This window comes from Xyrauchen texanus, chromosome 15 (assembly GCF_025860055.1).
Source record: "Xyrauchen texanus isolate HMW12.3.18 chromosome 15, RBS_HiC_50CHRs, whole genome shotgun sequence".
NCBI lineage: Eukaryota > Metazoa > Chordata > Actinopteri > Cypriniformes > Catostomidae > Xyrauchen > Xyrauchen texanus.
Genome location: NC_068290.1, coordinates 21,900,805 through 21,961,910, shown reverse-complemented (window position 1 = coordinate 21,961,910; position 61,106 = coordinate 21,900,805). Strand labels below are relative to the sequence as shown.

The following is a 61,106-nucleotide window of genomic DNA, read 5'->3' as shown; positions in this document are numbered from 1 at the left end:
GGGTCGGGGGTCAGGACCCCCCATCTGAGGGTTGTCCCCCCCTAAAATATCATTAAAATATGTGTATTGTAAATAATATAATGATATATTCTTAAAATAATTGTTTAAGAAATAAAATGATACAAATGCAAATGGGGCAACAACAAAAAACCCCTTGGTGTCCCCTTCAAAAATTGCTCTTGAGAATTGTTATGTTTATTGTCCCCCCAGCATTTTGATGAAATTTTCGCCCCTGATTATGCTATGCTGTCAAAACATTATCTTGGCAGATTAATATAGAATAAGAGGTGTGTATTTATTGTAATTTTACAATGACTTTGAGCACATTCAATAGAAATTCATAGAACTTGCCATTTTATCATCTATATACTACTGAATAGTCAACTTTTAGGTACCTAAATCTGTATATTTACCTCTTTAATTTAGTTTTTACTTGAAATCCCCTAATGAGAGACTGTATGCAATAATGATAATGTTTTTCCAGTGTAATAATGCGATTTTTAATAAATAACAGCAGTCATGGTTTTTGAAAGTGCTCTATAAATAAAATTGAGTTGAGTTGTTTATTGAAAATCTTTAAATGTTTATTCAGATTTACTCATACCTTGTTTGTCAGGCAGTATAGGGTCAGACACTATATTCTGACTGGATGAGCCACTTTCAAAATGGTTGTAATATACAATGGTTGTGTATATAAACACACCTGTGACCGCACATTTAAGCAGACTGAAGTTAGGCTGCTGAACTATATTAATTCAAAATAAAATTCAAAATTCTTAATTTTGAACATTGTTAATAAAAAAAAAAAATTACGGTTTAATGAACATTGGTGTATTTTATCATATTGCTGTTGCCGCCGTTCTATAAAAAGAATAAGCAGCTTTAAGTTCACTTTGTATTGTGCCTAAGAACACCCATGTTAAAATCAAAATGATGCACAGCATCTCATGGCTTATATCTTAAATATGTGAGGTAAAATCTTGGTTTGACTATTTCCCCTGCTGTCAATTCCAGCACCACAGTTAAATCATTAGCTTTTGTGGGAGTATACAGGTGGCAGAGGAAAGTCATGTGTAGATACCAAAAAAAAAAAAAAACATTGCTGTTTTTCTTTTGATTAAGTAACATCTGAATTGATACATTTTTAATTTATTAAATATAAATGCATATTTTAAATTAATATATTGTGTAACATATATTCTGAGTTTTTTACTAATTAGATGATTTACTTAAATGGCACCGTCACTTTGTACAGAACCTGCAAACGGCTTATTCTGAGACAGTGTTTATGATTAATGGGGATTTAAAAAAAACAGAACTGGGTGGATTTTTATCATTATAGGGTGGTTGTGTGTTGTAACGGCCACCTAATGTTAAATACTGTTCATCACATGAATGTTGATGTGCCTTTAAGATGACTTCTATGGTGTATGTTATTATGTAGGCCTACGCTGTTCTTATGTGAGTGCGCACGCACGGGTAGAGAGAGATGGAGAAGAATGCTTGAATGAAGAGAGAGATGGCAGCTGTTAACGTATGCTAATCCAACTTCCACCTTTATTTGTAGCATTTATCAGAGTGTCTTAATAACCTTAAATCTCAATATAAATATAATATAATATACTGTAAATATATATAATAAATATAATACACTATAAAGTTTTGAGTCAAACCCCCAATAGCATGCGTTATATGTTGATTGATTATAGTTAAATAATAATTATTGATTGAATATTTAGCACATTTCTGCACATTGTTTCCTCCAAAAAATCATAACAAAATCATCATATTTTTCTAACAGTGTTAGGTAAACAAGCGGACAACATATACTACACTGTAAATCCCAACTCATCCATGACACAAAAGTTTAGTGTAGAGTCTACACAAATGGTCAGAAATGTCAAAACAACATAAAAATGTTATGTTCACTTGACACAAAAAACAAATATCGTGTTAGTTTGACATATTTTTTTTTTATATTAAGTCACACATTTTTTTTTTTTAAACACATTAAACACATTTTTATTTTTGAGTTAAAAGATTTATAAAGCACATATAGCCTAATTTGCTCAAGTTCAACTAACAACAAATGCATTGTGCACTTAGCATATCATTAACAGTCTACTGAACACAAAAAATTATTGTTTTTATGTAGTGATTTTGTTACTCGATAAAATTACGTTTACTTCACTTAAAATTATATTGTTATATTGTCGGGCGGCTGTGGCTCAGTTGGTAGAGAGGGTTGGCCACTAATTGCAGAGTTAGTGGTTTGATTCCTGGCCCACACGACTCCAAATGCTGAAGTGTCCTTGGGAAAGACACTGAACACCAAGTTGCTCCCAATGGTAGGCTAGTGCCTTGCATGGCAGCTCTGCCAACATTTGTGTGTGTGTGTGTGTGTGTGTGTGTGTGTGTGTGTGTGTGTGTGTGTGTGTGTGTGTGTGTGTGTGTGTGTGTGTGTGTGTGTGTGTGTGTGTGTGTGTGTGTGTGTGTGTGTGTCACAGTGTAAAGCGCTTTGAATACCACTAAGGTTAAAAAGGCTCTATATACAGTAAGTGCAGACCATTTAAAATCTTTGAGTAGAAAGAACACCTACATTTGTGGCAAGTGTACTTTCATGTTACTGTGCTGGACTAAACTAAAAGTTTTATGTGCAAGCTGTTTTCACAAAAAATATAAGCAGAGTGAGCGAGTTGGGAATTACAGTGTAGGGCAAGCAGGCACGAGCACACATAGACATCAAAAGGGGCTTGAGCACCTGCCCTTTTTATTCCTGGAGAGAAAGTGCCCTTTTTTCTGGGGTGCTTTTTTCTTTTTTTTGGAAAAATAATATATATTCCTGTTTGCGCAGAATGCGCACAGCTTCCCTGTCAAGCAAATATATTTATTGAATAGTATAAATATTGGGTCAGGAGTTCTGAAGCGCTCCCATACAGTGTGTGTGTCTAATAACATCATCACAATCGATAAACTGATATGCAAATTAGGCGTCAACTAGTTAAAATGCGCATATTTGCATCTAATTGACAGGGCAATGCAGGTAAATAGGATAAACAAAATAATTAAAGCATATCACCACAGAACTCCCGAGTTAATGACTTACATACATCAAGAGTCTTTCCCCCTGAAATTTAGAAATCTAAATTGGTGAATTTAGAAGAAATCTACAGATGCAAACAGATGGAGGATAGTAGGTTTAAAACAAACTCCATCTAAATGTGGATTTTGAAGGTTTTATTTGATGATGATGATACAGTCCTCCCTCAAATGTGAAACTAAGTCCATGTCACCATCAGTTATTGTGTATGTGTGTGTGTGTACATGCATAGCAATAATAATATTATATTTTTGTATAATATATTATGTACATATTATGTATTTGATTAAAACATTCAGGCAATTCAGTATTCTGATGCTTGGTTTCAAATTATTAGTAAAACACGCCCCTCTGCTTGATGCAGTTATTTAGGTTATTCTAAATATATACTTGAAACTAGTAGCATAGAAAACATGCACATTGTGGCATGGTTTCCTTTGCTGCTCTATACACCTAGTGAATACTAAGGAGACCATGGTTTCTGTGTGAACTGATTATTTTGTTGAAGATGAAAATGAAACAATTGCGTGAGTTTGAGGAAGATAAAATTAATTAACTTTTTTAATTAATTTTTTAAAAAGGAAGTCAGAGTTGTGTTAATATATATATATATATACTTTTTTGTTAAAAAAAAAAAAAGTAAAAAAAATACGTAATTATGAGAAGTGCCCTTTTTTTCACTTGAGCCCCTGCCCCTCAAAATGTCTGTGCATGTCCCTGAGGGCAAGGTTCAATTACATTATGAATGTACATTTTAACTGAGAAGTTGAACTGAGTTCTCAAGGGTATTTTTCATAAATGTCATGTTGAGAAAGTTGTTACAGGTGTTTTATTGTAACTTCATTTGATTTAATAGTTACATTTATGTATTTGGGATACTCTTTTATCCAAAGGTACTTTGAATGTGCATTCATGTTGGGTTCCACTTCTGTCAGCCAAGAACATGAAAGCTGATGCTTAGTGGGCACAGACTGGAAAAACATAGCCTTGTCTGATGAATCTCGATTTCAGCTGAGGTACACATATGGAAGGCCCACTGCAGCCTCACCTTTCTGTTCTTGGCCTTGTAGGGAATTACATATATAATTTAGAGATGTGGACTCAATCAGTTAAAATGCCCACATTCTCACACCATAAAATGTAGGGTAATTACACAGGGTCAGTCAAAATGGGTATTTTGCACACATTTTACCATCATTATATGTAGGGTAATTTGCATGCATTCTAAATTTAGGAGGGAATTTAGGGTCTTGAAATATGTGAGAAATGAACTAAATTAAACTGTCCTTATTAGGTAATGAAATGTATAACGGAATTAGTCGTGTTCGACAACCATTATAAATTAGATAAATGACAAATAACTAGATTATTTGTCTTAATAGATTCTCCACCATTGAAATCATAATACAACGTCTAGTTGTATCAGCTCACAGTTTCTACTGTAAGGAATTAGCTTTAATAAGTGAATTATGATTAATTCACTTATTGGAGTGATATTATTCTCATGGCTTGTTGAAAATAATGTATTTAGGTACAGCTTTGAAGCGAAATCTTTCAGAAAGAGGGATGAGATTATTTATCAAATATACCACAGTCAAGTCGTCTTTGAATGCAGACAAACTTTATTACTATTCTAAACATAAATTTAATCTAACACATATATACAGAGACAGGTTGGTGAAAAGTGACAGAATGTGAAATAACCGATCAGTACAGTGAAAAGGAACTTTATCTATTTACTGTCTGTTGACAATACCTTAAGAACCATTTCATCCTTCTTTGAGTCTACATCGATTTGCTATTGGATTACCCAAATTATTTGATTAATACACCAGCACTTTGTACTTGCTTGTCTTTGTGGTGTTTCCTTGCGTTCTTGGCGTGGCTTGGTTCTTGGTCGAAAGTTTGTTCTGTCGATGTTTTGATCTCGTTATGACCAAATTTATTGTCTGTATGAAGGATGTTAGCTGTGAAGCGAGGCCTTCTCATGGGTTTGTGAATTGTAGAGAGTGATGAGCTTTCTCAGGACCTTGAGTCCCAAGCTCCCTTGGATCTTACATGGCGCGTGCAGGTGCAGGCAGAAGAACGAAGAGCCGAAGAAGAGTGAGGAGATGAAGACGAGGAGCAAGAGGATGAAGAGACCAGTTCTTCCTGTTTGGAACAATTTAAACTGAAGTTGGCCGCATCCCCCAAAGGTGTTCTGCGCCAATCAGAAGTGACTTTTCAGAGTCACATGGTCAACTGGGCTGTCTTTTCCGACAGTTGAGTTATGGTCCTTTGTTTCAGACTCTTAAAGATTTCCCGCTCAAAAATAGTGCATATTTAATCATGAGCTTTAATATCTTGAGAATGGTACAAGAGGCATGATATTCATTGTCATCAGATTTTTCTTCATACACAAACAAATGTTTACATACTAAACATGATTTTTTTTCTTTTATGTTATCCGTGTATGTAATAAAACATGAAAATCCATGGTTAAAAAATCACATTGGTTTTACACATCATTGTATTTTATCAAGTTAAGCCTTATAGTTACCATTCTTAGTAGAATGAGAAGACTCATACAAAATTAAAGATTATATTGATCAATTATAGGTGATTGCACATTGCAAGCCCGTAGGCAGGGGGGGTTCGGGTGGGTTTCCCCCCCCACTGCCAAAGGTCCAGAATTTAAGTCGTTTTTTTTTTTCATGTGATTATTGTCATCATTGTTTTAATCAATGCTTGTGAAAAATATTCTGGATTACTGTTTCAAATTAATATGATTTAATATTGTAGCTGGACATGTGTGTGTGTGTGCGTGTGTGCGTGTGCGCACTCGCCGCTCGTGCCGTTCAGAGAGACTTCTCGTAATACACTTTTAAAAGCAACGGTGAAGAAGCATCGCCTCTGAATGATGGGGGGAGGGGTTACATATATATATATATTTTTTTTTTTTTTTTTTTTTTTTGTATTATTAAAAGGATTTCTATATTTTATACACTCAATAGTCTACAATATAATAGCCATATTAACGTAGCGTAATTAATAATAAAACATAGTTGGATATTCAGTGATATTGGCTGTGCAATGTGATTGGCCAATACCGGCAGACTGCAGCCAATGGAAATGCTTCTCCTTCGGTGCGCATCTTATTCCTCTGAGAACTTCAAAGCAGACCGCTTGAGGTAAATTATCTGGAATGATTTAATTGATTTACGATGCCTAGTATGTGAGAGTGTTATGTCTTAATGTGAGTTAGTCTGAGTGTTTTTTATGCGTGTCATGTTATCCTTTATTTATTAACTGTTATGAGTTTATTTTGCACCGATTCACTGATAGACTAATACAGCAACAAGCAAAGAGGCATTGACAGAGAGTCAAGAAATGATGATGAGAAGAATTATTATTAATATTTCAGTAAAGTTCATTAAATCTATTCTGTTGTTAGTGTGGTCTTTAAACTTATGAACTGTGTATGGACTGACAAAGGTGTTACATGAGGAAGCATTTGACAACAATGCAGTAAATATTTTAGGTGCATCAAAAAGCGTGCTCGTTAACCAGCAGACAAGCTAATCCAGCACAAATTAGTGCATAAAAGGTCACCAAAATGAAGTATTTGAACCTCATAATTAAATACAAAAGGAGAAAAACTGCAAAAAGGTCCACTTTTTTAAAAAAAAGAACCCCCCCTTTCAATAGGCTGGCTACGGACCTGCATTGCTACATACATTTTAAAGAGTTCCATCAGACTATAATCATTAATTTGTCAGGTATAAACGTTACCCCAGTTCAAAGTGATTTTCAGCATTATCTAGCAAGGCTAGATTAAGATGAAATGTTAGAGTTGTGCAAATGTGACGGTCCTTATAAGCTTACAAAGAAGAAGTCTGTTTTAACTCTGGGTGGAAGATCAGGCTGCAGAGGGGCCTTTCTGATCAATCAGGACGCCTGGGGCGTTTGATTTATGACGGTGAAGAATTCCAGGACTGCAAAGATTGAAAACTCTAGATTCAAGTCATATCATTTTCTTCTGCATGTATAATCCAACAGCTGACAAATGTGGATCCCGGCGTGTTCTTCTGCTGTTGTAACCCATCCGCCTCAAGGTTCATTGTGCTGTGCATTCTGAGATGCTATTTTGATCACTACAATATTTCAGAGTGGTTATGTGAGTTACCATAGCCTTTCTGTTAGCTCGAGCCAGTCTGGCCATTCTCTCTTGACTTTCTCATTGACAAGGGGTTTCCATCTGCAGAACTGCCACTCACTGGATGCTTTATTTTTATTTTATTTTTTTTGGCACAATTCTGAGTAAACTCTAGAAACTTTTGTTGGTGAAAATCCCAGGAGATCGGCAGTTACAGAAATACTCAAACTAGCTCGTCTGCCAACAACATCATGCCACAGTCCAAATCATATTTTCCCCCATTCTTATGGTTGATGTGAACATTAACTGAATGTCCTCCTGACCCCCATGAATAGCAGGTGTACCTAATAAAGTGGTTGGTAAAGTGTAGGCCTATATCGAAACTGACTTTCAAAAACCCACTTTAGCCTGATAAAATAGGATATCCAGAAGTAATACAAATAATGTAATATAAATATGTAATTGTGCATGTACAAATATGTCTCTAAAAGTCTTTAAGACTTTAAGAAACATCTAGAATTCAAGAGCATATATGCTACAGCTTAAAATACGAAGTCCAAGCTGGATCTAAGTGTTTTGATAGTTTGTCAAGTTTAGATTGTAATACGAATTGCAATTAGTCGTTCTTGAGTAGTTCTTGATTAATGCAGCCTAACACCTTTGATTTAAAAATTATATATTTTTATTACTCGGTAAAGTAATAGCTACAACGCAAATATATCTAAGTGACGTCATTTCCCTGCGACTCGCGGTCTGTGTACATTTAGAATTTTAAGAGGTTAGCTTTGCACATATGCGTTTAAATCGGTTTATTGTCGCTTTTTAAACATGGTGTAAGTGCGGATTCTTTTTTCCAAAACCATACTGTTTTCGTTATACTGGTTCGTCGCATATATTACTTTTATACGAACAGCAGTATTTGCCTGTGAAGAGCTAGTGTAGGCTAACGTAATTTATGCGGAATGCGCATCCATTGCGGATGTGGTGCAGAATATATGCGCATTGCTGCGACAAAGGTAATTTGGCCTTTACGTTCATGATATGCCTTTAATATAAATACTGTTAATGTCTAGATAATTTTGAAACCAACTATATTGAATATGTATTCTTTAATGTTATTTAACACCATTTCTGTTGCCTATTATTTTCTTCTTGTCATTTTCAGATTCGTTTACAATAAGTGATATCTCGGATGTGTTAATAATGGCTGCGCAACCTTGCATGTACACGATACTTGTACATAATATTAAACATAGCTGAAGCACATCTCCGAGTTTCGGACGGAAGCCACAGGTTTTTGTTTCCTTGCTTTAACAAAATATGCAGACAACAAAGATACCTCAATAAATGCACAAATTTAGACTAAAAATAAAACTATATGTTAGCCTATTGCAGTTTCTTAGTAAATATCTGTTTTATGTGGTTGTTTATTACTGAGCCTATTATTAAAGCTATCCTTGGTATACATCACTATGAAGCAATGAGTGTCTTGCCATTGAACAGCATGGTGGCTTTTCACCCTCCATGTCAATGGCACGCTGTCCAGCAGACCAATTGGTGCGTCTGCAAACTACAACATATCCATGACTGAATATTATGAGGAGGGAGGGTTGCTATTTGAGCATTCACCTCCCATGCACATTAAAGTGGAGTCTCCAGAGGGTCCCTTTGGAGGTGGGGTCTCAGAAGATGGTTTCCCCAGAGAAGATGAAGACTCTGAGGGCAGTTGTGACCACCCAAATGGTGGGTTGCCTGCCAGCCTCCCTTTTAACGTTGTGGTTGTGCATTCCAACATAGTTGCACCTGGATTGTCTTCAGATGAACTCACCCCAATCGACCCAAGTAAGCTTAATCTTTTGGTTAAGGGTTTGATTGTAAAAAGTGTTAATACTTGATCAAGTTTACTGAAAAGTTATTGCTAACATTACAGGTAACCTAAATTGAAATGCAAAGAATGGCTTTGATGTTAAATGGTTAGTACACCAAAAAAATTAATATTCTGTCATCATTTACTCACCTTTCTGACGTTCCAAAACCATATGAGAGTCACAATTCACATTCATTGTATGAAAAAATACAAGAAATGTAATATTTGTAGGTTGAACTATGCCTTTAAATAAAAATGTGCCTTTTAATGGAAGACAGGAGTGTTTCTTCAGCATTAGCCACAGGAGGTGCAGGAAAAAGGAAGAGTCGCTTCAGCGGGGCAGAGTTGGAGGTGTTGGTATCAGAGGTGACCCGGTGTGAGGGGGAGCTATTTGGTCCAGCTGGGAGACTCCGGCGCAGAGAAAGAGAGCGCATTTGGGCTGGAATACTTCAGCGTGTAAATGCTGTGTCTAGAGTCCCACGAACTCTAAGAGAAGTAAAGAAACGCTGGGATGACCTGAAGAGACGTAATGGTGGTAGACTGGCTGATGCAAGGCACCGTACCTGCTACCTGCCATCTAGCCGAGGGGCGGAGATTATGGGAAGGTCTGCTCAAGTTAGTCCCAGGCTTCAGCAATCTCGTCAAAAGCAGAGCACCAGGGGGAAAGGCAGTTACACTTATCTGTCAGATTCTGATCCAGGTAAAGTTTTTGGTAACTGATCCCACAAATGTAGCTGTGTATTAAAATTTTGTTGTGACAGTTAAACATGGGAATGCTGTAATCAATTTATGTAGATGTTAATGCACATATTAATGTATAGCTCTTCTCTGTTTCAGTTGCAATTGGAGATGGCTCTGAAAGAGATGGTTTTGAAAAGGAGGAAGAAGCTGGTGAGCAAGAGGGTGATGATGGAGATGGGGATTGTGAGGGTGTGGAGAACAGCATGGAAGATAAACTGGGTTTAGGCCTGGGCCTGGGAATAGTACCACCCCCAACATCAGAACGGTGGCTACCTCCTTCACCCCTTTACAGTGCCCCCTTCCTCAATGGGACCCCTCAGCCAAGCCCAGAACCATCCCTAGGGACCCACCAGGGCCCACTGGAGCCCCCTCCCCCACGCAGTTCCTGGCTTGAAGATGAACTTCGGGGTCTGGGGGAAGCAGCCATGCAGCTTGGAGATCGCATGGAACAGAACCTGCGTGAGTTTGCAGAAGGGTTTAGACGTGACATGCGGACACTTGTGGCTTCACAAGAGGCCCTTACAAATAGCTTGCAACAGAATAATGTACTTTTGCAACGTCTGTTGGAACTACTTGAGATGCAGCATCAACAACCGCAGTCTCAGCAGCAACAAATTCCACAACAACAACTTCAGCAACAACAAATACAACAAATTGCACAACATCAGCAGCAACAAGAACGTCCACAACAGCAGCCATTTCATCAACAGTTATTGCAACAACAGCATCCACAGCTAGAGCAGCAAATTCCAGCAACAGTTCCATCTATACCACCACCTCCAGATATTTTAGATGGTACTAGGCATACTGAACAACCGACTGACCTAAATGAAACAATTCAACGGCAACGCCGTGGCAGGACTGTAGACCTTAGAGGAAGACGGAGACGTTGATGTTGCCGTGAGATGTAGCATAATAAACTGTATTTGGTTGCATTAAAATTATTTATTTAAAGCCATGTTTTATAAAACTAGCTAATTGCAAATTGTGCCATGTCATTGCAGCCACATTTTGTTATTCCTAAACGCAAATATATAATAAAGTGTGTGTGTGTGATATATATATATATATACACATCAAAAAGCGCAACATTATATCTAAATTGACCTCTAAACTCTTCTGTTGCTTATAGTAAATAACAGATATTTTCTGGCTTAAGTTTATATATAATAATTGCAAGTTTAGAAAGAATACCCTGTAGTATTCATACTGTAGTGAGATAAACGTCATTCATTTTTATTCTTTGTTTGGGCACCAAAAATTGGTGCAAAAGGACATTTTACTTTGGCTATTTTCACTGTTTAATAAAATACATCCATATGCTGTTTGAAGGGATATTATATTGCTTAGAAGTTCCTCATGATGCCATTAAATGTAAGTTTCGGAATCATTGTCTAATGTAAAAAAAAAAAATTATTATTGCCCAATATTATTTGCATGCAACTTTAGAAAGCCTCTGTAGATCAATATATACTATTTTACAAACTTTACACCATGTTAACAAAAATCACTTGTACTTGGAAAACAATGTCTGGTTATTATCATAATGTAATAGAAGTAATTATACATTTATAGCGTTTTTAAATATTATAACAGAAATTAAAGGATAAAAATGTGTATTACAAATGTATGGTAATATTATTATAACTCCTCTTTATGTATTATAATTATAGTTATCATAATGCGTAAAATATAATTAAACATATATAACTATTCTGATATCCATTTTTATTTAACTATCTAAACCTTACTTTTTATATATATATATATATATATATATATATATAAAACATGAGATGTATGCATGGGTTGAAATGTGTTTTAAATAATCTCCGAATTACTATCTACATATGAAGGACACCCTAATATAAGGTATTAATGGCTAACCAGGGTCATCAACAAATCTGCTAAATCAATAAACAACCTTTATATGTAAAGTTAAAATGCAAATCGGAAACAGCGACAATTTTTGAAAATCTTGTGTCCCTTTAAGTGTAGTCGCAGAGGGCGCATATGACGTAACACACACTCCCAATCAATCGCTTGCTTCCATGTTTTTAGGGGTGGAGAAAAGAGAAAAAAATATGTGAAACATGGCTACTGTACAGTCTGAATCCGAACAACAATTAGATAATAAACTCAGTAACGGTACACCCACGGGAGATAAACAAGACTTCCAGCCTGCACATGCAGCAATTGTTGATTGTAACGCGGAGGTTTGTGCACGAGGCGGTGACGCTAAGGCAACGACAGACTCCGACGTTCCGTCTTTACCAGCAAGTGAAAATTCATCTCCACATGGCCCTGCTCTTCCATCGCGTAACAAAGATGCATCAGGAATGCCATGTTATTCGACGACTCCAACGATGGGCGAGCAAAAAAGGGATGTGTACTTTCAGAATAATTGCAGGGGAAGCGTTTCTACCGAGTCTGGAGAGGATTTCGGTACGGCATCGGATAATTTGCACAATGAAAACAAAGGTAAGCACAACTGTGCATCAAGGGCAGACAGTAAACGGCACGATCTCCTGGAAATTGCACATTCTTGTACAATTTCACACATATATTCAACCTTCGCAAGATACCACGAAACAACGAGCGTTTTTTCGGGCAGCAATTATTACTCTGTAATTGGCCTGCTCTAACCCAATCAGAAACACAACAGCTTGTTTAACCCTTTCATGCTTAAAGATTATTTTTAGTTGGATCAATTACTCAGAATTTATACATATTTTAAAAAATTGTTGAATATCAGTTTTGGGACTGTCTATTTGCAACAAAAATATGCCTAAGTAAGAAAATCCATGTTCACCACAGTTTGAAATATTCCGTATTTAGTCCTTTTAGTCAATCATCTTCAGAGTTTCAACTTTAAGGTAAGTAACAGAATGCAGGATCATGGTTAATTATAAATTGTAATAAGTCTATTCTGTCACATGCCAAGTGGTTTGAAGATTACTTACCTCTTGTGTGTGTATGAGAGCATAAGTTTGCATCCCTCTTGCAATCTTCAAGATGTTCATTTTTTTTTTTTTTTTAAATAAGAGGGCTCATAAACAAAATAGCATTTCGGGTTTTTTTTTTAGTACTGCCCCGATTAAGCTATTTGTCATAGATGGGTCAATGATGTGAACATTTTTTTTTTGTCCATATCTATTAAAATAAAATAAATATATAATAAATATATATAAAAAAAAAAACATAACACATTTTCCTTATAAAGATCCAATTAAAAGGGCTACTTTAAGCTTAAACACTTAAAAGAAAGCTTTACATACTACAAACAAATCAAGACATGCATCTGGAACACCGGCTATGATTTTCTCATTTACCGCTCAAGGGTTTGCACCCCTTTGAACTGAATTTAAAGCATTAAAGAGGCGAAACTTCTTGAATAAGATTTTACTGTGCTGACTATTATTCACTTTTAAGAACAGCAAGCTGTATTCATGTAAATAAAATGCTCTCCAAGAAGTTGCGTCTCTTAAATAAATTGAGAATTTTGTCCCATTATACCACAACCACTTAAAATATTAGGCTTCGTAGTCGACTCAAATAATTGACTGGTCAGTTGTTAGACTAATATTTGATTAGTCGATCACCGAAGCACATCCCTAGACCGAATAACATAGCCTCAGTTTTGATTACAGCCAGATATTTATAGGGCTGGTATTGTAGGGCTGGGTATTGCCAGCCACGTTACGATATGTATTGTGATACATATGTCACGATTCAATATATCACGATAATGATTTGATTGTGATTCATAAACTTTCAATTCCAATTAATTTGGGTATATTTCAGTTCTAATGTCCATTTTGCTCACAGTATGAAATAAATTCTCTTTCCGCTAATGTTGTTATTAATCATACAGGCGACGTTCTAAAATTTTTATAAAAAAAATTTACTTTGGTTTTTCACCATATTGGTCACATTTGAGCCTTTTAAGAATATACAAAGTTTGTGTATTCCATCAATAAATGTGGTGCCTTGGAACTGCATATATTATATATGCATATATATATTTTGTTAGATGTTTGTTGTTTACATGCCTAATTTGTTCTATTTACAAGTATTAACATTGATATGTAGAACAAGTGTTAAAACGGTACTGTTGCTTTAATAATATGGCAGGGACTTTTACAGAATTGACAAATGGCTTCTTAACAGCATCCAATATGATTAGAATTAAATGTTTATTTTGTTGTTTTTGATCAATAGCTGACTGTAAAGAACAGAAAGTATTAAAAAGAAACATTATTCAATGACAAATGGATTGCGTGGATCTTGTCTTTGGAGCACATAACACGGAAAGAGTCAAACCAAACTTTTACTCTCAGCACGCAGTGAAAAGATCTTGGTGCTGAACTTCTTCACCACTCCACTACTCAAACACTGGTGAGTGAAATCTGAAAAAGTACTAGCCAGAGGCTAATCACTGACATTTTCACTTGCATATGCAAGTGATTTATTTGCATTGGAGTAGTGTTGTCACGGTACCAAAATGTCAGTATTTGGTACCAATACCATTGAAATTTCACGGTACTCGATACCATTTTCGGTACCAAAGTAAAACACAAAAACAGGATACTAAACAACACTCTTTTAATAACAAAGTTAACAAAACATTAGCAGCAGAACTAAGAACAGAAATATGCCATTGAGCAACACTTTAATTTAAATATATTATTTTTTAATTATAACAAAACTGAACAATGTATGCTTAAAGTATTTTTTAACACTTATATAAGATTTGCTTCAACTTTTAATTTAAGTTTTTACCAAGTACTAAAAAAAAGCCTAAATAAACAAGAATACAATAGAATGAATAAAAAAACATTTCCAAACTAATGTGCAAAGTGCTCTCTTATTAATAAAGCTGCATATTGCCAATTTTCTTCATGATAAAAGTCTCTCTCTCAGAGAAAGTGTCTCTCTCAGCCGGGTGCAGTTTCAATCTCTCCCCCTGAGATCGGGACATTCGCGCAACTTATAGAAGAGGCACCGACCACACAGAGAAATGCCAGTTTGAGTTTATAGTTATTAACATGATCTGCTTCTGTATTCTTTGAACTTTAATAAAGCTATAACGCATTAAATTTTACTGCATTTGAGATGTAACACCAGTATGTTTCCTTTAAAGAGCTCCGCCTCCGCTTATTCCAAAACGGTACATGCTTCTGAATGTACTTTTTTTTTTTTTTTTATCATTCCCTAATACTTTGTGATCTACATAATATAAACTGTGAAAAAACTCACCTGCTTTATTTGCTTGAATAAATCCGGGTGTCTGTCTTTCATGTGCTTTATTAAGTTTGATGTGTTTCCTCCTTTCGTCAGAAAATTGCGAAAGCAGCGTTTACAAATAGGTTTTTGCTGATCTGTGATGTTTCCCTTTTCGTCAGCCTCAAATTACCTGGCTTTTTCTACTTTTCATTTCGACAAGATTCTGTTGAGACTCCGCAGCAGCTTTGCTTGCCGCAATCTTTTGCTTGTTGCGAGCGTTCGAAAGTTCCCGCCTCTGCATGGGTATCAAGTAGACCCGGTACTTGGTACCCAGTACCTTCAGAAATTCTGGTATCGTAAATAATATTTTGTTTGAGTACTGACTTGGTACCAGGGTACCGGTATTTTTGACAACACTACATTGGAGATGTAGTGTTGTCAAAAATACCGGTACCCCGGTACCAAGTCAGTACCACCCCCCTGAAAAAATCTCATTTAGAGATATATAATAAGCGAGGCGTGAAGAGCCCTCTCGTTCACCATAACAGCTTTCTGAAGGAGTGATTTTTGACCACGCAACTCTTGTAGTGTATGAGTCCTTGCTTTGTCCTGCACAGTGAAGCTGCCCACTGTAAACATCCTCCAGGTATTGCATGTACTTTGGTTTCCCAGCATCTTCTGCACATTTTAGTTCCATCCAACAGTGGCTATATGAAATTGGCATCCAACTTTCGACAGTTTGGACATTTTAGGGACTCATACACAACTATTACAACGGGTGCAAACATTTATTAATGCTCAAGAAGACTATAAACTATATGAAGAATAAAGGGGGTGTAAACTTTTTTGAACCAGATCAGTTGTTACATTGTTATTATTTTGTCTTGTAAGATATATGTAAATATCTGTTATGGAGCTTCTGAAGGGCAGTATTAAATACAAAAATATATAATCTTTAATCCATTCGATTCTGAATGGGGGGTATAAATTTATGAGACAACATATGTATACACAGAATAAAACAGACCAGACACTGGGGTACCAGTGAACTGAAGACGTGTATGATAGAACTATAAACATTGTACAAAAATAGTTGTTAATACTGTATTTCTAGATATATGTGCCTAGAGCTGTAAAATTCCTCCAACATATTTTTATTAAAGAAAAAACCTTCTTTAATTATAAATAATTCACAGTAAAAAGTAAATAAAGTTATTGCACAAGTTTAAAATGACAATTTTCAGTTCAAGATAGGAATTACACACTAAAGATCAGCTGTCCTCGTACTGGTACACCATGCATGAAAAGGTTATAATAAAAAATAAAAAAAAATAGATAACACTATAAAAGTTTTTTTGCTGTGCTCCTTTTAAAAGATTGAAATAATTTGAATAGGTTAATTCAAATATGAATCTGGAAGAATGATGCCTTTTGAGGATTTATATTGCTTTCACAGTTAAACTTCCCTCTGTTTAATGTTTCTCTATCAATCCACAGGTCTAGAAATCGATAATGAGGAAACAGTGGAAAACTTTGGCTCAGATTCAAAGCTTGTCATGGAGGAAGAACACCACCTGAAAAAAGATGAAGAGGAGTTGACAAGGGAAGCTAAAGAAATGGAGTTTTCCGTCAATTCAATTCAAGGTACAAAAGGGGGGATAGAGGAAACGGGAGATCCCAAAAGCATGGAAAAGTTTAAGCACAACACAGAAGAGAGTAGAGAAGAAGAAGAAGAAGAAATTGAGTCTTCTACTGAGGCAATACAAAGCATGGAAAGGGAAAAAGAGAAAACGGGAGATCCCAGCAGGTTGGAAAAAGTTCAACTCAACACAGAAGAGAGAAGAGGAGCAAAAGAAATGGAGCCCTCAATCGAGGCAATGCAAGGCATAGAAGAGAAGATAGAGGAAACAGGAGATCCCAACAGCATGGAAAAAGTTAAGCACAACATAGAAGAGAGCGGAGGAACATTAGAAATGGAGCCTTCTACCAAGGCAATGCAAGACATGGAAGGGGAGATAGAGAAAACAGGAGATCCCAACAGCATGGAAAAGGTAAAACCCAACACAAAAGAGAGGAGAGGTTCTAATGAAATGGAAGCTTCTACCAAGGCAATGCACGGCATGGATTGGGAGATAGAGAAAACAGGAGATCCCAACAGCATGGAAAAGGTTAAACCCAACACAGAAGAGAGGGGAGAAGAAGAAAAATCTAAGAGTGGTGGTACAAGATTAGTTGTCAAGCAAAGGAAAAGCAGCCTGGAATGTAACGAATGTGGGAAAAAGTTCACTCGTCGGGAAACATTCAACCTGCATAGACACTTTCACATGCACCAGGACGAGCAGGCTTCCCTCACTTGTAAGGAATGTGGCATCACTTTTCAGCATCGAAGTGACCTCATCAAACACCGCAGTACACACAAAGAAGAAAGCCAAACTAGATTTGTATCAAAAATGTCACGTTCAAAATTACTCTCTAAGAGGATGTCAAACTACAAAATATACAAGAAACAGAGGAAGTTTCAGTGTGAGCACTGCGGTATGCGGTTCTGTACAATGGTAAGATTAAGGCTTCATGCTTGTGAACAGTATGTAGAGAAGCCTTTTCGCTGCCCTCTGTGTCGCAAAGAATTCCAGTACAGGGTGTCCATAAATGCCCACATGCTGAGTCACTCATTAGACAGTCCATATCGATGCCTGGAATGCAACAAAGGCTTTCAGAGTGTGGCCACCCTCCATATCCACCAACGATCCCATGCTGCTCTGAAGCCTTATGAGTGTCCAGATTGTAATCTGGTCTTCAGGCATCGCTTCATCATGGAGGACCATCGCCGCAGGCACACAGAAGAAAAGCCACATCAGTGCAAAATCTGTGTAAAGAGCTTCAAATATAGCAGTGTTTTGCAACAGCACCAGTATCTTCACACTGGCCGAAAGCCTTACCACTGCTCATACTGTGGAAGAAAGTTTGCTTTTGCGCAAAACATGCGAGCACATTGTCGCCAACACAAGAAGATCTCTCACTCAGCTAGGTCTGAGGCACTTATTACGAACCATAATGTAACTCGTGGCAGAGATGTGGGAGGACTGGGTAAAGAGAACACAAACCATAATATTGAGCAGCAGCGCAACTGTCCTCTTTGCCCTCTAATGTTTAATAAAGCAGCTGAGCTAAGAGCACACATGTTAATCCATGAAGCAGAGTATGAAAGGATGAGCAATGGCCGAAGATTTGATAAGGTTTATGCTTGCCGATATTGTCCTCTCAAATTCCCAATGGAATCCAGCCTTCAGTCCCATTTACAAACACATGTGACAAACACATTGGGTGTAAACATATCACATATCTCAAATCAGGGTAAAGTGGTACCTGAAAAGAGGAATAGGGATGAGGCAGATATTGACAGTGTGTCAGGAGTTGGGGGATTGGGAGAACAGACAGAGAAGAAACCTTTTAGGTGTAGAGACTGCGGAAAATGTTTTCGTTACAGATCAGTGTTAGAGCTTCACATGCGCATACATGGCAAGGGTTACCAGTGTCAAGTGTGTAAAAAGTCCTTCAGATTTAGTAGCTATTTGCAGCAGCACTCCATTATTCACACAGGGAAGAAGCCATACAAATGCCCGGACTGTGGTAAGGATTTTGCATTTCTTCATAACATGAAAACACACCAGAGACTGCATCAACAGAAGCCATTCCGCTGCACACAGTGCCGCAAGGGCTACAGTGATGAAAGTCAGCTTCAACGGCATATGCTTTCCCATACAGGTGAAAAACCTTACAAATGCCATCTTTGCGACAAGAGCTTTTCTTTAGCCTACTTGCTCCGTGACCATCTTAATACTCATACAGGTGAGAGACCCCACCATTGCCAGGAGTGCAATAAGTCATTTCCTTGGCTTAGCAGTCTCCTTGTACATCAAAAGATACATATGCGCAAGCGGCAAGGACAGAGTCATAGTTATCCTATTTCTGTACATTCTCAAAGAGGTAGAGTAAATGCAAGTGGTGTCAAGAGAGGTAGGGGTAGGCCAAGATTAGACAGAGACAATGGGAGGGCAGTGCCTCTAGGACAAGACCCTCTACCTGGTCAGATGCCAAATGTGGTTCCACAACAGTCACACAGCTTCAATGAAGGAAGACATGAACGCATGCAGCAGAGATCACAGCACTTCCAGGCACAAAATCATTCCCGGCCAGTACAGTTCCAGCAAGATTGGCAATTACAAATTGCGCCCCCATCAGAAGAGCTGCTGCACTCTCAGAGGCCTAATAGTTTATTAGAAGCCCAGCCAACTGATGTGCAGATGCAGTGGCCAGGTCTTCCAAACCTCATGCACCAGCAGCAAACTTCGCGAGCAAATGTGCCAGTGTCAGCACAAACTAGCCTAGCTGTTAATCATTATCCAGAGATCAAAATATCTGGAAATGATCTAGAGCAAAAAGGAAAGCATCCTTCTCTCTGGGTGAATACATCAAACTCTCCAGAGTCACCACACCACATGGACAGGCCTTTATCACCAGATGTGACAGCACAGTCACCAAGATCCAGGAGTCAGAGTTCACCACACCAGCTGCTTAATGTTCAAGACCCAAAGCAGTCACAATGGTCAGTACTTTGTGATTCAGTACAAACTAAACCAGAGGATGACAAAGTAACCATTGACTTGGAAGCACGAATCAGCAGTGAATCTAATAAACTTCCTCGTGTTAGAAAGGATGATTTGCAAATCCAGAAGTCCCCAGGTCTGGCTAAAATGGCAATTTTGGGTCATACTGATGGTATGGTGCAATCCACTGGTGCTTCCTCTTTACAGAACGCTAATCCATGGGGTCTGCAAACACCTTTAGAAATCTCTACAACAGCGAGCTTGCAAGAAATACCTGGGGATTCATTGGAGAAGCCACAACACAGAATAATCCACCATTTGCCACAACAAATACAGATTCCCCATCAGCTATCACAGCAAATGCAGGTACCGCAGCAGTTACCACAGCAAATGCATGTTCCACAGCAGCCATCGCAGCAGATGCAGGTACCGCAGCAGTTACCACAGCAAATGCACGTTCCACAGCAGCCATCACACCAAATGCAGCTACAACAACAGCTTCATCAGCCACAGCTCCAGCAACAGACTCAAATACCTCCTGCCTGGGTTAGTGCAACTCCTTCAAACCAGTTGGGACCAATGAACATGCCATATCCATCAGCTTGTTTTCCTCTTGGGGAAAGACCTCCTATGTGGGGGTTTCAAACTACTCCAGTTGTTTCCCAAGCCCTCTTAAATGGACCAGTTCAACAAGGCCATATTCCGGCACAACAGCACGTAGCCTTAATGTCTGGCCGACAGATTCCTCTAAATCAGCCTACAACTTTTATCTCACCGCCTTTTCCTCCACCTCCCCCAACACTTAATTTACCTGCTCCTCATCCAATACATTCTGTCGGAAGGCAGCTTTCAGGTCCATTACCACAAAGCATCTTCTTTACCTCACAGGGCACCATAAATGAGATGCAACTCATGCCACAAGTGACAAACTTACCTCAGTTAGCCCAACAAACTGAGCCACACAAAATTGGCAATAAAATGCCTTTTGCCCCTGATCACCTATTCCAGTGCATGATCTGTGGTTGTTCTTTACCTGGAGAGCTAGAATTACAGATGCACTATATGCAACATGCACAGCGAGATGTCTGAGTTTGATTTTAAAAATGATATACATACAACAGTAGATGATTTTAGACTGTATCTTTGCTGTTTTACTGTATATTGCTGTTAAACTGCTGGAGTGTCTGTTTAAGATTTTAAAACGTATTAATGTTTTTATTCAGTTATTAAATTTTCCAGCTGTACATATCCTAGTTTCATGTGATTTGTTACCTCATGCAATAAACCACATTAACCAAATTAAACATAAATACATACTGTATATGATAAAGAGGTGCAGTGTTATTGTAACATAAGCACATATAAGAAAATCATTTAAATTCATAGTCACATTCACTACTTTTTTGTCTCAAGTTGCTAAACTCAAGAAATTTGACAGATATATTTACCTTATGGTAGTTTACAAGTAATATGATGGTCTACAGATATGTCTAATTATTCATAAAGGGTGGAGAACAAAAATACAGCTAATTGAACACGTTTAATTTTTGTGACATTTACAAATAGCTTGTCAGCTTGTCTCTGTATATAAGGTAAATTGTTACAATGGAACCTTCCATTCAACATTAATAGTCTGTAGACCTTGTCCGCAGTAGTGCCATATTATATTTTTGGATGGGAATTAAAGCAAGGCTGTGAAGGATAAACTGCATTTTCTTCAATGGCATGCAATGTATAAAGCTTTAAAGGTCCTAGATCACATATAATTCTCATTATTCTAAACAGGCCAACAAATATTGTAATTATCAAATGTATTATTTTTTTCAATTAACATTTTTGAATTGATTCAAAAATGCACAACAGAGGAAAAACACAACACATGCATTGATTTAACATTTAACCCCCACTAATATCCCTCCCCTGTCACCAACCCCACCCTGGGCGGCTGTGGCTCAGTTGGTAGAGCAGGTTGTCCACCAATCGCAGGGTTGGTTGTTCGATTACTGGCCCACACGACTCCACATGCCGAAGTGTCCTTGGGCAAGACACTGAACCTCAAGTTGCTCCCAATGGCAGGCTAGCACCTTGCATTGTATCTCTGCCATCATTGGTGTGTGTGTGAATGGGTGAATGAGACGCAGTGTAAAGCGCTTTTAATACCGCTAAGGTTAAAAAGGCGCTATATAAGTGCAGACCATTTACCCAAAACAAACACCCCTGTGGTCACATAATACACGCCCACAAATTTAGAATGTTTACAGCTTTCACCAACCTGACATTTATGAAAAAAACTCTTGTCCTCAGAACACAGTTTAACCATTCATTAACACTCTTTTGTCCATTGTAAAGTTTATTGTTTTTGTTTTTTATGCAATGTTTCAGGCTGGTTCAGCTAATTAGCATATGCTTTCTTGAGTTGATTGATAGAAGAAGTCTGTATCTAAAAGGTGCTTAGCTCTTTTACTTGTAAGTTGGGACTTTCTTTGCTGCATAAGTTGGCCGTTGGACATTTCAATTTCTCCCATTAATTTTAATACCAGTAGTCCATTTCTGTTCAACTGTTGCACAGGGAAATCCCTGTGTGGCAACTAGCCTTGGTCTCCCCTAAACACGTAATATAAAACTGGGGTATGTTGCATCTTTGTCATCTGAAAAGCTGTAAGCAACATATTTTCCTTTTTCTGATAAAATAAAAAATCTAAAACCCCAGTTAAATTTTTTATTTTTTCACGTTATGTTGTTAAGCATGTTAGGTAAGTTTTCCTAGGTAGGTCAATATCCTCCTGAAACACGAAAAAAAAAAAGTTCTTCAAATTCATTTTTTTTTAAGTATTAATATTTAGTTTGGTGCTTAAGACACTTGGCAAAATTTGTTTTTTGAAGGAAAAAAAACAATTATAAGCCTATATATTTCGAACTAAGTTTCTTCCTTATATGAAATATATGATACATGAAAAGATATAAGTGAATGATTTATTAAATTTTTTTTGTAAAGAATTTATTTCCTGATTTCTTATACAGTTTATAACGGTTCAAAAGTGTTCCAACCTTATACATGATGCGATTATTTTTTTATATCAATGTGTTTTGGTGGCAAACATTTTAAAAATACAAGTAGTACCTTGTAAATGTTCCATATAAATTTCATTTTTATGGGAATTTTATAGGATTGTGGTTATTTCTTGTTACTCTATTGTAGTGCCTTTCCAACTAGTTAAAACACAATGTCCCAATGTCCTTTACAGAGGACATGAAAAAAATGAATTACTTTCTTGTAAACAAAAATGATGCCCTACTTTGAAATTCACTATTTTTTACAAGACAAAGATTAATAATCAATCAAATACCAATGAAAATGACAAATTAATAGGCCTAATCTCCCATTTAACATACTGAATTATGATTTGAGACATTTGTGTTGTAATGGCAAACACTGATGTTTGGATGTGGTGTATATGGTCTTAGAGAGAATCTTTATTTATTTATTATAACAAGAAATTAATTGCTGGGTTTCAGGAGAATATTACAAAAAACTATTATTTAAAATTGTCTAAACATTTAGACTGACCTGTACAATAGGCCTAATATGCACTGTACCAGAGGAATATTATCATTATTAAACTATGTATGTTGAAATTTCCAAATCACTGAAAATTTCCAAATCTCCAGTGGTTGAAAGTTGATCAAATAAAGTTATATTATATATATATATATATATATATATATATATATATATATATATATATATATATATATATATAGTTTAAGTCAGAAGTTTACTTACACCTTAGCCAAATATATTTAAACTCAGTTTTTCTTTCATCACATTCCCAGTGGGTCATAAATGTATATAAACTTTGTTAGTATTTGGTAGCATTGCCTTTAGATTTTTTAACTTGTGTCAAACATTTTGGGTAGCCTTCCACAAGCTTCTCACAATAAGTTGCTGGAATTTTGGCCCATTCCTCCAGAGAGAACTGGTGTAACTCTGTCAGGTTTGTAGGCCTCCTTGCTCGCACACACTTTTTCAGTTCTGCCCACAAATATTTCTATCAGATTTAGGTCAGTGCTTTGTGATGGTTACTCAAATACCTTGACTTTGTTGTCCTTAAGCCATTTTGCCACAACTTTGGAGGAATGCTTGGGGTCATCCATTTTGTATTTATGCGCTTAAGCTGTTTTGTCCAACATTTAACGCCATAGACAGATAGTTTTAATGGGATGGAGGTCAGCTGAAGCACCCTCATTTCAGGAGTGGTGCTCGGGGATGGGGAGGGTGATGGCTTTTGAAGAAGGGTCATCTAGAACAGGGGTTTTAAAACTTTTGATGCCAAGGACAACCATAATTGACATTCACCTTGTGAGGGGACCCCCTCCTAAAATAGATAAAAGTCACTATATATTTGTGTGTATGAAGACCAGAGAAAAATTAAGAAAATGTTTAAGTGTGATATTAAAAGGCAATTTAAATTATTATCATTTATATACAGGTGAAACTCGAAAAATTAGAATATCGTGCAAAAGTTCATTAATTTCAGTAATTCAACTTAAAAGGTGAAACTAATATATTATATAGACTCATTACAAGCAAAGTAAGATATTTCAAGCCTTTATTTGATATAATTTTGATGATTATGGCTTACAGCTTATGAAAACCCCAAATTCAGAATCTCAGAAAATTAGAATATTGTGAAAAGGTTCAGTATTGTAGGCTCAAAGTGTCACACTCTAATCAGCTAAACACCTGCAAAGGGTTCCTGAGCCTTTAAATGGTCTCTCAGTCTGGTTCAGTTGAATTCACAGTCATGGGGAAGACTGCTGACCTGACAGTTGTGCAGAAAACCATCATTGACACCCTCCACAACAAGGGAAAGCCTCAAAAGGTAATTGCAAAATAAGTTGGATGTTCTCAAAGTGCTGTATCAAAGCACATTAATAGAAAGTTAAGTGGAAGGGAAAAGTGTGGAAGAAAAAGGTGCACAAGCAGCAGGGATGACCGTAGCCTGGAGAGGATTGTCAGGAAAAAGGCCATTCAAATGTGTGGGGGAGCTTCACAAGGAGTGGACTGAGGCTGGAGTTATTGCATCAAGTCATATTCCTCTTGTCAAGCCGCTCCTGAACAACAAACAACGTCAGAAGCGAAGAACTGGTCTGTTGCTCAGTGGTCCAAAGTCCTCTTTTCTGATGAGAGCAAATTTTGCATCTCATTTGGAAACCAAGGTCCCAGAGTCTGGAGGAAGAATGGAGAGGCACACAATCCAAGATGCTTGAAGTCCAGTGTGAAGTTTCCACAGTCTGTGTTGGTTTGGGGAGCCATGTCATCGGCTGGTGTTGGTCCACTGTGCTTTATTAAGTCCAGAGTCAACGCAGCCGTCTACCGGGACATTTTAGAGCACTTCATGCTTCCTTCAGCAGACAAGCTTTATGGAGATGCTGACTTCATTTTCCAGCAGGACTTGGCACCTGCCCACACTGCCAAAAGTACCAAAACCTGGTTCAATGACCATGGTATTACTGTGCTTGATTGGCCAGCAAACTCGCCTGACCTGAACCCCATAGAGAATCTATGGGGCATTGCTAAGAGAAAGATGAGAGACATGAGACCAGACAATGCAGAAGAGCTGAAGGCCGCTATTGAAGCATCTTGGTCTTCCATAACACCTCAGCAGTGCCACAGGCTGATAGCATGCATGCCACGCCGCATTGAGGCAGTAATTAATGCAAAAGGGGCCCAAACCAAGTACTGAGTACATATGCATGATTATACTTTTCAGAGGGCCGACATTTCTGTATTTAAAATCCTTTTTTTATTGATTTCATGTAATATTCTAATTTTCTGAGATTCTGAATTTGGGGTTTTCATAAGCTGTAAGCCATAATCATCAAAATTATTGTAACGGTTACCCTGTCTTGTCTCACTGTTGCTCTTTGTTTGTAATTTTGTCACTTTTGTTATTCCTTAGTTTTCACTTTTGTCACCCTTGTACCTCCATAGTCTTGTTTTCCCTCGTGTTCACTGTTCATTGTTTTCACCTGCCCTTGTTAATTTGCCTTTGGTTTCTGTTAATCACCTTGTCACCTAGGTTGTGTTCTGTTTGTTCATTGGCCCCTTTTTCCCATGTTTTTTATTTATATCCTGGTTTTTGGTTTAGTCCTTTTCTGTCGTTGAATGTTGTTGCACGTGAATGTTATGGTTGTTTCTCCTGCCTGTGGATGGTTTTCATGTTCATGTTGTTTTCCCCTCGTGGATATTTCTTTGTTCCTGTTTGTTTGCCCTCACTTTGATTTATAATAAAGAACCTGCTTTTGGATCCGCACCTCCTCGTCTGCCTTCACTCCTGCATTCGTTACAATTATATCAAATAAAGGCTTGAAATATATTACTTTGCTTGTAATGAGTCTATATAATATATTAGTTTCACCTTTAGTTGAATTACTGAAATTAATGAACTTTTGCACGATATTCTAATTTTTCGAGTTTCACCTGTAGTTACTGTACAAAGTGCCAAATAAATTATTAAATTAATATCTTATTAAAATAATATCTGCACTGATTTACCTGCCAATTTAAAACCATTGATAGAAACTGCTTGTATAAACCATTGGTTTTTCATAATTTATACAATTATTAAGTTGTATTTAATTTTTTTATTTTTTTCTGTGTGTATTACAAAGAAATACTAAACAAAATGAATAAAATCTAATAAGAAAAAGAATGTAGAATATGATTCATAATATGAATTTGTAATATTTTATCATATGTAAAATGTGAGGTTTATCATTTAGAACTGCAAAAAATGGAACAGCATTTTTTGATTTAATGACAAAGTAAGGTGAGTTTTTGGACTGTAGTTTTTTGTAAAAAAAATTGATTGTATCGGCCAAAAATATTAATTTCAATGCATCCATGATCTGGACAATATTTAGCCTACTTTGCAGTCTGTGGACAGACTTTTTGTTTTTTTCCTAATAACGGAATAATGTTAAATGTATAAACCTGAAGAAAAACATTTAGAATAAAACTGAAACGGCAATCATGTCAAATTCGGTAAATGTAGTGTTTAACTTTTTTACATTTATGAACACTCATCTTTCTCTGAAATGTTCCAAGGACCCCCTAGCAACCTCTCGTGGCCCCCGGACCCCAGTTAGAAAACCCTTGATCTAGAAGACTGGGGAAATTGGACTCGTTTGTGGGGAAACGAGGTGTAGTAGTGAGAGGTGTAGTTGTGAATATGTGTGATTATTATATATATATTTTGTGTATGTGTCTATAATCATGTATGAACACTGGGATGTTGTTGAGGGAAAGGGTGGGGTTGGGAGGGGTAATAGTGGGGGTTACATACTGATTCTGTGTATGTTTTGTCTTTCTTTAATTTTTTAATCAATAAATAAATGGTTAAATCAGGAAATAAATACTGTTTTAATTTTAATTTGTAGTTTCTAAAAACACTACATTTCAAAACTGAAAATGAAACCTCTTACTAACAAAAACTAATTGAACCCAATTTGACCAGATAACCAAGTAACATTAAAAATGATAAAAAAAAAAAATAATTTAGAATTAAAAATGTGTTGTAATAATGTTATAATAGCCCCGTTAAACACTTATGGCTATTAAACTAGATGACTGCACTATATTCACAGTATACATTCCTGCAGTGTAACACTTATAATAATTCAAATAGAATTCACTTTCAATTAGCAGTTTTGATTCAAGTATGCATTAAGGCCCAAACTTACTCTTAAAGTCAGAAGTTTACGTACGCCATAGCCAAATACATTTAAACTCGTTTAACGTTTTTCACAATTCCCGACATTTAATTGTAGAAAATATTCCGTCTTAGGTCAGTTAGGATCACTATTTTCAGAATGTGAAATGTCAGAATAATAGTAGAGATAATTATTTCAGCATTTCTTTCTTTCATCACATTCCCAGTGGGTCAGAAGTTTACTTACCCTTTGTTAGTATTTGGTAGCATTGCCTTAAAATTGTTTAACTTGGGTCAAATGTTTTGGGTAGCCTTCCACAAGCTACTCACGGTAAGTTGCTGGACATTTGGCCCATTCCTCCAGACAGAACTGAGTCAGGTTTGTAGGCCTCCTTGCTCGCACATGCTTTTTCAGTTCTGCCCACAAATTTCTATCAGACAAAGGTCAGGGCTTTGTGATGGCCACTTCAATACCTTGACTCGGTTGCCCTTAAGCCATTTTGACACAACTTTGGAGGTATACTTGGGGTCATTGTCCATTTGGAAGACCCATTTGCGACCAAGCTTTAACTTCCTGGCTGATGTCTTGAGATGTTGCTTCAGTATATCCACATAATATTCCTTCCTCATGATGCTATCTATTTTGTGAAGTGCACCAGTCCCTCCTGCAACAAAGTACCCCCACATCATGATGCTGCCACCCCCATGCTTCCCGGTTGGGATGATGTTCTTCGGCCTCACCCTTTTTCCTCCAAAAATAACGATGGTCATTATGGCCAAAAACTTACATTTTTGTTTAATCAGACCAGAAGGCATTTCTCCAAAAAGTAAGATCTTTGCCCCCATGTGCACTTGCAAACTGTAGTCTGGCTTTTTTATGGCAGTTTTGGAGCAGTGGCTTCTTCCTTGCTGAGCAGCCTTTCAGGTTATGGCGATATAGGACTCGTTTTACTGTGGATATAGATGCTTGTGTACCTGTTTCCTCCAGCATCTTCATGAGGTCCTTTGCTGTTGTTCTGGGATTGATTTGCACTTTTCACACCAAACTACGTTCATCTCTAGGAGACAGAATGCACCTCCTTCCTAAGTGGTATGATGGCTGCGTGGTCCCATGGTGTTTATACTTGTATACTATTGTGTGTACAGATGAACGTTGTTTCTTAAGGCATTTGGAAATTGCTGACAAGGATGAACCAGACTTCTGGAGGTCCACAATTTATTTTCTGAGGTCTTGGCTGATTTCAAGAAAAGAGGCACTGAGTTTGAAGGTAGGCTAAACTACATCCACAGGTACACCTCCAATTCAGTACACCTTCTATCAGAAGATTTCTTTTTTTTATTGGGGTGATAATTACTATAACTGCACATTGGTTCAAATGTACCAAAGAAAATAAGATATTCAGTTTACCTAATAATTTTAGGTAGATCTACTTAATAATTAACAGTAAAATATTTCTTAAAAAAGAAGCAGTGCATTTCCTTTGATAAAATTGCACAACATGTCCTCTTATAATTTAATTAACGACAATACAAAAACCTCATTAAAATATGTTAAAATACATTTAATTCACGTACGCATGCACACATGTATCAACGATGAGAGACCAGAGTCTGGCCCTGTCCCAATACCCACTCTTGGTCTTGGCCACTTGAGTGTGCATGCACGCGACAGAAAGTAAATGTTCTAGACTGTTCCATGTCTAAAACATGCCAAACCTCAGTGCACTTAACCCACATTAAATCCACACTAGTGCGAATACTGCTTCTGAGAGGTGTTTCAAGTGTATCCCAGACTTCACCACGATCAGGAGCCACACCCCGCTTATTTATATATGACAAGCTAAAGCATATAATTTAAATGGCTTGTATTGGATATTAATGGATCGCACAGGTTATAGAATAACATTTTTATTTAATTTTTCATTGTTTTATGCAGTGTATTGTGAAACAAAGTAGTAAGCTTATATTTCAAATTTTACAGCAGTTATGGACAATACAATTTTACACAAACAAAAACAATCAGTCTTCAGCTGAGTGAAAATACTAAAACATCTGGTGCAACCACCACCGACATCTTTAAGTCTACGAGTGTCACATTGTGCAGTCAAAAGTCATCCACACACTCGCAGTCTTCATGTCTACTTGGCCAAACACTGGAAATACTTAAGACAAGTGGGTAAGTAGGCAAGACCAAAATTTAACAGAGAAGGGCCACTTCTATTCAAATGAATGGGAGAAATTTGAACGACCAACCAAGGAGCTCTGAGCGGTCAACGGATGTAGACAGGAAGTCCCGCCTTACACTTAAAAGAGCCAATCACCTTTTAGATACAAACATTGCCTGTCAATCAACTCTAGAATGCACAATCACTTTAGCTATACAAGCCAGGGAAATTGTGTTTTTAGTGTAATGTGATGCAAAGAAGCACAATTTATGATAACAGTGTTGTCAGATTCACTGCGGATTTAAAAAAAAAATATTTAATTGTAATTTCGTTGTTCGCCCATTCAAGTATATAAGAGCTGCACTGTCATGACTGGAAATAGATATTTGGACAAAATAAGCTTGTCTTACTCAAGTTTATACAGATGCATCTAAAGATCCAGGAAAAGGACAGGTGGGAATAGCTTATACCATCCTAAAGTTAAAAATAGCAGAAGGAAAAATTATATCAGATCATATTTAAGTATTTACATGAGAATTACTAGCAATTATGATTGAAATACAAAAGATAAATTACATAGGATCAACTTATTGTGACGAGGACTCGGGCTGGTTGGGATCCATGTGCGGTTTAAGGGGAGGTGTCAACTCGGGACGAGCAGACGGAGTCCGCAGACACACACAGTGAGAGGAGGACGGGCAGGCTCGTAACAAGGCACTGGGTCAGGGCAGGCAGCGAACGATCGTGGGCGGAGAACAGGCAGAGTAAACTAGGCAGGCGGCAAACTATCGAGGTCAGGAGAAACAGGCTAGACTGGTACACGAGATAAACAAGAAAACGGGTAGAATGCTCAGAAATGTGGCCGGGGCTAACAAGACTTCACGAGGAGGGAATTCACAGGCACGGTTTAAATAGACAGGGGCAATGAGAGGCAGCTGGGAACAATCAGGGCAATTAATACTCGGGCGAGTGCGATCGCCGCTGGACAGGGAGAGAGACGCCCTCGTCGGTGTTTGTGACAGAGCCCCCCCCCTGCGAGCGGCTCCTGACGCGAAGACGAGACCTGCGCCGGGGTCTTCCCCGAGGTCGAGGGGCCGGTCTTTCCGGGTTGGCTCGGTGGATCTCGGTGATGAGGTTGGGATCGAGGATGTCGTCGGTGTCGACCCAGGATCTTTCCTCCACTCCGTACCCCTCCCAGTCCACCAGGTACTGGATCCGACCTCGGCGTCGCCTTGAGTCAAGTAGTTCTCGTACCTGGAACGCCTCCTCGCCGTCTAGGAACAAGGGAGTGGGGCCGTGGGTACCCTCTTCGTCTGCCCTCGGGGGGTCGGCCGGTTTGAGTAGGGAAACATGGAAGGTAGGAGAAATGCGGTAATCAGTGGGGAGTTGTAAGCAAACGGAGACAGGATTGATCTTTCTGAGGATCTTAAAGGGACCTACATACCTGGGGCTGAGTTTCTTGCTGGGCAGGCGGAGACGGAGATCGCGGGTGGATAGCCAAACCCATTGGCCAGGAGTGTAGTTTGGACCGGGTCGGCGGTGTCGGTCTGCCTGGGTCTTGGAGCGGTTCATGGCTCGTTGTAGGTGCACGTGCGCCTGGTCCCATACTGTCTCACTGCGTTGGACCCAGTCGTTGACCGCAGGGACCTCTGACGGCTCGCCGGACCAGGGGAATAGTGGTGGCTGGTACCCCAGGATGCACTGGAAGGGGGTCAGGTTGGTGGAAGGCTTGAGCAGGGAGTTCTGGGCGTACTCAGCCCATGGGAGGAACCGGCTCCAATCTGACTGGTTTTGATGGCAGTAGGTGCGTAGGAACCTGGTGATTTCCTGGTTGAGGCGCTCTGCCTGGCCGTTGGACTGAGGGTGGTGCCGGACGAGAGGCTGAGGTTTACATTTAGAAGGCGGAAGAAGGCTTTCCAAACCCTAGAGGTGAACTGGGGCCCCCGGTCCGAGACGATGTCCTCCGGCAGGTCGTAGAGACGGAACACATACTGGAAGAGGTGTTCGGCGGTTTCCAGGGCGGTGGGCAGTTTGGGAAGAGGGATGAGGCGACACGCCTTTGAGAAACGATCCACGATGGTGAGTATGGCTGTGTGTCCTCGGGAACGGGGCAAGTCGGTGACAAAGTCCACTGCTATGTGGGACCAGGGACGCCGAGGTGTAGGCAGGGGCTGAAGAAGTCCGGCCGGCGACTGCTTGGGGACCTTTGCTAGGTTGCATGGTCGGCACCTCTGGACGAAGTCAGCGGTGTCCTCAGAGAGTGTTTCCCACCAAAAGCGGTTTCTCAAGAGGCGTGTGGTAGCAGTGATGCCGGAGTGTCCGGAGTTTGGGGCGTCATGTACCCAGCGGAGTACTCTCCCGGAGGCTGGGGGGCACGAATGTCCGGTCCGGCGGGCACTCGGGAGGAGGCGGGGCAGTGGCACCGGCTTCGGCGATGTCGGCCATGATGTCCCACTGGACGGGGGCTAGGATGAGCACCGGGGGGACGATGGGTTCGACCGTGGTTTTCTGGGGTTCGATTTCGTATTGCCGGGAGAGCGAGTCGGCCTTGGTATTCCTGGATCCAGGGAGGTAGGTGATGGTGAAATCAAATCGGGTGAAACACAAGGCCCATCTGGCTTGTCTGGGGTTGAGGCGCTTGGCTGAGCGTAGGTATTCGAGGTTGCGGTGGTCGGTGAGTACTTGGAAAGGGTGCCTGGCCCCCTCCAGCCAGTGTCGCCACTCCTCCAGGGCGGCTTTAATGGCCAGGAGCTTGCGGTTGCCGACGTCATAATTTTGTTCGGCGGCAGTGAGTTTACGAGAGTAGAAGGCACAGGGGAATAGTTTCGGTGGGTCGCCCTGGCGCTGGGAGAGCACGGCGCCTATGCCGGTGTTGGAGGCGTCCACTTCAACCACAAACGGGAGGTCAGGGTCTGGGTGATGCAGGATGGGAGCGGTGGTGAATCGCTCCTTGAGTTGGGCTAGGGCCAGGAGGGCTTCGGTGGACCAGTGGAGTCTAGTTCATCCCCCTTTTACCATGGCGGTGAGTGGAGAGGCGATGGTACTGAAGTTCTTGATGAACCTGCGGTAGAAGTTGGCAAAGCCCAGGAAGCGTTGGAGCCCCTTCACCGTGGTGGGTTGGGGCCACTCCTGGACGGCCCGTACTTTGTTGTCATCCATGGCCACTCCCTCTGGGCTGATCACGTACCCCAAGAAGGCTACCGACCTCTGGTGAAACTCGCACTTCTCGGCTTTGGCGTAGAGTTGGTGTTGGATTAAGCGCTTGAGCACAGTTCTGACTTGACTCACATGTTCCTCGAACGAGTCGGAGTAGATCAGGATGTCGTCAATGTACACTATAAGGCATCGGTTGAGCATGTCCCGGAAGATGTCGTTGACAAATGACTGGAACACGGACGGACTGTTGGATAATCCGAACGGCATAACCAGGTATTCGTAGTGGCCGCTGGTGGTGGAAAAGGCGGTCTTCCACTCGTCTCCCTCCCGGATGCGGATCAGATTGTAGGCGCTCCTTAGGTCTAGCTTGGTATAGATTTTTGCGGTTCGTAGTTGTTCCAGGGCCGCGGGCACTAGGGGCAGGGGGTACCGGAATTTGACAGTAACGTCGTTGAGGCCCCGGTAATCTATACAAGGATGAAGGGAGCCATCCTTCTTGCCCACGAAGAAGAATCCGGCTGCCGCCGGGGAAGTGGAAGGCCGGATGAACCCCTTGGCCAGCTCCTCCTCGATGTAGGACTTCATGGCCAGGGACTCAGGCTCGGACAGGGGGAAGATTCGGCCACGGGGTGGCGAGGCTCCGGGTTTCAGTTCTATGGCGCAGTCACTTGGCCGGTGGGGCGGTAGAAGGGATGCCTTGGCTTTGCTAAAGGCCTCGCTCAGGTCGGTGTATTCATGGGGTATCAGTGAGGTCACGCCGGACACCTTCTGAACCTTGGTGCCCCCAAGGTGGGAGGAATCATGGTCCTCAGGCATCTAGTCGAAGCAGTGAGTCCCCCACTGAGCGATCTGGTTGGTCTGCCAGGAGATTCGTGGGTCGTGGAGTCTGAGCCAGGGGTAGCCGAGGATTACTGGATGGTGGGGGAGGTGACGACGCTTAGGCGCAGGGTCTCAGTGTGCAGTGCGCCCACCTGCAGGAGGACGCCGGAGGTGGTGTAGGTCACACGCCCTGTGCCCAGGGGCGCACCGCCTAGCGCCGCCACTGTCAATGGAGGAAGGCAAGCCGTTAGGGGAATATTATGCCGCTTACAAAACCCTTCGTCAATGAAGCTTCCCGCTGCACCAGAATCTATCATAGCTTGGGTGTTCACGCTAAATGATGGATTGCTGAGCTTAACGGGCACTTCGAGACAGTCCCCGCTAAAGAGGAAGAGAGCAGTAAACTCACCCCGGGTGCTGAGGGTCGGGTGGTCTCGTCGGGCAGGTTGCGCGGACGTGTCCGGCTTGGCCGCAATACAGGCAGAGGTTGTTGGCCAGGCGGCGCTCTTTCTCCTCCTGAGTCAGGTGGGCTCGGTCGAGTTGCATGGGTTCCGAGGTTGCGGGATGCTGGGGTGTCGGCGCGGGCTGCAAGGTCAATCTGCCCGGACGCCTGGAGCGGATGAGGTTATCCACACGGATGGCCAGCGAGATGAACTGATCAAGGGAGACCCCCTCGTCGCGACAGGCCAGCTCAGACTGGAGGTCCGTATTCAGCCCCTGGCGGAAGAGGAGTTTCAGGGTGCTCTCGAGCCAGCCGGTTTGTGTGGCGAGGGTACGGAAAGTGAGGGCGTAATCCGCTGCTGTGCGATTTCCCTGGCGGAGCGCCAGCAGCTGCTCCCCGGCGCTCTTTCCGCTCTCTGGGTTGTCGAAGACATCTATCAGGCTTTGCATGAATGAGTCGAATGTGAATTGCGCGAACCCCTGGTTGGTCCAGACCGCTGTCGCCCAGTCGAGCGCCCGGCCAGTGAGCACTGAGCTGACGAATAAGATTTTGCTCTCATCGGTGGGGTACAGCGTTGGCTGTTGCGAGAGGAAGATCGAGCATTGCATTATAAAGCCCCTGCATTTGGCGGGCGTGCCGTCGAATTCTCGGGAAGCGCTAGACGAGGGGTGGCGGAAGAGGGGGGCCCGTGAAACCGAGGACGCGAGGTTAGGCGGAGCGCCGGCGGCTGCGGGCACGGAAGCAGGCGCCGGAGGTTTTGGTGGGAAGCCTGAACGGTGCGCATAATCTCTTCCATGGCGGAAGTGAGTCTTCCGAGCTGGTGCTGCTGAGCGGCCAATAGATTTGCTTGGGTAGCAAGCTCCTCCGACATGCGGGCGATAACCGCTGGATCGATGGGCGGCGAAGTCTTCTGTGACGAGGACTCGGGCTGGTTGGGATCCATGTGCGGTTTAAGGGGAGGTGTCAACTCGGGATGAGCAGACGGAGTCCGCAGACACACACAGTGAGAGGAGGACGGGCAGGCTCGTAACAAGAACAGGCAGTGGGTCAGGGCAGGCAGCGAACGATCGTGGGCGGAGAACAGGCAGAGTAAACTAGGCAGGCGGCAAACCATCGAGGTCGGGAGAAACAGGCTAGACTGGTACACGAGATGAACAAGAAAACGAGTAGAACGCTCAGAAATGTGGCCGGGGCTAACAAGACTTCGCGAGGAGGGAATTCACAGGCACGGTTTAAATAGACAGGGGCAATGAGAGGCAGCTGGGAACAATCAGGGCAATTAATACTCGGGCGAGTGCGATCGCCGCTGGACAGGGAGAGAGACGCCCTCGTCGGTGTTTGTGACACTTATACTCTCATTTGTTCAGACTCTAGTTTGGCATTATTAAGTTTGTATGCTCAGTATTCTGATAGTAGACAAGAGTGGTTGAGATTCTCCAGATTTTATATGACATGCAACAATCAATCAGTAAAGTAAAATTGTAATGGAAATGAAGAAGCAGATAAATTGGCAAAAAAAAAAAAAAGCAATGATGAAACAAGACATTGACATGCAAATATCATGTAGTAGATCAGAAATAAAAGCAATAATTAAAAAGAAAATAATGCAAAAGTGGCAATACTATTGGGATAACGAGAGAAAGAACCACTGGTCGTAGAGGAAGGATATCAGGGGGAAGAAGACAAGAATGTATTACATCAAGTCTCAGACTGGGGCATACAGATTTAAATGCAACAATGCATTTAATAGGAACACATCCAACAGGATTATGCAGCTGGTGTGGGGTTGAGTCAGTAGAACATGTAATAATACAGTGCAAAGAATATGCAGAAGAAAGAAACTAATTAGTAGAAGAATTACAGAAGAAAGGAGATCAAGCAATAACATTAAAATAAGATTTTGAATCCAACAATAGGAAGTAATATACTACAGTTTCTTAAAAGTTCAAATCTGATTGAAAGGATATAGGCCCAATTTTGTGTTGTTGATGTTATTATTATTATTATTATTATCTCTCTGGGAAATGAGGGGCTCGTAGTTAAAAATGGAGGAGCTGAACACGCAGCGACATTTGAAGCGTTTAGTCATGATTAGCCTAGGGAAGTATATCGTAGGAAAGTCTCTGATCCATTACACACAGTAGATGGCGGTAATGCGTAAGAATGCGAACCGCCATTAAAAAGACAGACTCGTGAGAGCATTCCATACCTTAAGTAAAACTCTTCCAGTTCTTGAACCCTTTTGTCTACAAATACAAACTTGGGCTCGTTTGAAATTAGATACTGATAAATTTGTTCTTCAAGAGTAAAAATGTATCTTTGTTTGAAAAAATATGTTGGCTGTTTTTTTTTTCAATGTACCATACCTAGATTGTTTTAAATAAAACTGTTATTAGTTAGTAACTGTTAGTAGTACTTAAGTAGTACTTAATCTCTAAGGCGTGTTTCCCAAAAGCATTGTTATCTAAGTAGTTCATAAAAACGTACGCAAATTAACAAGAGCTTTGAATAAATCTTAAATCCATTAAGAGCAACTTTAACATATCTTGCATATTTCACAGTTTATCAAAGACAATGGGACATTTAATAATGGTATTCATATATTTTGATAATTTAGAAAATCTCAAAAGCAAGTTGGCTCCAAATAGCAGAAAAAGGCGATTCCAGTGGTTAAATCAAAATCTTCTGTATTATCTTCTGTAATATCAATATCTTTGAGTACGCTTCCTACTGCTTGACGCATGCGCACAGCCACTATCTGAAATCGCGTCACTCGCTTGACTGTCGCGTTGGTTTTCGACAGCAATTGAGCAAAGCCAGCGACCTTAACAGATATCAAATACATTTGCTGCCAAACTAGCTTGGTATGACGTTGATGTTGTCATACAAATAAGTACATTTTAAAAACAAAAATTATAATGTGAGACAACAGAATTACTTATGTTGTCTGACGTGATATTTTTTGTTTTTCAAATGTAGCCTATTTATTGTTCCTGTCTGTACAGAAATGGCTGATAGGAATACAAGTGAATACAAACCTTAATTTTATTGAGGAAGATTCCTCTCAGGACGTTTTCTCAGGACAGGAGGCAAAAATGCCAGTTTGGCACAAATAAACCTGCAGTGGTTATTTTGACACAACAGCTTGGCTGTGGTGAATTTTACTATCAGTGACAATGACCCAGCCATTAAACAAGCAAAGGTGGGTAAAAACTACTGTGAAAATAACCCAGCAGACTCAACCCAGCATTCTGGGTTAAAAAATAACCTTGCAGAGGCACAGAAACATATTACTTTACAAACAAGGTTACAAACATCTTCCATGTTTGTTAGTATTTCCGTATAACTTCCAAGTTGAGAAGACAATCTCCTGGACATGCTGGCCAAAGTGATCAGCACCTTTGGACTGGACAGCTCCGTAACAAAGCACTTAATGGGTTAGTTCACTCAAAAATGAAAATTATTTACTCACCCTCAAGCCATTTTAGGTGTATATGACTTTTGTCTTTCAGCCAAACACAATCGGTGTTATATAAAAACATATGTATAGTATAGTACCTGTATATATAATGGGAGTGAATTGTACCTTAGATTTTGAAGCCCCAAAAAAGCGCATCCGTCCATCAAAACAGTAATCCATACAGCTCCAGGGGGTTATTAAAGGCCTTCTGAAGTGAAGCGATTCGTATTTGTAAGAAAAATATCCATATATTTTAACTTTATAAACAATAATTGCTGGTTTGGGAAAAGCGGGTGTTACTCATAAAATAATGAATGGTGTAAGTTAAAATGCAACGTTATGGGGAAACTTAGCCAGTGTTTATTGACAGTACAAAAGGGTCAAATAGAAACAGAGAGAGAAAGATTTTTGAGATTTTGACCGATTTTTTTCTTTGTTCCAATGTTAGTGTCTACAGGAGACACAAACCACTCAAATTAGAAAATAGGGAAATTTTATTTATAGCACAACTTTTTAAGACGTTTGAGCACAAAGCACAGAGAATAGGGCTTGAACTGAACAATGAATTAAGCAATTGACAATGGCCTTACATACCAATTAAGTGTGAATTCTGTTTGCACAGAAATAACTTTAAGTGCAATACTAATAATCCAAGCTAACACATATATCAACATATTCTGTTCTTTGTTTGAAAAGGACAGTATAGATATTGTGTTAAACACAAAATATAATATGTGCTAATGATTATTATTGTTATCTTTAAAAGTTAACTAACAGTTATTCTTATTATTATTAACATGCTATATTGACAAACATAGTGAAATGTGCACATGGTATCTCCTGTCTCTTACCTCTTTCACTTGTCTTCGCCTTCTTTTCCCCGGGACTGGCTGAGATGAGGTGAGCGATTGACACGGCTTGGTGTGCTTTAATTAACTTAAATGAGAGAAAGCCCAATGACTTTATGGCCAGCTTTCCCTCCCTCTCAAACAGGGAGCCCTGACATAATAAACAGCAGTGTGGTGGGTCAATGCAACACTGTGTATCTGTAGTCAAGTAAGGTCTTTAGAACCTCTAAAACCGGTGGGAAAATTATGAATAAAGTTTCCCTCCTGTGTAATAGCTTATGTTCTGTTAGAACTATGTTTAATATTAGGAAATAAACTAGATACAAAATATAATGGACTCATATAAATAAATATGCTCATCAACTTTTAAAAGGGGGGAAATAACTTTTTGGAGAGTTTTTGAAATCAACAACAAAAATAATGTCACATTCGTATTTGAAAACCATGAACATCTATGCAAGTTAAAATAAAATGTATGGAGAATCCATTAAATTCAGGTTTTGTACTTTTGCACTTGCAGTGTGAAATCTGGGTCCCAAGGCAAAACCAGTTGAATCACTAGAACTACTGCTTTAAAGAACTTGTCGTGTCCAGGAGGGACAGCGTGTCACACAGTTCTGGGAGCATTGTGTGTGTGCGCGTCCTTTATTCTTATGACTTTGCTGTACAGATCTCTAAGATATTTTTTTCAAAATAAATTTCAAAATTCAGACAATTAACCTGCTCTTCTGGACATTTCAAGTTTGTATTCAATTATTTGTGTTGAGAAGTTTCACCTAGGTAATGGGTTTTCGCCATCCACTTGTCTCACCACCTGTAGATTATTAGTAATTAAATCACTGCATATATTTTCCTGTGATTGCTGTGTCTTTGCTTATGGTGATTTTCAGGGGTGTAAAGTAACGAATTACAAATTCTCACGTTACTGTAATTAATTACTGTACTTACTTTTTTAAGTAGTTTAAAATTGGATATTTTACTTTTACTTGAGTTAATTTTAAGTGCTGTAACTGTGTTTTACTGTGCTATTTTCCCACAGTCTCTCCACCTTGCTTCTTCCCTGTCCTGATTTTATTTTTTATCTATCAACATGATTGGCTTGGGAGAGTCTATGTTCTGTACTTAGCCTATGTTCTACATCAAGAAGAGGGGTTTTCATTACATCGATCGAGATAGCAAGAGCACCACTAGTTGGGTGATCTAGATTAAATATTAAAGATTGACTTTTTATTTCCTGACGTTTGTAGCTGCGCACTGTTTGATTAACAGACGGCTAATGTTGTACGCTTTACATGCACGTGTGCTCCGAGAGTGCTAATCTGGGTACACTACTAAATGGTAAAAATACTCTTTATAATTCCACCAATGCCTGTCTTGGAGAGGTATTAAAATAAATGCAGACTGTTTGGTCTAAAGTGAACTTAAACGGTGGGTCAAAAAGCATATTTACATCAAATTGTTGGACTAGAAGTGTACATATAATTGAATTGAGCACTGTCTAGTAGGCCATGTCATAAAGGCTATTAATCAAACAACAATAACAAGGAAATGAGAAAACCACTGACTACTTTTGGCTGAATAACTTGAGTAGCTTTAAAAATATTAATGTAATAGAATAAAACAGTGACATTTTTAATAATATTGTTCTTTTTTTTTTTTTTTTTTTTTAAATACTGACCCCTGATGTAGAGATTTTGTTAATTTGCATAATATAAACATTTTCAGAATATTTCAGCTCTGTAGGTCCAAGGTCGCACCTCTCCGTCCTTGGTGTCATTGTATTCACTCAATTACTTCGCCAAGGTCCTACAAGTTTATCTCAGAATCAAGAGAATATATTTGCTCAGTCGTCAGTTTAGGAAGTTCTAATGGTTCCACAAAGTTTCTAATATCCTTATCAGTAATCAATAGAGATCAAGATAGAATTCTTTAAAAGCATTATTAATATCAATGGCCAAGGTAAATATTTCACCAGTTTCAAGTTTCCCTACTTTGTCCCCCAACTCAAAGTATGACTGTCTGGCCTGAATAGCCAAAACTCCACCTTACGTGCCAAAATAGTACTATATCTTTATTTCAATTAGGTCAGTTCCTTGAGGCCATTCAACGACATTCGGTGCTTCAGCTCTGCCTCTGCACTTTTAATATTCCCTTCCAACTCCACAAGTTCTCGTGCTTTGGATTTTTTGATGAATGAGGCTGTGGCAGAGGACGCGTGGTCGAGCATTCGTCCAGAGAGAGAGAAAGCGGTATGGGTGCATACACCTGAGCCTGATAACGATTATCACCTGTTTCCAATTGCAATGTGCTTGGGGAGAGCAGTATAAAAGAGACCATGCCAGCGGCAAGAAGAGAGAGAGCGAGAGAGAGCGAGAGAGAGCGAGAGCGCTACCCGTCTGAAACAGGCTGTCTTGAGTTAAGCTAATGAGTGTAATGCTGAAAAGGGATTTTGAGTTTGTTTAGTAGAAGTTATACCTTTGAGTTTAAGTATCCAGTTCCCTGTGTCCTCCTTTCCCTCCCTACATGAAGTCTTTTACAGAGGCATACTGTATGATCCGACCCTTAAGAACTGCCTTAAGTGCCTCCCAAGCCACACCCACAGAGGATACTGAGGACCAGTTGCTCTCCATATAGACATTGATTTCAGCCTTTAGCATTTTTTTTTTAATTCAGGATTTTGCAAATGGGATAAATTAAAGCACCAACTATATGATTTATTTTTCTCCATATGTGGCAACACTTCTAAACACATCAGGGTGTGATCTGAGAACAAAATGTTTCCAATCAGCAACTGATGAAATGAGGGACTTAGATATAAAAAAACAAATTATATTCTAAAGTAAATCTTATGGACTGATGAAAAAAATGTATAGTCCCTCCCAGATTGGTTCAAACATCTCTTTAAGACCAAGATATTTATACATCCTGTGAAGCGTCAATGTTGCTCTAGGGGCTTACACATTTTTGCTTCACTATGATCAAGGACTGAGTCCATCAAAAGATTAAAGTCTCAACCTAATATTATATCATGAGGGGTGCCAGCGGCTTGCAACATCCCTTCAAGATCTATAAATAAGCCCTGAGGGGTATTGCACAAAAGCAAGATAAGGGATTAAGCTGGGATTTTCCAGTTATCCTGGCTGAATTTAGCCCTGACTCGGTTGCATGAAGGGAGGCTAAATTAATCTACATTAAGTTACTATGGAGATTTACACTTTGCAGCTAGCCTGCTCCGGAGCAGGCTAACAACCAGGCTAAGATTAATCCAAGTGATTTATCGGCTAGTTCCACCCTAAATCCTACTAGATATTAATGTGTTTTAGTCACTTCATGGTCCTGCATTAAAATACTAGATATACTGTCAAGTATGCGTACTGTTATTTTAGTTATTATTGAAAACTGCTGTTCATTTCACTGTCAGAGGTTTGATGAATATATATATTATTCGAGATTTAAAGCGTTTATTGTCATACACCCAGTGAGGAAAGCAGATTTTCCTGAGCAATTATTACTTTGCTGTCCACAATGAATGCCAACACAGTGCAAAATAACTATAATATGAGAAACAGAATATAGACTATGTATATCTATATATGCAAGTATAGAGTTGAAATGTACTGCTGAATGAGAAAAAATATCAATATATTATATTTTATTGCAGTTGATGAGATAATAAGAAATGGCTCATGAAGTTGCAAATGTGGTTTCAATTAAGTCCGTAACGAGGTCAATATGTAGTATATATAGACTAAAGATTTGTGTGTTTCCTATTTACAATGGCTTGCCCTTTGTTGGATGATGTAGTTGATGAGGAAGTTTTAATACTCAGACGAGCATTCAGGCATGAAAGAGTCTTCCGAGATAGGGCAGACCCAATGGCCTTTTCAGACGAATATCTGACTGAGAGGTACAGATTCTCAGGTGATGGCATAAGATATTTGTGTAGGCTGCTGGGTCCAAACATACAGCACAGGACAGCACGGAGCCATGCTCTCACTGTCCCACAGATGGTCTGCGTAGCACTGCGATTCTTTGCAAGTGGCATGTTTCTGTATTCTGTCGGTGATGCAGAAAACCTCAATAAAGCCACTATTTGCCGCACAATAAGAAATGTAAGTCTGGCATTGAAATCTCTTGTGCACATATTTATCACCTTCCCTGGTCACAGAAGATTCATCCATATCAAGGAGGAGTTCTACAAGATTGCAGGTAACACGAATAATAACAGATTACTACAAAATGTTACATTAGCACAGTCACAGTATAACACTCATTATTTTGTGTTACAGCTTTTCCTAATGTAATTGGTACAGTGGATTGCACCCATATTCGTATCCAACGCCCCTCAGGGGCACATGAGGGAGATTATGTTAACAGGAAATCCTTCCACAGTGTCAATGTTCAGGTAAGAATGAGTTATGGTTACTGTCAGCTACATAATTATTCTGTGCATTAAATGACCTTAATAGGCTATATATTTTTACAGATGATCTGTGATGCTGACTGCCTTATCACAAATTTAGAGGCAAAGTGGCCTGGCTCAGTCCATGACTCCAGAATCTTTCGGGCCAGTAGAATTTACCAGAGACTCTCTCTAGGTAAGCCACCCCATTTTTTTTAAGCACCTTGAACATCAAGAGTACAGTACTTGTAAGAATTATGTTTTGTATTTGCAGGTGAGTTCTCTGGTGTGCTGCTGGGGGACAAAGGCTATGCCTGTGAGACATTTCTGATGACTCCCCTTACAGACCCCCAAACCCCAGCACAGCAAGCTTACAACCATGCCCATGCCAAAACCAGGGCTCGAATTGAAATGACCTTCGGCCTCTTGAAATCACGATTTCAGTGCCTGCACCACCTGAGGGTCTCCCCAGACAGAGCATGTGATGTGACTGTTGCCTGCACAGTGCTGCACAATATTGCCAGCCTAAAGAAAGGGCTCCCAGAGTTGCTTTGGATGTTGATTGGGACAATGCTGCCATATTCCCAGATAACAGAAATGGTAGACTTGTTAGAGAACAATACATTGCAAATTATTTCAGTTAATTTAGTTTTGATATAGCCCATCCCTTAATAAAGGATAATGTGGGCTATATAACTTTTTCATGTGTACATGCATTTTATTTGGCATCGGTAGCACACACTGTGGTTATCTTCCCAAATTCTAGTTCCACTTCACTGGATCAATAACTATAAAGTGTACCTGACATTCATTAAAAAAAAAAGTTACAAGACCACAATGGTTTTGGAATATTTTTCTTTTATTATTTTGCTGTTATTACTTGTCAGCTTGGAGCTTTGGAGAGAAAAAATTATGATGATTAATACATTGTGTTACAGTCATGGTTATAGTATGAACTGAATTCACTTCTCTTTCTAGTTTCTGGATTTCCAGTTCTAGTTTCCTCAGTGTCTTGCGGTTAATTTGCATCTCAAGGTCCATGTCCTGCAGCTTTCTTTTGTTCACATCAATCTTGACTTCTGACAGCTCGATCTGTCTCTTAAGATGCGTTGTGTAGAGATATCTGACAGTTTGTGAATTCTGTGAACACGTTTTCATTAGCATAGCAGAATTTTTGCATAATGTAAATTTACTTCAGGCAATACTCACTATGTTACCAGGCTGCTTATCAGGCTGCCCAGTGTCAGGATCCTGTAACAAATGATATTTTCTATTAGTACCACTTCCCTGACTTCTTATCTATTATGAACTTAAAAAAATGTGTCCATTTCCACAAAATTGACATGATACCTCGAGCCTTCTGGAGTCCAGCGACACGGTCTCATCATCGGCAGAAGTGCACTCCACTGCTGTAGATGTGGCTTCCCTCTGCCATATTCAATACTTGTATTGATATTTTTGACAGGACATGCAAAGCCTATGATTTAATAAAGAGTACTCACTGGCGAATCATAGTCTGGTGGCTCCAAAAGTGTAAGGGTGTTGCCAGCCACTGCAAGGTAAGGCAAAGTTACACAGTCCACATAGCAAAATATATTGGATTTCAATATTTTCCATGTGCAGTAGTATGGCTATAATGTACCTTGTATGAAGAGGCCAGTATCCCTTGCTGGGCCAGAGTCAGTGGCTGTCCCTCCCTGGATCCCTTCAATCACTGGCTTCCCTTTATTTAAGTCCAGGGCCAGCTCCTCTGCTGTGGTGAAGTCTTGGTTGGAGGGCCACCCCCCGTACCAGATATATGACTTTTTTTTTTTTATTGCTAAAATCAGCACAGACAAAAAAATGTCAGCAAACATGTCACCTATGTTCTCCGCAAACAAGTCACTTACCAGCCTGCAAAATATTCTTGTATTTAATCTTGACTTGCTGCCAAGTCCTTTTTTGGCCAGACATGTTTGTTCTTTAAGAGGAATAGATAGATACAAATGAGAAAATAGATTAGATGGATAAAAATAGAGCAAATTATCTGATTATAGATTACATCAAATCAATTAGAAACAAAACCTACATACAAATAGATAAGAGTAAAAAGATTAAACAGATTATAGACATAAAATAAACTAAATAGATCAAATAGATGCACATAGTGGGTAAGTGTTTGCAATTATTCTTCATGTTAAATGCATGTCCACTGGTCACATTTAAGGCAAAGTATACAATTATTTTTGAAAATGACAAGTAACTCCTTGAATTGTAATTATGAGGGTTTCAGTGGAGCACTGGTTATTTGGACTACTTACGCATTCAATCGGTCCGTTACTATTTGCAAGGCATTCTCTCTTTGTTTTATTACAGCAGCTGTATTGCCTTTTTTACATATTATATGTTTCACTTCTTCATACGTTTTCATAAGAAGCTGTTGCTCATTAGGCGAAAAGTATGCCGCACGGGTTTTGTCCATTTTTGCATCGGTGATTCTGTGATCGATTTCGTGATCTTTTTAAGAATGCCGTGAACGTGCATTTATCCAAACTATATACACTTGGCTTGACATATCCGCGCGTTCTCATTCTGGCTCAGCAAACGTGCAACGGAATAAGCCAGGATGCACTGATTAAACTAGGTCAAGCCGCGACTGTTCTGTTATCCTGGCTTTCTTAATTCTACTTTTGTGCAATACCTCCCTGATCATCAACAGTGCATAAATATTAGCAAAAATAAGACTTTGCCCCTGAATTTCAGCTAAAACCATAATGACTCTTCCTAATTAATCTTTACTCTGTTTGAGACATTTGAATTGTAAATGTTTACTTATCAGCGTAAAGACTCCCCTGCTCTTACTTGAGCCAGCACTATAAAAAAAAAAATGCCACCCCATATCCTCGCAATTTTTTTTGCTTCCTTCAGAGAAAGATGCGTTTCTTGAAGAAACACTATATCATATTTCTTAGGCTTAAAAAGAGAAATATCCTTCCTTCTTTTTATGGTGTAATGTGAGTACAAGATGACTTACTCCATTGACTTTATTAAGGGCATGTGAATGTTGTATGACATCTATTGTCAATTTGGCCAGGAAAATCAGTGCAAAAGTGACCTTCCGTTGATAAACAAGAAAATACGGCTCTACCAAGAAAGCCTTCCTTTAATCCTCGCCTCACATAACGCAAGATTTTTATATGAAGATCTCAGAAATTTGTCCAGAATTGATCGGGGCCTGTCTCCCTCCGTGGGCGGCTGAGCAGGAACACTGTGAGCTTGCTCGTTTTCTAGTTTATGGCCTGCTATTTCGAGCAGATTAGGAAAGAGCCCATCCAGGAACTTCAACATATACTGTCCCTCTGCACCCTCAGGAATTCCGATGATACGGACGTTATTCCACCGGCTATGGTTCTCTATGTCCTCCAACTTCTCCCAGCCACACTCCAAATCCACCTTGGTCGCTAGCGGATTAGCAGATCATTCCCTCTCTGATGACTCCAGGTAATCTATCTGTTTCTTGACATCCCCCACTCTTGTAACCACATCAGTTAACTTCGCCTCCATGGCAGAGATCAATCAACGTATCACAGCAAGATCCTCCAAATCAGCATGACCTTCGTCAGCATTGCCGACATGTTCAACATCTCTCACAGCATTTCCCGCTCCTCACCATCTAAATCGACTCTCAGGCTTGCGGCCTGCTAGGGGGTGTCAGCTTGAGCTTGTAAGTGTCTTTTAATGCCTCCAGAGCCTGATTATTTTTTACCTTTTGACATATTGTCCTCCTAGAACAGTTATGGAACAGAGTGTATAGAACCTCTCTGGTTTATGGCATTAAAAGTATTAAAACAAGCTAAGTGCGCAGAGCTCGCCATTCACACGTCCGATCCTTGCATGCCGTCACGTGACTCCACTCATTGGTAAAAATGCACTATTTATGGTATTGATTCTCCACGAGGAAATCAAATCCTGCAGGATACAACCCAAATAGCTCCTGTAGCTATGTGCACAATTGCACAATGTGTAAGGTTTAAAAAGGATTTGAAATCTCCTTGCACAATATTCCTGCAGGGAATAAAGATGTTTTAATGACCTGAAAGACCATTCCTGCAGGATAGAATTCCTGCAGAAAATGGTCCATTCCTTCATAATATTCCTGCAGGATTGCTACAGGAAAATTATCCAAAAATCCTGTATGAAAATTGCAGAAAATTCCTGCATTTCTTTTCTTTTATTTTTTCTTTTGTAAAGGCAAGCAATTAAAATAATTATAGAAAAGGAAATCATTTTAAGAAGACAAAATTTGTGTTCATTTTATTTAATTGTATGTAGGGAGAATTGTATTTGATCTCCTCAATTGATTTGAAACTGCCCACTGTCCAATGTCTGGCGTGATTATTATTCATGAGACAAACTTGCACCATAGTAGGATTCGTAAGTTCGGCTCCTCCCCACAATAACATTGTCCTTTACCGCGAAAAGCGTGTGCCTATCGTGGAGAGCCTGACTGGCTTAGGCCATAATAATGGCTGCTGTTTATTCGGCAAACGAGGGTAGTTTACAATCGAAAAATGAAAGTTTGTCCTCTGAATATAAGAAAGGTGGGGTCCAGGATGTAAGCGTCGATCCAGTGAGCAAATACAAAGACTTTAACGATGAAAACAGCGGCGGGGAACTGGAAATGAGTCCCAGTGGCCCTGTATTGAAAACCAAGGACCACGCCGAAGTTGTTGTAACCAATGCTGCAGTTCCACGCGTAGACATTAAATTAGAACTAGGGGAGGAAGACGAATGTGTTCCTGTACATTTTGTCGAAGTCGGGGAAGGAGATTTGGATGACAAGGCAACCAGTATAGGAGACTCGTCTGAGAGAGATGAAAGTGCCGATGGTAAGCAACTTTTTTTGTTGACAGCACCGACTTATCAGTTAGCTTTACTCGCTAGCTTCTAGTTAGCTTTTAACTAGAACCCCTAGATAGAATTCAGAGCAGTCAATATCATATTCACTTAACATTTAGATCCACTTACACGTTTTGAGAATCTTTGTGATCATAGAGATAACTATGGCAACGTCTTGTTACCATTTAATTGTTAATCATCAAAATGGTAGTTATGTTCCTTATTTTATCAATTTAAATTTAAAGTTTATCAATGTGTGCTAAAACAGCGTGATTTATTTAAGCAAGCGTCGTCATGAAGAATGGCAAAACAACAATAGTGTTTTATGTCCATATGTAATTTCTATTTTATACACTGGACTGCTATCTGTTCTTCTTTCATTATTTCAGGGTGTGGGGTTGATTGATATAAGGTTTTGGGAGCCTTCTACCAAAATATAGAAATGTGTGCCTTTGAATCAGTGCATTAATTTTAGCAGCCAATTAGTTTGGTAGCTGATCCACCTCAAAATGAAGGTTCACCCAAAAAGGAAAATTCTAATAATTGATTCACCCTCCTGCCATTACATATGTGTATGTCTGTCTGTCTTCTGCTGCACACAAAGATTTTCATAAGAACATTTCAGCTCTGTTGGTCCATACAATGCATGTGAATGGTGGCCAGAACTTTGAAGCTCCAAAAAGTAAATAAAGGCAGACTAAAAGTAATCTATATGACTCCAGTGATTCAATCCATGTCGTCTGTAGCTATATATTAGGCGTGGTTGTGAAACAGATGTGTTTTTTCTTTAAATCTTCACCTTCACCGGTTGCGACCAGTAGGTGGCAATATGCACGAAGAATGCAAAATACAGAAGAAGAATGTAAAATTGAAAGTGGAGGTTTATGGTAAAAAAAGGACTTGAATTGATCTGCTTCTCACCCACACATATAATATAGCTAATTTAACGACTGGAGTCGTATGGATTACTTTTATGCTGATTTATGTTATTTGGACACTCAAAATTCTGTTCTTCATTCACTTGCATTTTATGGACCTACTGAGCTGAGAGGTATTTCTGATTCTTCATTTGTGTTCAGCAGAAGAAAGTCATGCACATCTGGGATGGCATGAGGGTGAGGAAATAATGAGAGAATTTTCTTTTTTTGGGGTGAACTATCCCTTTAAAGTTGCACTCAGTAACTTTTGTCTTTGTCATCTTGGACTTCCACTGACACCTAGCGGCTTGGATGCAGCATAATTTAAAATCAATAGTTTTCAGTTTCAGATGTCATTGTAGAAATGTAGTACTTACAGTGAGCCATGATTACTTTAATCAGTGAGTGAAGATGTCAAATAACAGGACAGTTACTGAGATTAAGCGAGTACTATTTGGCTTGTCATGTAATTCTAATTTGGCAGCCCCCATGTGCGGACCGAATAAGACAGCTTTTATAAGGTTACTGATATAACTGGAGTCTTCATTTTAATTTGAGCGGTCATGATTTCCTATATATATTGCAAAATTACAATTCATGTCTTTAGGAGTTACTTTATTAATAAGAAAAAAAAAAACGAGTACACCTTTAAGATTGCAATCCAGCTATGTTGCTTGTAGATGCCAGGCTTTGTTCAACTAAATAAAAACTTCAAATCTCTAAACAATTGGGGCCTGGGTAGATCAGGGTTTTAAGACGCTGACTACCACCCCTGGAGTCACAAGTTCAAATCGAGGATTTAGAGCGCATTGGAAATTAATTTTTATTTAAAATAATAATAAAACTCATGCAAGAACTCATTTAAAATGGCAAAAAGAATTAAGTTGATAACTGTCTAGTGTTTTTTTTACTTCTCAATGTAATATGTTATGAAAATGTATAAATAAAACCTATCACAGCCTAAAGGCTTTTGCACACGAAGCACAAATGTTTGGCATGATTTTTCGTGGCGATCAACATTTTGACAATAATAGATTCCTAACGAGCCATTCGTGCTGAATCGTGCAGCTACTAAGCTAACCAATTTTTTTATGGTGTCTTTTTTTTTTTTTGCCTGGCAAAGAAATGCCCTGACCAATAATATATAAGCTTTAGATCACGTGTCAGAAGCGGTTGCAGTTACCAGAACCAGCACAACTGGTAGCACTAAAGCACAGAAAGCTGTTTTGACCACCGACATTAAATGCTGAAGTAACTCTTGAAAGAAATCCTGAACCAGTAGTGAGAAATTCTGTTATGGGTTCTTTTAGCATGTAAATTATATTGCTGCATCACTGCCTTGCATCCCCTTTAAAAATGAACTGATCTTATATGGATTGTCGTCACAATGTATTCCATATTGCTGCATTGTTTGGCCTTTGCTTTTAATCTTAAATTAGTTCTCTTATATCTTTAATATAATATATATTGTGGCTTATTTGCCTTTTGTATCACTTTTTTAAACAACTTTGGTGATCTTAAGATTTTTTCTTCGGCAAATATTAATAAGATTAATACTATTGCTGTGACTTGCATCCCATTCTGTGTGCCTTTTGAATACCAAAAACAAAATAGCTATTGCTGTGCTATTTTTAATATTTGTTAAGAGCCTCATCCGTCGGTAGCAGTATTAAAGTACAGTGCATCCGGTTAGTATTCACAGTGCTTCACTTTTTCCACATTTTGTTATGTTACAGCCTTATTCCAAAATTTATTACATTCATTATTTTCCTCAAAATTCTACAAACAATACCCCATAATGACAACATGAAGTTTGTTTGAAATTTTTGCTAATTTATTAAAAATAAAAAACCACATTTAAATGCCCCAAGAGTGCAAGCAATACCGTAAGTCATTTTTATTTGTATAGCGCTTTTCACAACACATAATTTAAAAGCAGCTTTACAGAAAATTATGCTTTAATAAGAAAAAGCTGTAATGCCTAACAGTCATTGTGTGGTTTGATTAAAAAGACTTTATTGTAAACTGTGCCTTAGAATAAATATGTAAATAATATTTGCATTTAGGATGCACTGTATATCTAATAATGGGTCAGACTGAAGATAGGTTTTGTTGGGTGAGATCACCAGCTTGCTCACTGGGGGACTTCATGCAAATAATATTTACCTATTTATTCTAAAGCACAATTTACAATAGTAGATGTACATGGTAATAAAATACAGTATTAATCAGTTATTTTAAACAAATGTACTTAACATAAGTATATACAGTATGCGTTGGTGTTGCATATCATTTATATTGTTCCAAGTTATGTTTTAACCAGTAAAATTTTTTTTTTACACTTCTTTCTAATCACCCCTCAGACTGTGTACAGGTCCTTCTCAAAAAATTTGCATATTGTGATAAAGTTCATTATTTTCCATAATGTAATGATAAAAATTAAACTTTCATATATTTTAGATTCATTGCACACCAACTGAAATATTTCAGGTCTTTTATTGTTTTAATACTGATGATTTTGGCATACAGCTCATGAAAACCCAAAATTCCTATCTCAAAAAATTAGCATATTTCATCCGACCAATAAAAGAAGTGTTTTTAATACAAAAAAAGTCAACCTTCAAATAATTATGTTCAGTTATGCACTCAATACTTGGTCGGGAATCCTTTTGCAGAAATGACTGCTTCAATGCGGCGTGGCGTGGTATGGAGGCAATCAGCCTGTGGCACTGCTGAGGTGTTATGGAGGCCCAGGATGCTTCGATAGCGGCCTTAAGCTCATCCAGAGTGTTGGGTCTTGCGTCTCTCAACTTTCTCTTCACAATATCCCACAGATTCTCTATGGGGTTCAGGTCAGGAGAGTTGGCAGGCCAATTGAGCACAGTAATACCATGGTCAGTAAACCATTTACCAGTGGTTTTGGCACTGTGAGCAGGTGCCAGGTCGTGCTGAAAAATGAAATCTTCATCTCCATAAAGCTTTTCAGCAGATGGAAGCATGAAGTGCTCCAAAATCTCCTGATAGCTAGCTGCATTGACCCTGCCCTTGATAAAACACAGTGGACCAACACCAGCAGCTGACATGGCACCCCAGACCATCATTCCTTCTCCCAAGTCTTCCTCCAGACTCTGGCACCTTGATTTCGAATGACATGCAAAATTTGCTTTCATCCGAAAAAAGTACTTTGGACCACTGAGCAACAGTCCAGTGCTGCTTCTCTGTAGCCCAGGTCAGGCGCTTCTGCCGCTGTTTCTGGTTCAAAAGTGGTTTGACCTGGGGAATGCGGCACCTGTAGCCCATTTCCTGCACACGCCTGTGCACGGTGGCTCTGGATGTTTCTACTCCAGACTCAGTCCACTGCTTCCGCAGGTCCCCCAAGGTCTGGAATCGGTCCTTCTCCACAATCTTCCTCAGGGTCCGGTCACCTCTTCTCGTTGTGCAGCATTTTTTGCCACACTTTTTACTTCCCACAGACTTCCACTGAGGTGCCTTGATACAGCACTCTGGGAACAGCCTATTTGTTCAGAAATTTCTTTCTGTGTCTTACCCTCTTGCTTGAGGGTGTCAATGATGGCCTTCTGGACAGCAGTCAGGTCGGCAGTCTTACCCATGATTGCGGTTTTGTGTAATGAAACAGGCTGGGAGTTTTTAAAAGCCTCAGGAATCTTTTGCAGGTGTTTAGAGTTAATTAGTTGATTCAGATGATTAGGTTAATAGCTCGTTTAGAGACCCTTTTCATGATATGCTAATTTTTTGAGATAGGAATTTTGGGTTTTCATGAGCTGTATGCCAAAATCATCAGTATTAAAACAATAAAAGACCTGAAATATTTCAGTTGGTGTGCAATGAATCTAAAATATATGAAAGTTTAATTTTTATCATTACATTATGGAAAATAATGAACTTTATCACAATATGCTAATTTTTTGAGAAGGACCTGTATATATGATAATACTGTTAGTGAACTTGTCCAGCAGGTGAACTGAAATAGTTTGTGAAGTGTCTCAAAAGTTTTCTTCCTCCTCGTCTTCACTGCTTCAGCTGGTAGAGAGATGCATTTTTATTTTTTTTTCGATCTGCTTGAATTGTTTCTTTGTTTTTGAAAACTTGTCAAGTGGTTATTTCTTCTCACCCCGTGATGGGCGGAAGGCGGACCAGCTCAAACGTGTGTTGAGCCACCTGCCGTGTCTGGGTAAAATTGCTTGTTGATTAGCGCCATCTATTTTGCAGGTGTGAATGTGCTAACGACGATCATTCATTTAGCTTTCTGTGGGAAAGGGCAATTCATCTGGGCTTCGCCTCTCATAATCGTGTCACGTTTGGTGTGAAAAGGCTTTATGAAAAGACAAGTATAAGTAAGCCATTTGTATGTTTATTTGAGACCCTACCAGGAGCACCTGGCTCCAGACAACTCAGCCCTCAGTTTCATAAGGGCACACACAAACCTCTCCACCATGATAAGGTGATGGTTCCCAGATGGTTTAAACCAATCAATAAAAAATTATGAAACTCAAAAACATAAAATCTTTTAGACAGTACTAACACTAAATACCATTTTGGCAGTTCTGGTTTGACGGTTACCAGACTTTTTTTTTTTTTTTTTTAACAGCATGACTTGTTAGAGCTTTAAAATCAGCTGAAAGTCCATTCCAGACATGGGTTGCTCTAAAAGCAACCGACCAAAAACACTGATTTTAATGGTATTTTACAATCATCCCTAACGCCAGCCCTAGTTACATTTCCTATAGTTTTATAAATGTACAGTTTAAATATGGGTGGGGCAAGACCATTTAGAATTTTAAAAGTCAACAACAGGCCTCAAATTTAATAAAATTTTCCCAACTCAAGAAATTATACTTGATTAAAATATGATTGTGATGAAACCCATTTGATTTTTTTTTGTCAGGTACCTTAAGAGCATGCTTGTACACTGTTTCAACAGGCTTAAGAACAGATTTGCATGTCCAGGAAGTCATACAATATGTAATATTGGGAAGAATCATCGCATTCGTAAATAAATCGAGGCAGCAATAATCAAAAGGAGACAAAATTATATCATCTCATTTAGTTCCATCGGATACATTTGTGAATTAAATTTATTTTGAAGTTCTTCAATGAGTTATGCATATTTTGTCTTGATTGCATGTGAACATTTTTACGTGATTGGAGCCATTTTATTGTACCGTGCCTCTGAAAGATGATGTCTGTGTCAAAGCTCCATAAAAGAAAGCAAGTAAAACCACCATCATTTATCATTGATTTGTTAATTAGATTGATCTGGTTCATATAAATCACGCTTGCAAGACAAGTTAACATGTAACTGGTCAAAAATTCAGAGCCAGATTTTGAATAGGCAACTGATTGAGTCCCATTATAAAATTGAAGATTTCAAAGTATTGTTACAATAATGTACATTTTAAAATAAATAACATTTAAGTAAGCATTTATTCTTGGTTTATCGGTTTCTTTTCCACCACATTTGCCTGTCAGTAAAATTATTTTAAATAATGTTACTTTATTTGTTTTATTAAGAACTGATACATTTTTAACTGATCAATTTGGACTGTAGTTTCCCACTAATTACAGTTGTGACCAAGAATAATACACACACTTTAACCAACTTTTTAAACAAATTTTGGAAGGGCTTTCAGTCTGTCAGTGGGCAATCCAAGGAGTGAAATTCATGTTTTTTATATATATATATATATATATATATATATATATAATATATATATATATATATTTTTTTTTCTATTTATTTGCTTTTATTTTTTTTGGGCTCTATGCATTTTTAGTTTCGCCCTGACCTCTCATTTTCCCCTTTCTGTAATTAGGGGATTTGCCATTTCGGTGTGAGGATTGCAGTGAGGCCTTTGGAGACAAGGAGGCTTACCTAGAGCATCGTAGCGAGCATATCCATGATGGTCCCATAGTCTGCCTGGACATGGATTCACAGTGGGATGACCTGCTTGTGTCAACAGATGGAGGCCATAAAACATTGTTCTGTGCTCTTTGTGGAGAAAAGTTTTCAAGCTCAAAAGAGTTTTTTGCCCATCAACTTAAGCACCGTAATCAAGGGATTAAACAGGGGATAAATGCTGGCTTGGAACCGGGTGTGGTAAAACAGAAGCTTTTCGAGTGCAAGGATTGTGGTAAAGCTTTTGCATCTGTTGGTCAGTGTCTCAACCATCAGCGTTCTCATAAACAGGCCTCAAAGTCAGTTTTTCATCAGCTTGCCCATCTAAAGAAAAAATCATTTCAGTGTCCCATTTGTGGACGCAGTTATTCTCGAGCTTCAGCTCTTGATGCACACCGCCGTTGCCATGAGGTTAAGCTGGTAAAATCCAAAACCTGTGAAACTGAGAAGTCTCTGACATTAAATGAAGCTGCAGGTCCGACTGAAGACAATGGCACAAGCTCTGACCACACTGAGAATCATCAGCAAAAGATTATTCAGTGCTTTTGTGGCAAATCTTATCGCTCCTTGGCTGGTCTTGCGACACACCAGAGATTTTCAACCAGCTGTTCAGATGGAAAGGTAAAGGAGGAAATTAAACATCCATTTGAGTGTACTGAATGTGGGAAGACCTTTGTTAGCTCTATGGCTCTGTTGTGCCATCAGCGTTGGCATAAAAGACGAGCACAACAGGTGTCCAATGGCCAGCCATATAAATGTAAAGAGTGTGGCAAGGGGTTCACCTTACTCACGTTCTACAATAAGCACCAGCGATTAGCTCACAGTGAAGAGCTGGCGGCAAAATCATTCCTTAATGAAGTTTATCAGCTGAAGAAGAAGGCTTTTGAATGTCAGGATTGTGGACGTCGGTTTTCACGAGCATCTGCTCTGCAATCACATCAGCTCTGTCATACGGATGTTTTTCGTGACATCATGGAGAAGGACTCTAAATCAAGTGCTGCTACGCAAACAGTAAAAAAATACGGGAATGCCCGAGACATGGATGATGTTGCTTTTGTCCCCACAATGTACTCTCAGAACATCTCTCACACTCAAGTTCAAGAGAGAGATTTTAACTGCAGTGACACACACAACACAGTAGAAGAGCCAGAGGTAATGGATATGGATTATGAAGTTATCCGCATCACAGCATCAGATGATTATAAGAGCAGTATTAGTCTCCCACAGGATCAAAATCCTGATTTGGAGTTAGTGTGTGAATCAGATCAAGAGGAAAAAGATGACTTGGTCTACAGCTCGAGTCTGACAGCTGAATCCACCTCCTCACTGCAGGTGAATCCAGAGGTTGATGTCAAAATTGTACAGATTGATTATGAGCATTTAAATGATGAAGGATTAATAAATGCAAAAATAATGAGCAAAAGCCAACCTGAAGAGCCTATCGAGTATAATTGTCCACATTGTGAACAAACGTTTGCAACGGCTTTGACCTTGCGTCATCACTTGCATTTGCACAGAGAAGACATGGAGAAAAATTTTGATGAGAGGCAGAGCTGTCAAATATTGACACCGACTAATAAGGCACTTATACAATGCGAGGTTTGTGGCCATAAAAGTGATTCCAAGAGTGCTTCTTACTTTCACTTGCAAAAACATGAGAACAAAGTACCATACAAGTCTATTTCATTCCAGGTTGCAAATTTGCAGAAGAACAATATTAAATGCGAGGAGTGTGGAATGTGTTTTTCTCGACTATCTGCTTTGCATTCTCACCAACAGAATCACTCAAAAAAGCCCTTTGTGTGCTTGCAATGTGACCGGAGCTATACAACCACAAGGGGTCTGTACTACCATCGAAAGGGTTGCAATGGCAGCAAACTCCGCTATAACAATGATAAAGATGAAATGACAAAGCATTTCAATCCAACCAAGTCGCTTTTGGGCCCAAAGGTTCATCACTGTAAAAAATGTAGTAAAAGTTTTTGGTCTTTAGGTGCTTACTATCATCACAAGCAAAACCACTCACCGTGCGCAAATGTCGAGGCGACAAGGCCTGGAGCTACATTAGACCCTGAGAATGTTCACATAAAACGTAAGAAAAGGGGTCGAAGGGGTGGTCAGAAAAAAGAACATCCTGTGTTCAGAACACCCTCTGATTCAAAAAAGAAACATAAATGTGCGGTATGTGGCAAATCATACCACATGCTAGCTTGTTTTCTTAAGCATCAGCTTTCCCATGATCGCCAACCCCCTGTCAAATCTTTTGACCATCAAGTTGAACAATTGAAAAAGAACTCGTACCAATGTCCTGACTGTGGAAAAGTTTTCTCACGTGCCATGGCCCTCCAGTTTCACATGAAAAGCCATGGTTTTGAGACGGGCCTTCCTGTGACAGAATCCTCTAATTTGCCACCAAGTTCCCAATGCCGGACATGCCAAGCTGATTTCACATATGAGTCAGAGCTACAAAATCATCAGAAGTACTGTTCAAAACCAAAGGACAATGTGAAATATACACAAAAAACTGAGAAAATGGTTATAAAGGAGCAAGATGCATCCTCCCAAGACGTTGAAGATATATTAGTATGTGACACTTCCCATTCAACACATTCTACAAATGAACAGAAACCACGTTTAGATTCTGGTTTGAAATACAAATGTCAGGACTGTAGCAGAAGCTTTTCAGTAATTGGGGCTCTTAATTTTCATAAGCGAATTCATCGCATAGGTTATGTATCTAAAAGAAAGTTGAGAGCTGAACAGGCAAATCGGCCGAAGGTTGTCAAAATGAAACCAGAGAAGCATTTGGCAAAAACTCCTTTTATGTGTAAAGAATGTGGAAGATATTTTAGCCTAAATTCAGCTCTTGGCACACATATGCGGTGGCACAGGGACAAAATATTTGCCAGATTTCTGTCAAAGAGCTATAAGAAATGCTCAAGAACTGTGAAAAGTGTGGATGGTGGACCTTATTTATGCAATTTATGTGGGAAAGGATTCTTTTACCTTTGTGTTCTTCGCCGGCATCAGAAACATCATCCACCCATGAAGAATCAACTCCAAAAAGAGGGAGAAGTTGAAACTGCTGAATCAGATGGCATTTTTACATGTCCAGATTGTCAAATGTCTTTCTCAAGTGGGTCTCTTTTAACAACTCACTTTGAAAACCATCACAGCAAGCAGGCCAAGACTGGGAAGCCACAGTCAGACATACTGCCTACCGAGGAGTCAGGTCCACCTATCAAACAACCTTATACACCCATAATGGATATCACCAAACAAGAAAAAAACAATGTGCAATACCACCAGTGCTCTCAGTGTGCTAAGAGATTCTTGAATTTACGTGGTCTTCGTGCACATATATGGCAGAAACACCTTAAGGTTGAAGGACAGCCCACTGCATCTCCTGAAGAGCACCCAAATGTTGTTAATTGCTCTGCATGTCATAAGCCCTTTGCTTCTGAATGGGCCATTCAGAATCATAAAAGGTTTTGCAGGGCCAATAACAGAGACCTTAAACCATTTATGGAAGAGGAACCAGCACAGCACAGTCAAAATGTAGAACTCTCTACCAAATGTATTTTCAAATGTGATAAATGTGCAAAAGCTTTTCCTAGTGAGGAGAAGTTAAATGCACATAAAGAAGTGGCAAAGACCCGACCACACTGTTGTGCTCTTTGCTGCCGTGGATACTGGACTGAAAGCCAGCTACAGCAGCATCTTGCATGGCACGATGAAGTACGCCGGCGTCTCCCAACTGAACTGCGATACAGACTCAATGCTTCCATGCCTCCTGGGCCCTCAGACAAACTGCAGGCTTTATTGCAAACATCCACATCCATAGTCAAGCAGCCTGTAGGCCTCACAAATCCACAACCTAACAGTCATATATGTCAGCATTGTGATACAACGTTTTTGTCACAACAAGCGTTGCAGCAGCACAAAGTTGTTCACCAAACTGAGGAATCATACCATTGTTCTCTGTCTCCACAGACAAATAGTGATGTCAGAGATCTTGTTGATTACCCTAATGAGGGCATGGGTGATAAAGAGGTAGAAGGCAGTAAATTAGTGTCCCAGGGAAGTAGTGATGAAAACCTGACATGCATTGAGTGTGGAATTTCCTTTAAAAAGGAAACGGAACTGCATCAACATTATATTAAACATGCACGTGGAGAGTTCTAAAACTTGGATGTTTGTGGAAATGTTTTTAAAGATGCTGATTATTACTCATATTTTTTCTGGCTCATAGTACTCTGTTACACTGATTTATTTTAGCTCTCTCTTAGAGTTTTGTTTATTACTGTGAATGAGGAGTGTCACAGTACAAACATGTCCTTTAAACAAAACAATGTGTTGTAATTACATACTTAAAAGCTGTAAATTAGTGTTATTACCTTTAAATCTATACAATGCAACTGATACACTTGAATCAATGTTGGTTTCACCATCAATACTTACAACTTAGGACACATTTGTTGTATTTAGACCTTTTTTTCCACAAAGGGGTTTTTCTTTTAATCAGATTTATTTCCCCTCTTTGTTGGCCTCTTTAATTCAAAGTTTCTCTTACTTTCTTGGCACCCTGTTCTTTAAGAGTACTTGGGTAATTGAGTAATTGGGTAAAAAAATTAAACTGCCAAGGTGTTTTTTAGATATTCATTGTTGATGTTATAAAATGTTGTGAGGGTAAACTACTTTTGACCAGCATTACAGCCCAACTGAATCCCTATGTTTGGTTTAGAGTTTGATTTGTGATCGCACAGCTTGTCTTTAATTGGATATACCAAAACAATCCAAAAATTTTGACATTTTATGTTATCGTTATTGTTATACTTTGTTAGTTAGGTTTGTATTTTAAAAATGTTTTACATCTTTCCACATTTGAAAACACAAGTAGTGTTTCTCTTGAATATGTGACTATATAGAGATTTTTTTTTTCTTGGTGGATATAATGCCAATCTCTTCCATTTTGTTTAATCTTGGATGTGTGGTCAGTGAAAGGTTTGTAGATGGCTTGGTATTAAAAGACTTGATTTAATTTCCTATGAAATTTGATTACATTTTAAAACTAGTAAGAATCATCCAAGCATGAAACATTACATTGCTCGAATAGGAATTAAGTGTGCATATGTCCAGAGGAAAGGACCCTTCTAAGCCGCAAAAAAAATTATGTGGCACAAGACAGCATGCAACTGCATTATATAGGTTTGTTGGTAATAGGAACATTTTTCATACATTTTTTGCTAAATGTAATGTTTTGCAATGTAAACATTTGGATGTTCTCAACAATGATCAGATAAAACTCAATGGGCCATTTTCGTGAAAAGTATTACCATTCTTGGGTAAATTGTCCTATTGAATTTTATGGGGCCATTTAACCAAGAATCATTTTACTAACAATTTACAAAAAAAAAAAAACTTTCTGCTTGCGTTTCATGAATAAGACCCAATGCGCAAATATCGAAATTTTACTTGATAGAAACCTGCATTGATGTATCATCAAACTACGGACCTCAAGTTTAAAAAAAAAAAAAAATTATGTACTTGAGCTTACCCTTTTTAAACCTGGTCTCAAAGAATCCCTCTCAAAATACTGTACATATTCCCTTGTTTGCTGATAAATGTGTACTTAATGCCTTAAAGACTACTTATTTTTGTGACGAACATTTTCTCAATAACTAGGAGAGGTTTTCTTTTGCTCTTGGTAAGGTTGAATGTACTTTCGCAAAACTGATTTTCTCTGCATTTCTGTTATTTACACGTTTTAAGTTTAACAAGTAGGTAAATCCAGTGGATGTAGATATTATTTGAACTGAGAAATTGTCAAAATTATAGAAATTAATAAATAGTTACAATTTCAGTGAAATACTGTCTGTTCATTATATTTCCTTGTAGGTGGGAAATGCATGTTATGTTCTTGTTGATGTAGCCATAGCCCATTTAATCCCTCCCTCCATTTGAAAATGAATATGTATTTTATATGCATGTGTTTTACATGAATGGTGTGAACTTTTGAAAACAGTGGTGGTATAGAAATGATGGTTCTACATATCACTCACCCTTGCTTGGTAAATAATTTGTCTTAATTTCAGCTACCAATAGTCTGCTTGCTGAGTGACTGACTGCATATATGACTGTATTCAAATCCATCTTTATTTGATTAAGCTTTACTCTATAAAAAGTGTACTCTACCTTGGATTTATCATACCTGTGGAAAACTGTGTGAAAAGAGCTGTTTTCACAGGTGCTTATTTTCACCTCCAAAATATATGTTATTATCTTATTGGTTGTTTTGTTGGTATTTGTGCAGAATTTATCCCTAAACATTAATGCTAGTACTGTATTTTGAAAAACACTCTATAAAGTTGTCTGGCTGTCAGCACTCCTCCTGTTTTGCTGTCCACCATTGAAATGAAGAGTATTGTGTTTGTTTTACTGGTTGTGGCTGTGGGAATGCAGATCTCTCTTAAATCATTTATTATGCCAATTGTTAGTTTCTACCTAGACTGTTCTGTAATATTCAATAGCCATTGTTTTTAATACTAATCTTATACCATTTACGGTATAGTAATCAAAGTGTTCAAAATAAGTTATAAAAGACTCCTCAAGCTTTAAGGATTTGGTTTTCATTATTTGGTTATTTAGTGAACTTTGGGAAGAAATAGATGTTTTTATTAATATTATTAAGCTGGCAGTACAGCTGATGAT

The 61,106-nt window shown here is 39.0% G+C and overlaps 4 protein-coding genes and 1 pseudogene across 6 annotated transcripts; all 5 read left to right on the top strand.

Annotated features, from left to right (window-relative positions):
* Positions 1-7,983: 7,983 nt before the first annotated feature.
* LOC127656083 (myb-related transcription factor, partner of profilin-like) lies at positions 7,984-11,466 on the top strand. 3 transcript variants are annotated; one of them, XM_052144252.1, is made up of 4 exons: positions 7,984-8,251; positions 8,401-9,077; positions 9,377-9,802; positions 9,940-11,464. In XM_052144252.1, the coding sequence occupies exons 2-4, from the start codon at positions 8,819-8,821 to the stop codon at positions 10,734-10,736; spliced, it is 1,482 nt and encodes a 493-aa protein (XP_052000212.1). In that variant the 5' UTR covers positions 7,984-8,251; positions 8,401-8,818; the 3' UTR covers positions 10,737-11,464. The 3 variants fall into 3 exon arrangements, with proteins under 3 accessions (XP_052000212.1, XP_052000213.1, XP_052000211.1); XM_052144253.1 differs by having other exon boundaries at positions 7,984-9,077; positions 9,395-9,802; positions 9,940-11,466; XM_052144251.1 differs by having other exon boundaries at positions 7,984-9,077.
* A 451-nt stretch (positions 11,467-11,917) lies between these two features.
* Positions 11,918-20,907, top strand: LOC127656013 (uncharacterized). The gene is made up of 2 exons (XM_052144132.1): positions 11,918-12,324; positions 16,567-20,907. Exons 1-2 carry the CDS (start codon positions 11,937-11,939, stop codon positions 20,763-20,765), a joined length of 4,587 nt encoding a protein of 1,528 aa, XP_052000092.1. The 5' UTR covers positions 11,918-11,936; the 3' UTR covers positions 20,766-20,907.
* A 21,150-nt stretch (positions 20,908-42,057) lies between these two features.
* LOC127656191 (putative nuclease HARBI1) lies at positions 42,058-43,682 on the top strand. Its single transcript, XM_052144380.1, has 5 exons — positions 42,058-42,490; positions 42,571-42,686; positions 42,768-42,879; positions 42,958-43,283; positions 43,662-43,682. Exons 1-5 carry the CDS (start codon positions 42,058-42,060, stop codon positions 43,680-43,682), a joined length of 1,008 nt encoding a protein of 335 aa, XP_052000340.1.
* A 3,471-nt stretch (positions 43,683-47,153) lies between these two features.
* LOC127655653 (zinc finger protein 91-like) lies at positions 47,154-58,590 on the top strand. Its single transcript, XM_052143562.1, has 2 exons — positions 47,154-47,551; positions 54,313-58,590. Exons 1-2 carry the CDS (start codon positions 47,188-47,190, stop codon positions 58,578-58,580), a joined length of 4,632 nt encoding a protein of 1,543 aa, XP_051999522.1. The 5' UTR covers positions 47,154-47,187; the 3' UTR covers positions 58,581-58,590.
* Positions 58,591-60,809: 2,219 nt separating this feature from the next.
* Positions 60,810-61,106, top strand: part of LOC127655655 (trypsin-1-like) — a 1,461-nt pseudogene continuing 1,164 nt past the window's right edge.

What these genes read in the sequence shown, in the direction of transcription:
- LOC127655653 (XM_052143562.1), top strand. Translation starts at nt 47,188, where the DNA reads ATGGCTGCTGTTTATTCGGCAAACGAGGGTAGTTTACAATCGAAAAAT. An exon ending in GAGAGATGAAAGTGCCGATG is followed by an intron (nt 47,552 to 54,312) that starts GTAAGCAACTTT and finishes TTCTGTAATTAG; the next exon opens with GGGATTTGCCATTTCGGTGT.
- LOC127656083 (XM_052144252.1), top strand. Translation starts at nt 8,819, where the DNA reads ATGACTGAATATTATGAGGAGGGAGGGTTGCTATTTGAGCATTCACCT. An exon ending in ACTCACCCCAATCGACCCAA is followed by an intron (nt 9,078 to 9,376) that starts GTAAGCTTAATC and finishes TTTTAATGGAAG; the next exon opens with ACAGGAGTGTTTCTTCAGCA. An exon ending in TCTGTCAGATTCTGATCCAG is followed by an intron (nt 9,803 to 9,939) that starts GTAAAGTTTTTG and finishes TCTCTGTTTCAG; the next exon opens with TTGCAATTGGAGATGGCTCT.
- LOC127656191 (XM_052144380.1), top strand. Translation starts at nt 42,058, where the DNA reads ATGGCTTGCCCTTTGTTGGATGATGTAGTTGATGAGGAAGTTTTAATA. An exon ending in TCCACAGTGTCAATGTTCAG is followed by an intron (nt 42,687 to 42,767) that starts GTAAGAATGAGT and finishes ATATTTTTACAG; the next exon opens with ATGATCTGTGATGCTGACTG. An exon ending in TTACCAGAGACTCTCTCTAG is followed by an intron (nt 42,880 to 42,957) that starts GTAAGCCACCCC and finishes TTGTATTTGCAG; the next exon opens with GTGAGTTCTCTGGTGTGCTG.
- LOC127656013 (XM_052144132.1), top strand. Translation starts at nt 11,937, where the DNA reads ATGGCTACTGTACAGTCTGAATCCGAACAACAATTAGATAATAAACTC. An exon ending in TTTGCACAATGAAAACAAAG is followed by an intron (nt 12,325 to 16,566) that starts GTAAGCACAACT and finishes ATCAATCCACAG; the next exon opens with GTCTAGAAATCGATAATGAG.